At 40.7% G+C, this 64715-nt stretch overlaps 1 protein-coding gene across 1 annotated transcript; it reads right to left on the reverse strand.

The window, feature by feature from the left end:
• Positions 1 to 31718: 31718 nt before the first annotated feature.
• Positions 31719 to 55310, reverse strand: LOC129815031 (macrophage-stimulating protein receptor-like). The gene is made up of 20 exons (XM_055868310.1): positions 54054 to 55310; positions 45677 to 45853; positions 45410 to 45532; positions 45134 to 45304; positions 44652 to 44812; positions 43020 to 43155; positions 42652 to 42788; positions 41175 to 41354; positions 40938 to 41037; positions 40610 to 40828; positions 40308 to 40451; positions 39887 to 40040; positions 36339 to 36428; positions 35749 to 35964; positions 35464 to 35544; positions 35009 to 35190; positions 34757 to 34866; positions 34397 to 34562; positions 34080 to 34216; positions 31719 to 32115 (listed from the first exon to the last, which is right to left on the reverse strand). The coding sequence occupies exons 1-20, from the start codon at positions 55269 to 55271 to the stop codon at positions 31884 to 31886; spliced, it is 4134 nt and encodes a 1377-aa protein (XP_055724285.1). The 5' UTR covers positions 55272 to 55310; the 3' UTR covers positions 31719 to 31883.
• Positions 55311 to 64715: the final 9405 nt, after the last annotated feature.

Consider the following 64715-nt stretch of genomic DNA (forward strand, 5'->3'; position numbering starts at 1 on the left):
TTTTGCTTTATTGAGTAAGGCCGCTCCAAAATCCAGGTGTTTCAGCCTAGCTCAGTACTTTCTGTGGTGGTGGGGCAGCCAGCGGAAAATACTGAGTGTACGGGTAGGTAATGTTCTCTAGTTGCGCCGTGATTGGCTCACCCTAATAATTTGGTGCCTTTTCCCCTCATAACGTAGCCTACTGTTATGGTGGTGCACATGTAGCCTATAGCCTGCTATAGAGAAATGCCATCATCAAATATTATAAGAGCTTTCTTTGCCTGATTTATATGCCCCCTTTACATCTCAATTGTCAGTAGAAACCTCATTTGTTTAAACAAGTCAGCCATATCCGCTATGTTTTTTTAAAGGCAGTAAATGAGGCTGAATGAACTGTTTCGCTGCCAGACAAGGCTGATAGCCAGATGTAGCAGTGGTAAGGTGTTGGGACTCTGCTGTTAGGGCCTACATAAAGCTATCCCAACAGTTTATCACCGTTATAGTGCAATTCATTTATTGTTTAGTGTTGTGTTGTGGCTTTGCTGTCAATAAAATTATATAACGATGCTACAGTATACACAGGGGGTACCGGTACTGAATCAATGTTTGGGGGTACAGGTCAGTCAGGGTAGTCTATATATGTAGGTTGGTGTAAATTGACTATGCGTAGATAATAAACAGCGAGTAATAAACGTATCCTCTGCAGCAGAGGTAACTTTGAGTCTTCCTTTCCTGTGGCGGACCTCATGAGAGCCAGTTTCAACATAGCGCTTGATGGTTTTTGCGACTGCAATTGATCGAGTTCCATGGCACAGATTAATTTATTATGCTAAATCGATTTCCACGGGGGCACGTACATCGACTCTAGGGGGTTAATGCGTCTCCTCAGTGTCATTTTGTCTATTTTTTCATCCCTTGCTGCTGTTCGTATGGACCTCTTCCCTTCTGTTACTTCCTTGGCTGCTCTCTCAATGACCTCAAGAGAAGCTAGACCCCTGCTTGTTTTACGTTTGTACACACAGGGCATGATGATGTCCACTCTGTAACAATACAAATTCACTATCTTGAGTTCATATGCATGACACGTTGCAAAAATACTATGCATATTATGCATAAATCTGACAAAATGTAATCATGTGTATGGTGGCGATTGGCTCAACGTACCTCATCGCCATTGCCTCAACCTACTCCAAGGCAAAAAAATATACTATATTAGCCCACACAGCTACAAGGATGCACTTTCATGCTAGGTTTAGGATGTCATATTTTAGCTTATAGAGACCCTAATTTATGAACAAAACAATCTTAAAATGATCTACTTCGGTTTAGATACAAGCTTGCTAACCACTTTTTCCATGTGGTTTCTTCCTTCACAGTCTCCATGAAATGACCTCTTCCTAAATATTTGGTCACATGATTAAAATAATGGTATGGTTTCCTAGAAGCAAGGGATGGCCCAACTAACGTTTTGGCTCAACTTACCCCACTCTTCCCTACTGCTGGAGTGTGTGAAGTGTGAAGGAATGACTAAGAGCCATGTGTCACAGATCCAAGTAGGCAAGATGAGTTGCACAAGAAGAGACAGAGTACCTTGTGAGTGATGTCAGGCCCCAGATGCCTGAGGGACAGCCTGGGACCCACTGGTCTTTGTACAGAGACAAATCCTGGGATGGTCACTATAGCTCCATGTGCTCTGATATGATAGGCAAGTCTCACTGTCCAAAACAGCCTTCAACACAATAGTGGCCAACGCTTTCCATCTGTTCATCTTGGATGGTTTTCAAAAAATGTCACTGTTTTGATTGAATTTCTTTACATAACAATATTGTGGTAAAACTCTACTGTGTTTATCAATGTTATATCTGAAACCTATTTATTGGAATAAGGTGCATTGGTTTGGAAATATCTGACATGAGAAACTGGTAGAGAATTATACATGATGTATGATTTCCTTGCATTGTTCATAGTCTCTCTAGTCTATAAGTATAATAGGAAATGTGAAATATCCAATTATTCAAAATTTAAATAAAAAAATATCCAAACATCATTGTAATCTGATGCAAATATAACATTTAGCACCATTTTGATGTTGTATAACACAATTCCTTATAAGCTCCTTAACTCAAACATTTTCCTTCGCTAGTATCTTTTGTCACCCTTGAAATATATTGGCAGACACTTTATTTGCATTAATTAGTCAATTTGAGGAGAAAATAGTTCATTCTTTTCAGGTGAACATTATATTGTATGATGTTTATTCAGGTGGTATCATGGCAATGCTTTTTTTGGTCAATAATGGCTCTCAAAAGCTCACAGATACCATAGAGAAAATATGACCAAACAATCCTTTTTGAGAATTTTTTATCAATTCCATAACAGCTGCCTTCAGAAAGTCCTAATGACTGATTCTCATTATACAGTATGTTCCATCCCAAATATTGCTTGCACTTAACCAAACAGAGGAAAGGTATTATTTAAAATAAATTAGTAAACAGGCCATGGATTCTATGGGATTTAATGGGTCAGCATTATTAAGACAAAAACAAAACTGCAAGATGTTTAAAATGTCAGTTCAGAGTAGACTTTTACTTCCAGGACGCATACTGTACTCTAGCACTATCTAACTCATGCCAAAAGCACACATATTTGCAGTGAACCAATATCTGTCAAAAATGTGTATAAGTCCCAGATAATCGCTTCACTTTGCTAATACAAAATGACTCATCATTTCAAACCTTTAACGAGTGTGAGGACAAGCAGCAGAAATGCTCAACAACTATTGACACAACTCTACTTTACTCAGATCTGGGGCAGTGAAGGAAAAAAACATCTCTAATCCAGGAAAAGAAAAATAAGAGAAAATCTGGGATAGCAGTGAGTTGATGACGGCATGCCTGAGCTCCAATCGCTCTCTCCTTTTCCTGTGTGTGATTAACCTGTCTAGGAACGTGGTTCCGCTAGCGGAACCCCTCACCAACAGCCAATGAAATTGCAGGGCGCCAAATTTAATCAACAGAAATCTCATAATTCAAATTTCTCAAACATACAAGTATTAGACACCATTTTAAAGATAAAATTCTCGTTAATCCAACCACAGTGTCCGATTTCAAAAAGGCTTTTCGGCGAAAGCAGAACATATCATTATGTTAGGCCAGCAACTAGTCACAGAAAGCATACAGCGATTTTCCAACCAAAGAGAGGAGTCACAAAAAGCAGAAATAGAGATAAAATGAATCACTAACCTTTGATATTCTTCATCAGATGACACTCCCGGGACAATATGTTACGCAATACATGTATGTTTTGTTCGATCAAGTTCATATTTATATCCAAAAACGTCGGTTTACATTTGGCTTTGCCTCCAAAACATCCAGGGAATTTACACAGAGCCACATCAATTTACAGAAATACTCATAAACTTTGATAAAAGATACACGTATTATGCACAGAATTATAGATATACTTCTCCTTAATGCAACCGCTGTCAGATTTTTTTTTAAATGTAATAATCTGAGTATGGCGCTCAGAGACAAACACAACCCAAACAGATATCCGCCATGTTGGAGTCAACAGAAGTCAGAAATAGCATTATAAATATTGACTTACCTTTGAAGATCTTCATCAGAATGCACTCCCAGGAATCCCAGTTCCACAATAAATGTTTGATTTGTTCGATAAAGTTAATAATTTATGTCCAAATACCTCCTTTTTGTTAGCGCGTTTAGCCCAGTATTCCAAATTCATGATGCGCGATCACTAGGAGTAGTCAAAAAGTCAAAAAGTTCCGTTACAGTCCGTAGAAACATGTCAAACGAAGTATAGAATCAATCTTTAGGATGTTTTTAACATAAATCTTCAATAATGTTCCAACCGGAGAATTCCTTTGTCTTCAGAAATGCAATGGAACTCAAGCTAACTCTCACATGAACGCGCATGGTCAGCTCATGGCACTCTGGGAGAGACCTTACTCAATCCCCTCTCATTCGCCCCCACTTCACAGTAGAAGCATCAAACAAGGTTCTAAAGACTGTTGACATCTAGTGGAAGCCTTAGTAAGTGCAATATGACCCCATAGACTCTGTGTATTCGATAGGCCAAGAGTTGAAAAACTACAAACCACAGATTTCCCACTTCCTGGTTGGATTTTTCTCAGGTTTCCGCCTGCCATATGAGTTCTGTTATACTCAGACATCATTCAAACAGTTTTAGAAACTTCAGAGTGTTTTCTATCCAAATCTACTAATAATATGCATATTAGCAACTGGGAATGAGTAGCAGGCAGTTTACTCTGGGCACGCTTTTCATCCAAACGTGAAAATGCTGCCCGCTAGCCCAAACAGGTTTTAACAGGAGTCTGAGATGAGGTGAGAACATTTGGAGAGAGGTGTCACTGGGGCCAGAAAGAGGGTAGAGTAAGAGAGGCTCATTAGAACAACACTGTAGCAAGACACCACCCGATGGACAGAGTACCACTGGCATGATGTATCTATCTCCACCTCTCAGATGATACTGCCTGGTTTAAAATTGGCAGTCACATACTTCACCACACCATTGTGGTAATATGGTGTTGATTATAATTCACGAGGTGTTTTGACCCCCAAGTCAACCTATTACATGTCGTATAAATGAATTCTCAATCAAATAACAATTAAGTTGTGTCAAGGCAAGAGGGTAATGTCAGGTTACAATATGTGTGGCTTGTCTGGAAGGAACCCCATTATAATGTACAACTAACTGGAATGGCCAAACATGTCCTTATCATGTACTCTCTTGCTGTATTTAACAAGCTGTATCTGTCAGTGGAATGTGACATGTGTTCTCAGAACTGAGAGACAATATTTCAACAAATTATTATTCATTATAACATGATTGATCTTTTCTGAGGGGGTCGAAAATTTACTGTAACAAAAGGGCAAGCTCCTCAATGTGCATACCCTGAGTATACTACTGATGAAATCACTGTGATACAATGCCCTACTATCACCTCAACCCACTGTGCTGGCATTGCCATAATTACAAAAAATCTAATCAAATAACTGTAACCTTACAGTGAAATGCTTACTTACTGCACAAGCTCTTTCCCAATGATTCCGAGTTAAATAAGAAAATAAAAACACATGAGAAATAAACACACAAGAATGAATCTATATACAAGGAGTACCAATACTATATCAATGTGCAGGGTTGTGAGATAGTTGAGGTAGATATGTACATGTAGACAGGGGTAAAGTGACTAGGCATCAAGATAGATAATGATAACAGTAAAAAAAAGTTACAGCAGCATGTGTGTGTGGGGTGTCAGTATGTGTGTGTGTGTGTGTGAGAGAGAGAGAGAGTGTCAGTGTAAGTACGTGGATAAAGACCTGTGAGTGTGCATAAAGTCAGTGCAGATTGTCCAGGCAGCCATTGATTAGCTATTTAACAGTCTTATTGCTTGCAGACAGAAGCTGTCATAGAGCCTGTTGGTCCGAGACCTGATGCTCCGGTACCACTTGTTGTACGATAGCAGAAAGAACAGTCCATAGCTTGGGCAATTTTATGGGCCTTCCTCTGACACCACCTGGTATAAAGGTCCTGGATGGCAGGGAGCTCAGCCTCTGTAATGTACTGGACCATACACAGTACCCTCTGAAGTTGTCATGCTATATTTGGCTTCTCTTGTTGTTTCATTGACCACAGACAGCAATCAGAGAAAGGTCATACCATGTTTTTGGTTCGTGGGAAATTCTACTTGAGAACAAGAACATGGCTGTTATCAAGAGCTGTGTCTGATGTACTGTAGCGTACATATTGCAATGACCACCTTAGCTATTCCTATGTTATTGAATCATTGTGAATTTAGCTGGCAGGGGTGTGCTCTGCAGTCCTACCCCTGCTGTCATTTCAATGTTGTAATTAAGTATTATGTTAATTGCCATTGCTGGGGTTGTGGAGTTGCAGGTTTTCATTAACTACTGGGATAAGTACTTATTTCTTAAGGGGAGGAAGCCAAATCAAATCATTATTATGCGCTGAATACAACAGGTGTAGACCTTACAGTGAAACGCTTACTTACAAGCTCCTAACCAACAATGTAGTTTAAAAAATATGAATAAGAATAAGAAATAAAAGAAAGAGGTAATTAAAGAGGAACAGTAAAATAACAAAAGCAAGACTATATACAAGGGGTACCGGTGCACGGGCACCCGTTAGTCGAGGTAATTGAGGTAATATGTACATGTAGGTAGAGTTATTAAAGTTACTATGCATAGATACAGTTGAAGTCGCAAGTTTACATAGACCTTAGCCAAATACATTTAAACCCAGTTTTTCACAATTCCTGACGTTTAATCCTAGTAAAAATTCCCTGTCTTAGGTCAGGTAGGATACCCACTTTATTTTAAGAATGTGAAATGTCAGAATAATAGCAGAGAATTATTTATTTATTATTTTCTTTCTTTCATCACATTCCCAGTGGGTCAGAAGTTTACATAGACTCAATTAGTATTTGGTAGCATTGCCTTTAAATTGTTTAACTTGGGTCAAACGTTTCGGGTAGACTTCCACAAGCTTCCCACAATAGGTTGGGTGAATTCTGGCCCATTCCTCCTGACAATGCTGGTGTACCTGAGTCAGGTTTGTAGGCCTCCTTGCTCGCACATGCTTTTCAGTTCTGCCCACACATTTTCTATTTGATTGAGGTCAGGGCTTTGTGATGGCCACTCCAATACCTTGACTGTGTTGTCCTTAAGCCATTTTGCCACAACTTTGGAAGTATGCTTAGAATCATTGTCCATTTGGAAGACACATTTGTGACCAAGTTTTAACTTCCTGACTGATGTCTAAAGATGTTGCTTCAATATATCCACATAATTTTCCTCTCATGATGCCTTCTATTTTGTGTAGTGCACCACTCCCTCCTGCAGCAAAGCATCCCCACAACATGATGTTGCCACCCCCGTCCTTCACGGTTGGGATGGTGTTCTTCGGCTTGCTAGCCTCCCCCTTTTTCGTCCAAACATAACGATGGTCATTATGACCTTTGTCACCATGTGCAGTTGCAAACTGTAGTCTGGCTTTTTTATGGCGGTTTTGTAGCAGTGGCTTCTTCCTTGCTGAGCGGCCTTTCAGGTTATGTCGAGATAGGACTCATTTTACTGTGGATATAGATACTTTTGTACCTGTTTCCTCCAGCATCTTCAGGTCCTTTGCTGGTCCTTTGCTGTTCTTCTGGGATTGATTTGCACTTTTCACACCAAAGTCATACGCTGGCAAACATAATTGAGGAACAGCATTTTTTGTGACTATTTAAGATCCCTGGGTATAAGTCAGCTTAAGGATAAAACATTTGTTGAAGGCATATTTTGCCATTTATTTTTGTTTATGAAGTTGTTGATTTCTTAGATGCATATTTAAATGGTTGTGAAGATAATTTATTACAATAAAGGGTCATCCAAAGATTTGTATTCCCAGGTCAAATAGATTTACATAATATAATATGCAAATATACACACACGCAACTCTACTCAACTCTAACCCCAACACCAATCAAAACTTTAAAGCTATAACTGACACATCATCAAGATAACAACTGCAATTTAATAGGGAACACATCAAGAATTAAACTGGTTAACAATGCTGTACATATTTTGAAGTAAACACACATCATTTTAAGGACTTGTAATAATAAGGTGAAAGAAGAGGACTGTTTGAATGCCTTATGTAACGGTCACCTATATAGCTCTGACACTCCACAGATGTGTCAGGAGAGGTAGGCAGCCATTTCAACATAACAGAGGTAAGAGCTCTTATCCCTCTCTGCAAGCCCACACTTGGACAGGGGCTGAGGCACTTGGCAAGTAACGAGCAACAGCAAGACCAAATACCATAATTAAAAATGAATGTAATGGTTATAGTGTCCAGACATTTTTTTTGCGATTTGACTTGTTTTTGATAAACTTAACCCAGCGTTGATTTTCTCATCCTCGTTCTTCAGTATGGGGGCTATAAATATATATATATATATATAATGAAGTGCTTTTAGAAACGGGCATGCTTTCAGTATAGTCATGTAGGTCTTTAGATGTTGTACACATGAAATTGTGTCATTATTAACTTTTCCCACAATGTTGTATTACAATTTGTTTCCTATACAGAGCTGTGCTAGCCAGGGGTGTCTGTATAGTATATGGACACACCCGACCTGCAGCTGGTAGTGGGAAAGGCTTGAGTAACACAAAATTGAATATAATGTTGTGGATAAAGTTAGGAATGACAGAGTTTCATGTACAACCAGCGGCGACCCGTCATTCAGGGCAGGTGGGTCACAGCCTCGCCTGTTTTGAGCCCCACATTTTTAGCTAACCAGTGGCCACATACAAACATGAGCTGTGTTCGAATACTCATACTAACCGTACTATTTGTGCTGTGAATTGAGTATATAGTATGCTTATTAAATGTGGAAGACACATTTCAGTTGAAGGCATTCAGTTGTACAACTGACTAGGTATCCTCCTTGCCCTTTCCCTATTGGTCATAGTATGGATATAGTTAGTATACCAAAGGTTCCCGGATGTCGTACTAAATTCGCCAAAATATGAAGTATACACGCAGAAGACACTATTTCCATAAATTAGGGCCCATAATGCAATTCTTCAGGAAATGGGCGTGGCTTCACATCGTTTTCAGATTTGAAGAAAATGGCGGAAAATATGCAGCCGAAATACGAGAGCGGATACAAATTCATTGCTTTAACCAATGATGACAAATGTTAAGAAAATGTTGAGCAATGTAATAAATTACTTAAAATAAGTTACCTTACACGTTATGTTGGCTGACAATTTGTTAGCTACGCTGTCCTTACGAACCACATAGCATATCATTACAGCAGTACTGGTATGTTAGCTAGCTACCTAACGTTAGTTGGCTACTTATACATCAAACTTGCCAGTATATTAACTATTAGCAATCTAAATAACTCCCAATGTTTATTGACTTAATTATTCCCGTCATTCTTAGTTTAGCTAAATGGTATAGTCGTTGTAGAGCTCGACACCTGTTAAATATGGCCGTGTCAGTAAACGTCGGCAAAAAAGCATGATTCAATTGTTGCCAGCAGCACAGTTACAGTCACCAACGCTTTGGATAACATAAACTGCCTAACCAGCTCTGCTAGGATGAGTAAAATGGTCAGAGTGGTCTCATTTGTGTCTGGAAGTAGCTAGCAAGCTAGCCAACTTTAGCTTGGGTGCTTGACTGCCGTTGTAAGGTCAGAAAGATCAAATCAACCCTACTCCTCGGCCGAGTGTCCAGTGTGCACTCCGAGAGCGAAACGCTCTGAATTTACAAACGGACAATCTGACAACGCGCTGAATTTACGAGCACACTCTGGCACTCCAGATTGAATTTAAGAACACACCCGAAGTCGTAAAATGTCTAACTAGTCATTTATGCTAACTAGTTAGCAAGAGGTTGCATAGCAACAGCATCAACTTCTGGTAGACAGGCAAAGAGCTAGTACGCTTAACTGAAAGGATAGCGTTCATTTAGAGTATACTAAAATTAGCTAATAGTATGTATTATAAATTGGGTGGTTTGAGCCATGAATGCTGAATGGCTGACAGCCGTGGTATATCACGGGTATGACAAAACGTTTTAATTTTACTGCTGTAAATATATTGATAACCAGTTTATAATAGCAATAAAGCACCTCAGGAGTTTGTGATATATAGCCAATATACCAAGGGCTGTGTCCAGGCACTCCGAGTTAAGAAGAGAACAGCCCTTATTCCATATCACGAAGGCATTGTACGAGGACACATCAATGATGTTATGGAAGATGACCAGGGGCTAGCGGGCAGTCATCCTCCTGCAGCTGAAAGTTCCAATCACCTTTTCCAGGTTGTCCACGCCTCCTTTGTTGTGGTTGTAGTGGGTTCCTGTCCTCACGATCACTGATCTCAGCCATTTTGTGCAGTGTGCTCAGGAGGACCATTATTCTTGTTCCTCTTTGGGCGGTAAGAAACTAGAGCGGTGGTGGGGGTGAAGGCAAACTTTGATGAAGGCCGCTCTCCCCCTTGTTGTGAGGAATGCAGGGGGAAGCTCAGGCTTGTTCTTTCTAACTGTGCCAAAAATGGTGATCTTCCTCTTCAGGAGATGCTGGCTGAGTTCCATCAGTAGCACACATAATCTCAATTTCTCAGTGTGTGTGTGTTTGTGTGTGTGTGTTTTTGTGGTGTGTAAATTATTTAATATCTGCTGGGTCAAAAATGACCCTAAGACAATCTTTGTACCCTGGTGGTGTACAGCTTTCATTGAAATATGAACAAAGGCGATGTTTCACTTGTTCTAATGTTGGAGTCACTCTGGGAAAAGTCATCAAATTTCAAGTTGAAAAAATATAATTTAGGGGGTTTTCTCTGCAGTTAAACACAGTGGCGTGTCATTTTTGACCCTTAAGACAACACAAGTGTTAAGGGTCTCTTTTCCAAGCTTAAAATTATAAACATTCAACATTGGCCATGCTGTCAATCCAGCATGATTTCTGCCGCACTCAAAATAACTGTTAACTCGGAACTGGGAAATCTGGCATCAGTGAGTTCAAGACAACTGGGATCTTGGGAAAAAACTAGCTCCATCTGGGAAAATCCGTTTTGAACGGTCATCAAACTCAGAATTGTAAGTCGGGAACTCAGACCTCTTTCTAGAGCTACGACCTGAAGATCACTGACGTCATCAGGATTTGACCTTGTTTTTTCCCAGTTGTCTTGAAAGCACCATAAATCCAGAGAATTCCAGACTTTAATTACAAAGTTTGATGACAACATTTGCCCACAGAGGATCGCTTCCTGTTCAAATGAGCACAGCACAACAAGGTGGGTCCAAAAATGTCTTGTATGCTGCTGCATAAATGATGTAATATGCCAGGGAGAAATGTATACTGTAGCTAAGAAAGCAATACTAAGTGGATGTTGTGTAGTAAGCCGTTAGTAGCCCATGTGCTTCACACTAATATTTTGGTCTATTTTCACCTCTTAATTTCACCTACTGTTCTGACTTGGTGGTGCACATGTAGCCTATAACCTGTTTTAGAGAAATGTGATCATTGAATATTGTAAGAGCTTTCATTGTCTGCTTATATGTCACCTTTATTTATCCTACTGTTCTGACTTGGTGTACAGGGAGAACACTGTAAGAACGGCCCATGTTCTGAATTATGTCGTTGTACATTTCAAAAGTGCTGAACAAATAGTTATATTAACCACATCCGTCCTAGCTTGCTAATTAATGTCTGAATTGAAATTACGGATTGTCTCTTATAAGCTTCTCTTCCCCTTATGCCATAGTTTGTCTGAATTGTCAGTAGAAACCACATTGTTTTAAGCAAGTCAGCCATATCAGCAATGTTTATTTTTAACGCAAGACAGGGCTCTGCTGATAGCCAGGTGTAGCAGTGGTAAGGTGTTGGGACACTGCTGTTGGGACAGCTTTATGTAGGCCCTAACAGTTTGTGGGCACCGTTTGTCACCGTTATAGTGGAATTAATCTATTGTTTAGTGTTGTGTAGTGGTTTTGCTGGCATGCATCCCCAAAATGTTTTTGTTTGACCCACCAAAATGTACATGCTAAAATCGTCACTGTGTACAACATATAAAGACCTGCATCACTATACTGAGAGCGTGTCCATTTCTAAAATTATTATTATTCATTTTTCATACTGCAGAATGAGGATAAGACATTCAATCACTTGTTGGGATAAATTGCTCAAAAACATGTCAAATAGAAAACACTTCCGTAGCATGCCATTTACATCCAAAATACAGATTTGGTTGTAAAAAAGTATACTTTCCTTAAGAGACAGTCCAGTCCCCTGGGAACATCCACATGATTTATGTTTTTTTTTTCCATAATAAATGTCTCAGCTTGAAATTAAACTTCCAAAATCAATCCAGTCTATATATGGTTATAATGTATCTCCTGTATTTTATGGTGCAATGTACTCCAATTTTTTGTATTTTACTAGGGATCCCAATTAGCTAAGGCAGCAACTACTATTCCTGGGGTCCAAACACATTAAGGCACTTACATTACACATAAAACAAAATCTAAAACAGTACATCATATACAGTGGCTTGCGAAAGTATTCACCCACCTTGGCGTTTTTCCTATTTTGTTGCCTTACAACCTGGAATTAAAATGGATTTTTGGGGGATTTGTATTATTTGATTTACACAACATTCCTACCACTTTGAAAATGCAAAATATGTTTTATTGTAAAACAAACAAGAGATAAGACAAAAAAACTGAACTTGAGCATGCATAACTATTCACCCCCGCACCTTTTCAGACACCTTTTGCAGCTTTTACAGCTACATGTTTCTATAAACTTGGCACATCTAGCCACTGAGATTTTTGCCCATTCTTCAAGGCAAAACTGCTCCAGCTCCTTCAAGTTGGTTGGGTTCCGCGTGTGTACAGCAATCTTTAAGTCATACCACAGATTCTCAATTGGATTGAGGTCTGGGCTTTGACTAGGCCATTCCAAGACGTTGAAATGTTTCCCCTTAAACCACTCAAGTGTTGCTTCAGCAGCATGCTTAGGGTCATTATCCTGCTGGAAGGTGAACCTCCGTCCCAGTCTCAAATCTCTGGAAGACTGGAACAGGTTTCCCTCAAGAATTTCCCTCTATTTAGTGCCATCCATCATTCCTTCAATTCTGACCAGTTTTCCAGTCCCTGCTGATGAAAAACCTCTCCACAGCATGATGCTGCCACCAGCATGCATCACTGTAGGGATGGTGTTCTCAGGGTGATGAGAGGTGTTGGGTTTGCGCCAGACATAGCATTTTCCTTGATGGCCAAAAAGCTCAATTTTAGTCTCATCTGACCAGAGATGTTTGGGGAGTCTCCCACATGCCTTTTGGCGAACACCAAACATGTTCGCTTATTCTTTTCTGGCCACTCTTCTGTAAAGTACAGCTCTGTGGCGTATATGGCTTAAAGTGGTCGTATACTCCAATCTCCGCTGTGGAGCTTTGCAGCTCCTTCAGGGTTATCGTTGGTCTCTTTGTTGCCTCTCTGATTAACGCCCTCCTTGCCTGGTCCTTGAGTTTTGGTGGGCGGCCCTCTCTTGGCAGGTTTGTGGTGGTGCCATATTCTTTACATTTTTTATGGATTTAATGGTGCTCTCTGGGATGTTCAAACTTTCTGATATTTTTTTTAGAATCCAACCCTGATCTGACCTTCTCCACAACTTTGTTCCTGACCTGTTTGGAGAGCTCCTTGGTCTTCATAGTGCCGCTTAATTGGTGGTGCCCCTTGCTTAATGGTGTTGCAGACTCTGGGGCCTTTCAGAACAGGTGTATATATACTGAGATCATGTGACAGATCATGTGACACTTAGATTGCACACATGTGGATTTTGTTTAACTAATTATGTGACTTCTGTAGGTAATTGGTTGCACCAGATCTTATTTAGGTGCGTCATAGCAAAGGGTACATATGCACGCACCACGTTTCCGTTTAGAATTTTTTTTGATTTTTTTGAAACACGTTATTTTTTAAATTTCACTTCACCAATTTTGACTATTTTGTGTATGTCCATTACATTAAATCTAAATAAAAATCAATTTAAATTACAGGTTGTAATGCAACAAAGTAGGAAAAACGCTGAGGGATAATACGTTTGCAAGGCACTGTAACACGGTCACACCACCACATATCCAAAACACAAAATGTATGATACCACCACACAACAATATTACAATGTACGTGTGTGTAAAGTGCATGTGGTAGTAGTTTAAACAGACCTCGGTACATTCAGCTTGTCAACACTTCTTACAAAAACAAGTAGTGATGAAGTCAATCTCTTCTCCACTTTGAGCCATGAGAGATTGACATGCATCTCATTAATGTTAGCTCTCCATGTACTTTTAAGGACCAGCTGTTCTACCCTGTTCCGAGCCAATTGTAATTCTCCTAAATCACTCTATGAATTTGAAGGGAAAGTAACATTCTGGCCTCAGCTCGTCAAAGGGTGTACAGGAGAGAACATTTTTATTCAGCAGACTCTTTTGGTGTTTCTCTCTGCCTCTCACTCTCTCTTACTCTGAAATGCCGACACACAAGTTCTTTTGATTACAGAAAAACATCTGAAACCTTGAGCAGTGCTGACTGTCTGGCTTTACTTTTCCACAGATATTTCCACAGGCGCAGGCCTCTAAAGGATAAAAAACAAACCAGTGTCTCAAACAAATATACCCATACGCCTCCGAAACAATCAAGTCTTACTGGCTGAATACATTTGAATTCCATTCTTGCATTTTTGATGCATTCTGATTCACTGTAATAAGATGGAGGTTCATGCTAAGGCTGACTGTCTACATGCAATTTCTGTAACAAACCCTGACCTCCAGCACAGCAGATGAGTATCTGCTACTCAACATAATCCATTAGCAAATACTCTCGTTGGCACTGAGGTGATGTGAGGATAATGTGGATGTTGTTGCAAATTCTGTTCGCCTACTGAAACCATTTCCTGTGAGATGGGGAGTGGTTGACTTATCACAGGAGGACCATATCACATACAGTACCGTGATAAAGTCTAATTTTGCACAGGTATCTTCAAAAACTGGATTGTAATTATAGGGCTTGTTCAGTAGCTGGTTTCAGCTGCCATTGTATTAAACTCTTATCATACTGGACCCTTGTGTGCACAAGTTTGTATATAAGAGCTTAGAATCCCTATGTGTTAATTGTAGAACAAAATTATTGAAAGATAATCGGATGAGCACAGGGACAACATTTTTGCACATGTTAGCTACATGTCTTCTGGCTCAGTTCGTGTGAAGCACAGGCAGTCTCACGGTGCTATTGCGAGATAATTTACTCTGGGGTGATTCAGTCCTGTTGTTGTACAAACACCACCCTTTAGGTCACTGTGAAGCCAATGAGATGGTGAGTGACTAAGTGTTTGCCATTGTAAATTATTCTTCCAGTGCCCCAAACAGTTACATGCTGAGCTGCTCGCTTGGGGGTTATTGTACTTTAGCATGGACGGTAAGCAGTGTCAGTAATTGTTAATAAAACAGGCTTTTCATGACATAAAGAGCTGCACGGCCATATCATAAACAAGATACAGTGTACATTATAAAGAATGTATGGATTGGGACCAAGGGGCAGACTGAACCAGGTGGTCAGTTTGACCTGTCCTTGACTCCATTTGAGCACATGTATAGCAAGGTTATTATAGCAAACTTAAAGTGAAAATGAAAACTAATCATGATAAAAAATTGAAATAAACTGAAATAAAATAATTAACAAACCTGTTTGAAAAACTAAAACCGTACTGAAACTATTATCTTTGAAAACTATTATCTCCAAAACAAACTAAAATATAATGAAAACCATCATGAATTATGTTCAGTTTTAGTTTTGGGGGGGAAAAAGGTAATGGTGTGTAAGTATTTTTTTCTATTGGTGTTTTCAAGCTTTTGAATCAGGCGGTGCACATTTACATTTAAATGATCAAATAAATCTCCACTTGGCATGATGTTGCCACAAGCATCACCGCAGATACTGTGAGCATTTGAGTGGTAAGGCTAAAGCAACCGACTGTAGACAACAGTCGAGGAGTGAAGTGTATCAGCGAGGGAGGTGTATCAGCGACAGCCGAAAGTCTGTTTTCTAACAGCAAGGCTCAGATCAACATGGCAGTGTTGCCATTGTTTATAAACATATGTTTTACCCAGAGAAGAAGGAAGTAGGGTGCGGGTATGTGGCAGCAGGGGGTGCTGCCGCATAACCGCACCCCTACTTCCTCCGCACACTCACTAGACTATATACAGTATACACACCATATACACACTCACTCACACACACTAAATTGACACTCCCACACAAAATCCACACACATTAACATACACTACATATGCACACACACAGTGCCTCCAGAAAGTATTCACACCTCTCGACTTTTTCCACATTTTGTGGTTTTACAGCCTGAATTTAAAATGGATACAATTTAGATTTGTTTGTTACTGGCTGTCACGACTTCTGCCGAAGTCGGTCCCTCTCCTTGTTTGGGCGACGTTTGGCGGTCGACGTCACCGGCCTTCTAGCCATCGCCGATCCACTTTTAATTTTCCATTTGTTTTGTCTTTGTTTTACACACCTGGTTTCAATCCCCCAATTACTTGTTCATTATTTAACCCTCTGTTCCCCCATAGTTTTTGCGAGTGATCGTTTGTATGTATACGGTCTGTTATTGGGGGCTAGTTTATTGTGTGGTATATATTTGTATTCTTGAGTAAAGCACTTCATTACTCATATCTGCTGTCCTGCGCCTGAGTCGTCCACACCAGCTACACACAGGCCGATTACACTGGCCTACACACAATACCACATAATGTCAAAGTGGAATTATGTTTTTAGATTTTTTTTAAACAAATTAATTAAAACTGAAATGTCTTGAGTCAATAAGTAGTCAACCCATTTGTTATGGCAAGCCTAAATAAGTTCAGGAGAAAAAAAAGTTGCTTAACAAGTCACATAATAAGTTGCATGGACTCACTCTGTGTACAATAATAGTGGTAGCATGATTTTTGCATCCTGATTGCAACAAGGCACTAAAGTAATACTGCAAAAAGAATGTGGCAATGCAATTCACTTTATATCCTGAATACAAAGTGCTATGTAGGGCAAATCCAATACAACACGTTACTGAGTGACACTCTCCATATTTTCAAGCATAGTGGAGGCTGCATCAAATCAAATCAAATTTTATTTGTCACATACACATGGTTAGCAGATGTTAATGCGAGTGTAGCGAACTGCTTGTGCTTCTAGTTCTGACAATGCAGTAATAACCGAGTAATCTAACCTAACAATTCCACAACTACTACCTTATACACACAAGTGTAAAGGGATAAAGAATATGTACATAAAGATATATGAATGAGTGATGGTACAGAACGGCATAGGCAAGATGCAGTAGATGGTATAAAGTACAGTATATACATATGAGATGAGTAATGTAGGGTATATAAACATAAAGTGGCATAGTTTAAAGTGGCTAGTGATACATTTTTACTTTACATAATTTCCATCAATTCCCATTATTAAAGTGGCTGGAGTTGAGTCAGTATGTTGGCAGCGGCCACTAAATGTTAGTGGTGTTTAACAGTCTGATGGCCTTGAGATAGAAGCTGTTTTTCAGTCTCTCTGTCCCTGCTTTGATGCACCTGTACTGACCTGGCCTTCTGGGTGATAGCGGGGTGAACAGGCAGTGGCTCGGGTGGTTGTTGTCCTTGATGATCTTTATGGCCTTCCTGTGACATCGGGTGGTGTAGGTGTCCTGGAGGGCAGGTAGTTTGCCCCCGGTGATGCGTTGTGCAGACCTCACTACCCTCTGGAGAGCCTTACGGTTGTGGGCGGAGCAGTTGCCGTACCAGGCGGTGATACACCCCGACAGGATGCTCTCGATTGTGCATCTGTAGAAGTTTGTGAGTGTTTTTAGTGACAAGCCGAATTTCTTCAGCCTCCTGAGGTTGAAGAGGCGCTGCTGCGCCTTCTTCACAACGCTGTCTGTGTGGGTGGACCAATTCAGTTTGTCCGTGATGTGTACACCGAGGAACTTAACTTACTACCCTCTCCACTACTGTCCCGTTGATGTGGATAGGGGGGTGCTCCCTCTGCTGTTTCCTGAAGTCCACAATCATCTCCTTTGTTTTGTTGACGTTGAGTGTGAGGTTATTTTCCTGACACCACACTCCGAGGGCCCTCACCTCCTCCCTGTAGGCCGTCTCGTCGTTGTTGTTAATCAAGCCTGCCACTGTAGTGTCGTCCGCAAATGATGATTGAGTTGGAGGCGTGCATGGCCACGCGGTCTTGGGTGAACAGGGAGTACAGGAGAGGGCTCAGAACGCACCCTTGTGAGGCCCCAGTGTTGAGGATCAGCGGGGTGGAGATGTTGTTACCTACCCTCACCACCTGGGGGCGGCCCGTCAGGAAGTCCAGTACCCAGTTGCACAGGGCGGGGTCGAGACCCAGGGTCTCGAAGCTTGATGACGAATTTGGAGGGTACTATGGTGTTAAAGGCTGAGCTGTAGTCGATGAACAGCATTCTCACATAGGTATTCCTCTTGTCCAGATGGGTAGTGTGCAATGTGGTTGCGATTGCGTCGTCTGTGGACCGATTGGGTCGGTAAGCAAATTCGAGTGGGTCTAGGGTGTCAGGTAGGGTGGAGGTGATATGGTCCTTGACTCCTTGACTATAACTTCATCATGTTATGGGTATGCTTGTAGATTAAAAAACATGAGCTGGCGCACACCCAGAAAAATGTGCTTGTGTGGAGGCGCTGACTAACGGTGAATAAACTATAAACTATCAAAAATAAAGTCGCACACTCCATACCAGCAATTTAATGCGTATTTACCAACTTTTCAGCATCACTGTGCCTTCCTCAGGGTAATGTCATGAATACTTGAACCAGGTTATATAAACAAACAGTACAATTAGTGCAACCAATGACAATAGTGAGGGTGTGTCATAATGATTAAGTTAATAAAAATTAATTAGTGATTTTTATTTTATTTTAATTATGGCATATTAAATGTATTATGCTATTGTTATCATATAGAAACATAATTGAATATTGTACATCATATTAGCATCAACATACATTATTGTTTAATTCAATTTCACATAATTGTTTCGTATTTCATTTCATATTTGGTACATGTAATCTTTTGGTTCAACCTTAATATATAATGAGCATCATCAACAAGGGGAACATATTATATGTACGCTAATAAGCGTGCAAGAATATATCAATTTCTAAGACTTGTTCATAAAAGAAAGATTTGTTCATAAGAAGCTGAGATCAAAGTCAATATTTAGAACACTAGGGGTCAATGTTTTTAGATAGGATATCCAGTAAGCCTCCCTTTGTAGGCTTTTCCACATGAACAGGTGATGAGATAGATTACTCCTTTGGTCTTGCATGAGATGATACCCCTAACAGGGATTTTTCGACCTGTATGTGGGTGTCTGAAGAAAGACGTTTTTATAGTGCTATTGCACTGTCCGCATGAGCCACATTTGTAGTTCCCATTTGGGATAGGTGTCAAGAGTGTCTGAGTGGGCTCAGGGGGCAGGTCAGATCTCACCAAGCTATCTCCAATATTGCGACCATGCTTCTAGACTACCAGTGGGGGTTCCTTGAAGTGTGTGATTTTTATTTTACATTTTTTGACTGATTGCAGAATATGCCAGTACTTTATCAAGATTGCTTTCATTTTCTCCGAACCCTTGGTGTACTTAGTGCAAAAGACGGTTGCGTTGTTTTTCTTCTTTGGTTGAGTTCTTAGTAATTCCTCTCTTGGTTTTTGAGATATTTTCATCATTGCAGCATCAAGAGTTTTGTCCTTGTAGCCTCTCATTTTGAATGTATCTGTTTTTTTTTAGCATTGCTGTCAAAATCTGTCTGATGGCCACAGATTGGTTTAACCCTGCATAACTGGCTATATGGTAGACCATTCTTGAGGGGAAGGGGATTCATACTATCCGCACATAGCAAGGTATTGCGATCTGTGGGCTTTGTATATAAGACTGTGTGTAATGCATCATTCTCTTTAATAATCCATAAGTCCAGGTAGTTTTTTCCCTCATCAGTCTGCATGGTGAATTTGAGGTATTCAGAGCTCTCGTTTAGCAGAGTTTGGAATTCATTTAGTTCCTGCTGACTTCCTTCCCAGAGCACAAAGACATCATCTATGTATCTCTTCCATAGGAGTATTTTAGAAAGTATGGGGTGTGTCTTTGTTTTATGAAGGAGTGCTTCTTCAAATTGTCCCACATACTGGTTTGCATAGTTGGGGGGAAAAGGGGGAGCCCATGGCTACACCCCGAATCTGAAGGAAAAAGTCTGACTCAAAGACAAAGTAGTTATTGGATAATACCAGTTCAGTCATTTGTAAGATGCAATCATTGGATGGAGCTGAAGGAAGTGTTGCAGCGCCTGCAAGCCTCCAGTGTGTGGGATGTTAGTGTACAAGCTCTCCACATCAAAAGTGGCCAGCAGGGTATGCTTGTAATCATTAAGGATTGGAGAGATTTTTCACAATAAAAAATAAAAGGAATGGAGCTAAGTACAGGCAAAATCCTAGAGGAAAACCTGGTTGTCTGCTTTCCACCAGACACTGAGAAATAAATTCACCTTTCAGCAGGACAATAACCTAAAACACAAGCCCAAATCTACACTGGAGTTTCCTTCCAAGAGGACAGAGAATGTTCCTGAGTGGTCAAGTTAGTTTTGACTTAAATCTGCTTGGCAGTACCGGAGCGGTACCGGAGCACCAAGTCTTCTATATATCGACATAACCTGAAAGGCCCCAGCAAAGAAGCCACAGCTCCAAAACCGCCATAAAAAATCCAGACTACGGTTTGCAACTACACATGGGTACAAAGATTGTACTTTTTGGAGAAATGTCCTCTGGTCTGATGAAATAAAATTAGAACTGTTTGGCCATAATGACCATCGTTATGTTTGGAGGAAAAAGGGGGAGCCTTGCATGCCAAAGAACACCATTCCAACCATGAAGCACGGAGGTGGCATTATTATGTTGTGGTGGTGCTTTGCTGCAGGAGGGACTGGTGCACTAAACAAAATAGATGGTATGAGGAAGGAAAATTATGTGGATATATTGAAGCAACATCTCAAGACATCAGTCAGGAAGTGTAACGGCAGTCAGAGGAAGAAGGTGAGGACCCGAGGTGCAGCGTGATACGTGTTCATATTATTTATTTGAAACTGAACACTAAATACAAAATAACAAAAGGAATAACCGAAACAGTTCTGACAGGTGATACAAACACTAAACAGAAAATAACTACCCACAAACACAGGTGGGAACAGGCTACCTAAGTATGGTTCTCAATCAGAGACAACGATAGACAGCTGCCTCTGATTGGTAACCATACCAGGCCAAACACATAGAAATACAAAACATAGAACAACATAGAACACCAGACATAGAATGCCCACCCAAACTCACGCCCTGACCAACCAAAATAGAGACATACAAAGGATCTCTAAGGTCAGGGTGTGACAGGAAGTTAAAGATTGGTCACAAATGGGTCTTCCAAATGGACAATGACCCCAAGCACACTTCCAAAGTTGTGGCAAAATGGCTTAAGGACAACAAAGTCAAGGTATTGGAGTGCCCATCATAAAGCCCTGACCTCAATCAAATAGAAAATGTGTGGGCAGAACTGAAAAAGCTTGTGCGAGCAAGGATGCCTACAAACCTGACTCAGTTACTCCAGCTCTGTCAGGCGGAATGGGCCAAAATTCACCCAACTTATTGTGGGAAGCTTGTGGAAGGCTAACCAAAACGTTTGACCCAAGTTAAACAATTTAAAGGCAATGCTACCAAATACTAATTGAATTATGTAAACTTCTGACCCACTGGGAATGTGATGAAAGATCTAAAATATTAAATAAATCATTCTTTCTACTATTATTCTGACATTTCACATTCTTAAAATAAAGTGGTGATCCTAACTGACCTAAAACAGGGAATTTGTACTAGGATTAAATGTCAGGAATTGTGAAAAACTGAGTTTAAATGTACTTGGCTAAGGTGTATGTAAACCTCAGACTTCAACTGTATGTATGTATGTATGTATGTATGTATGTATGTATGTATGTATGTATGTATGTATGTATGTATGTATGTATGTATGTGTGTATGTATGTATGTGTGTGTGTGTGTGTGTGTGTGTATTATACATTTTGAATTCAGGCTGTAACACAACAAAAATGTGCAATAAGTCATGGGGTATGAATAATTTCTGAAGGCACTGTAACACACCACACATACCGACACAATGCAAACACACATTCATACACATTACACACACAATCACATGCAAACAGTTTTTACACTCATCATTTGCTACTGCTACTCTGTTCTTTATTTTACTCTTATCATTATCTATCCTGATGCTTAGTCACTTTATCCTGCTTTCATGTACTGTACATCTCTACCTCAAATACCTTGTACCTCTGCACATAGATCTGGTACTGGTACTCCCTGTATATAGCTCCCTTCTTGTGTATTTTCTTTTATTCCTCTAGTGTTACTATTTTAAACTCTGCATCATTGGGAAAGGCTCCTAAGCAAGCATTTCATGGTAAAGTCTACACCAGTTGTATTCACCACATGTGACAAATAAAATTTGGTTTGGGACCATGACGAGCGCAGACAGCAGTGGACACATAAATCAATTCAGAATACAAGTGTGCCTAATGAAATTGCCGAATGTCATTACACTTTCAGTGTTCTAAGATGAATGGCGGATGCACAGTGCACTGTTTTAGATGCTGGAATCAATATAAAGTGGATTGAACGTGCGCAGGTAGCCTACTTTTTGAAGTGATTTGTTTGACAATCAGATGAAAACATCATGCCTCGTTTTGTTCATGCCAAAAGTTAATCGATTTTTTTAGTTAAATGACGTCTTTACTATTATGCACAATGGAGGTCCCGCACCCCCTTTGAAAAATCCCTGTTCTAACCCCATATCACATACTCACAAACTGAAATCATAATATAATATTATGTGTACACATTGTACAATCAATTAGTAAGAGAACCTCATATCACATTTATTAGTATATATCAACTGTACACATCACAGCAAATTGGTTCCTGTTTCAGTCATGTCTTTGGTCACATTCACGTGAGTCAAACAAAAACACCCTAATGATCGGTTGACAATAGAGCCTCCCACAATGCAGGTGATGGCAGCAGGTTGAAGTTGAAGAAGAGCAACTGCAGAAACTTGCAGTCAAAACTTCATGAGCTTTGGTTGGATTTAAACCCTTCTCTTACAGTGAGTCAGACACAGCAGTGTTTTAAACACAACCCATGTTCTTTCTTAAACACTACTACTTGAGGTGAGAATGGGCCTGAATAACTATTCACACTCTTGTGGAGGATTTACTGCTGTCCAGGGATGAAGCTTGTTAAAGACTGATGTCAGCAAGAAATCATTAGCCCTGCTCTTCCATCTTCGATTGGGACATACCATGAAGTCCCAGGCCAAGTCCATTTGAGGGTTGGAAAGAGGAGGAAAATGCTCAACTATGACTAGTATTGTTGGAGGACAGATGGGTCAGAACCACTGAGAGACCTTCTGTTTAAAGAAAATATATGGTACTTCTTCGGAATGCATCAGATTAGTTGTATTACCATAAGCAATAATTTACTTGGGAGAGACGGTATTAATCATTGATTTGTCTGTGTCTGCTATTAGGATTCCAATTTCCCAATCTACTAACTGTAATGAGCAGGATTTCAAAGGTAATCAATTTGGAAAATGAAAACTACTTTCAAAAGCTGAGACAAAATATAATTTGGAACTTTGCAAACACTAAGCAAACAGTGTCTTTCCATTCACCAAAATCATATAGTTTATGTTTTTTTCACCTAGAATGCAACATTTCAAAGAAAATATGTATATTCCTAAAGCTCTAGGTGCCAAACACTATTCCTAACCGGATTCTTTACACTTTTAATTGTTTTTACATCTCTTCTCTCTCAATCCATGCAAAGTGTTTCCAAAGAAATTAACAATACGATTTATTGACCTCTTGCTGCAAATAATTCAGACATGTTGCTGTGAAATCAATAGCTTTTAACATCACCATATTTCAAACCCATCTTCCCGGACCCTGGACCAATATCGGCTTGTCAGAGTGAATCTCCTCTCTGCTGTCAACACGGTCTGGAGAGAAAAGGTTACATTTTTTTGCTCCCCTTTCAGAAAATGTGTAAATTATTCATGGCTTGTATTAAAGATGCAGACTGGATCTCTCTGGGGAGTAAAGTCTTCTTCCAGATGAAGAACTGACATAGTCCTAACAGTGTGCATTCTTCTCATCTGCTCTGTTGAGCTCAAGCCCCAATCAGCAGAGCTAGGCAGGCTCTGTCAGAGGCCTATACACTACTGGTGGACGGCTGGATCAACAGTCAGTCACTCACCATACCTCTTACATTATTGACTTCTATTCTGACACATTGCTTTGTGCCGCAAGAAACTAACCTTGATTTACCAGGAACTGGCCAAACGCATGGATAATGTGGAATTATTGTTACGAAATCAGCTAGCCAGCCTTCTGAAATGTCTACTCTCGCTGTGTCTAGGGTTCTAGGCATAACTAACTGAACCTGTCTGAATGTGTGCATTTAAAACGTTAAAGTAAGAGTCCGGGGACAGGGTGTTAGATGCATGTGTCTAGCCAACAGCTTACACACCAGGGTCCATGGACAGCTCTGTCCGGACTCCAACAGTTGGGAAACCCAAGCAGGTTATGTTCAGTTGGGTGACAATAAAACAATATTGGGCTCCCGAGTGGCGCTGCCATCTAAGGCACTGCATCTCAGTGCTAGAGGCGCCACTACAGACCCTGGTTCGATTCCAGGCTGTATCACAACCGGCCATGATTGGGAGTCCCATAGGGTGGCGCACAATTGCCCCAGGTTTGGCCGTGATTGTAAATACGATTTCGTTATTAACTGACTTGCCTAGTTAAATGAAGGTTCAAATTGGCCCAGTGTCGTCCGGGTTAGGGTTTGGCCGGGGTAGGCCGTCATTGTACATGAGAATTTGTTCTTAACTGACTTGCCTAGTTAAATGAAGGTTAAATAAAATAAACAAATAAACAAAAAGATGGCCTTCTGACACTGAAGATATAAACAAAGCCAAGTTCCAGAGACTCTTCAGCCTCACTGCTCTGCATTCACCTAACACTCCCCAATCACCCGCACGGTGCGTAATTATTCACTTATCACGGGTAGTTGCTGGCTGCTGACTCCTAGATGTGGATGTGGAAGGGTACCTTTTACCTGTGCACCTAAGCACTTACTTACCTAACTAACCTCCATTCCTGACAGTGTTTACACTAGCTTACGCTATAATCATACTTCCGTGCATGATACTATGTCTATAGCATTTGTTGAATCATTAAAGATATTGTACAACCTATATATGCCCACCCATCCTCCCTGACCAACCTCCCTCCTATCGTTTCTGTCTTAAGTAACCTACTTCTTTAACCCTTCTGTTGTGTTCGTTTCATGTTAATTCATTCTGTGTTCCCGGTCCAAAATGACTGCCCCATTATAGCTGATTATAAATCCATAATAATACATATATTATCATCTAATGTTGTGTTAGATATTTTTATCAACTTAAGTTCTTGTGAACATTACACGTTTTGAACTTCTATTTGCTATTTATGGCCTGTAGGCCTCATTGACCTGAGCTCATACAACTAATTTTTGAGTAAAAAAAGCGTAATGTATGAATTATTTTGACTATCCATCGATAAAAGACAGTACTGTGCAGCCGTCTTCATCTACCTGGCCAAGGCTTTCGACTCTGTCAATCAACGTATTCTTATCGGCAGACTCAATAGCCTTGATTTCTCAAATGACTGCCTCGCCTGGTTCACCAACTACTTCGCAGATAGAGATCAGTGTGTAAAATCGGAGGGCCTGTTGTCCAGACCTCTGGCAGTCTCTTTGGGGGTACGACAGGGTTCAATTCTCGGGCCGACTCTTTTCTCTGTATATATCAACGATGTCGCTCTTCCTGCGGGTGATTCCCTGATCCACCTCTACGCAGACAACACCATTCTGTATACATCTGGCCCTTCTTTGGACACTGTGTTAACTAACCTCCAAACAAGCTTCAATGCCATACATCGAATCCCTGAGCTGACAAGGTAAAAATCTGTTGTTCTGCCCCTGAACAAGGCGATTAACTCACTGTTCCTAGGCTGTCATTGTAAATAAGAATTTGTTCTTAACTGACTTATGATCAAGGATATGATCAAGAGCCTCACATACAGTATATCGTTTGGTCATTGTGCTGCCACAGAATGAATTGTGACCAAGTCCTCAAAAAAGATTTATACACAAGAGCTGTGAGAAAAGTTCTATATATCATTGAAAGAATGTTGCGATTGTTTGTAAGTATGCCAACAGGTGTGGTTCCTGTGGGGGAAAAAATCTTTTGGGGAAAGGTTCCTATGGGGGTTGCCATGGAATCCACGAAGGGGAGTTGTGTGTGTGTGCCTGTATGCGCTCAAACACACATGCATGTGGGGGTCTGGGAGAGGAAGTGTGTCCATCTGATGAATGGGCATGTGCCTGAACTCAATTGTATACACTAATTGTAGTCTCACCCATTATTTTCTAATGACTGGTAATTTTTGACCGGGAACACCACAGGTGTACAAAAGTTAAGAAAACACCCAAAATTTTATGAAAATCATAAATGTATTTTGTGTGTTCAGATGCCCTGTGTGGACAAAGTCATGGAACGATATAACAATCAGATTAAATGACCGACATTTTTCAGAGAAAACTTGTAAATCGGTCCAATTAGATTGGTACGCAGCAGGAGGGTTAATGTCACGCCCTGACCATAGAGAGCTTTTTATGTCTCTATTTTGGTTTGGTCAGGGTGTGATTTGGGTGGGCATTCTATGTTCCTTTTTCTATGATTTGTATTTCTTTGTGTTTGGTCGGGTGTGGTTCTCAATCCGAGGCAGCTGTCCATCATTGTCTCTGATTGAGAACCATACTTAGGTAGCCTTTTCCCCACCTGTATTTGTGGGTAGTTGTTCATGTATAGTTGCCTATGAGCACTACGTTGGCTTCACGTTTTCGTTTTGATGTTTATTGCTTTATCTTACAATAAAGAAGTATGCACGCTCAACACGCTGCACCTTGGTCTACTGTTTCCACCTTATACGATCGTGACAGTTAATCTGTTTAGTTTATTAGGATCTCAATTAGCTACTGCACATGCAGCAGCTACTGTCCCTTGGGTCCACATAAAATGTACAAATACATGACAAAGTACAGAACAGTTATAGGCAAGAACACCACAAGATATTACATTAAATTCAAAATAAACAATAGACAGTTATAGTGTAAAGACACCAAGAGACATCCAAAATACTTTTTACACACTATACATATTAATATTCTTACACAGTGCCTTCAAAGTATTCAGACTCCACTCCACTTTTTCACAATAAGCCATAAAGACAAAGCAATTTATTTTTAAATTGTTGCTAGTTTATTAAAAATAAAAAATAAAAATATCACATTTACAAAAGTATTCAGACCCTTTACTCAGTACTTTGTTGAAGCACCTTTGGCAGCGATTACAGCCTCGAGTCTCCTTGGGTATGGCGCTACAAGCTTGGCACACCTGTATTTGGGGAGTTTTTCCCATTCTTCTCTGCAGATCCTCTCAAGCTCTGTCAGGTTGGATGGGGAGCCTCTCTGCAAAGCTAGTTTTAGGTCTCTCCAGAGATGTTTGATCGGGTTCAAGTCCGGACTCTGGCTGGGCCACTCAAGGACATTGAGACTTGTCCCAAAGCCACTCCTGCGTTGTCTTGGCTGTGTGCTTAGGGTTGTTATCCTGTTGGAAGGTGAACCTTCGCCACAATCTGAGGACCTGAGTGCTCTGGGGGCAGGTTTTCATCAAGGATCTCTCTGCACTTTGCTCCGTTCAACTTTGTCTTGATCCTGACTAGTCTCCCAGTCTCTGCCGCTGTAAAACATCCCCACAGCATGATGCTGTCACCACCATGCTTCACCGTAGGGATGAAGCATTCTGACGCTTGGCATTCTGGCCAAAGAGTTCAATCTTGATTTCATCAGACCAGAGAATCTTGTTTCTAATGGTGTGAGAGTCCTTTAGGTGCCTTTAGGCAAACTCCAAGCGGGCTGCCATGTGCCTTTTACTGAGGAGTGGCTTCCGTCTGGCCACTCTACCATAAAGGCCTGATCAGTGGAGTGCTGCAAAGATGGTTGTCCTTCTGCAAGGTTCTCCAGTCTCCACAGAGGAACTCTAGAGGTCTGTCAGAGTGACCATCGGGTTCTTGGTCACCTCCCTGACTAAGGCCCTTCTGCACCAATTTCTCAATTTGGCCAGTTGGCCAGGTCTAGGAAGGTTCTTGGTGGATCCCAAACTTTTCCATTTAAGAATGATTGAGGCCACTGTGTACATGTGGATCTTCAATGCGACAGAAATGTTTTGGTACCCTTCCCCAGATCTGTGCCTCGATACTACAGACAATTCCTTCAACCTCCTGGCTTGTTTTTTTTTTACATACACTATCAACTGTTGGATGTTATATAGACAGGTGTGTGCCTTTCCAAATCATGTCCAATCAATTGAATTTACCACAGGTGGACTCCAATCAAGTTGTAGAAACATTGGATGATCAATGGAAACAGGATGCACCTGCGCCCAATTTCGAGTCTCGTAGCAAAGGGTCTGAATAGCTATGTAATTAAGGTATTTCTGGTTTTTATTTGTAATAATTTGCAAACATTTCCAAAAACCTGTTTTCACATTGTCCTTATGAGGTATTGTGTGTAGATTGCTGAGGAACAAAAACAATTTAATCAATTTTAGAATAAGGCTGTAACGTAACAAAATGTGGAACAAGTCAAGGGATCTGAATACTTTCCAAATGTACTGTAACTGTACAGTTAAATTAGGTATTTAGAAAGCGGAGAGGCGCTGTGACACAAGATGATTTTATCTGTTTTTAAAGCTAAACTTGCTTTTTCCTGAGTAACCTCTGGTGGCCGAGCATTCCACGATGGCATGGCTCTATAGATAACTGAGGGACGCATTAAATCTGTTTTTGGTTTGGGTACCATGAAGAAACCCATAGTGGCATGTCTGGTGGGGTATGTATGTCTGTTTGAAGTGTATGCAATAGGATTATACAAGTAGTTAGGCATTTTCAACACTCAAATGTTTCTTAACCTTTTACTGCAGTGGGATAAATCAGGGTCACACAGAGTGATTAAACAAATCTACTTTGAAACAAAAGTATGCACCTCACACAAATGGTTTTGGGCTTAACAAAAAGAAGACACCCGTACTACGACAGAGTTTGCATCCCAATATTACACTTTATATACATCACAGAAGAAGAGAAATATAACAAAACCATTTGACATCAACACCAGATTTTTGTTGGGGTAATCTGTATTAATTATGAAACTATGAACAACATTCCACCCATGAGGCCATTGCCTGCAGGAACAGGCTACAAAGACTATAAGAGAAGTACATTTCTCCTCAACCATGAAAGACTTTTATGCATGTTGTTGATGTTAGTTCTGTGTTTGCAGTTAATGGCAAGGCGTGCTGTTTTGCTTTGAGCCAGCTGCAACTTTTTTAGGTCTTTCTTTGCAGCACCTGACCATATTACTGGACAGTAATCAAGATGGGACAAGATCAAAGCCTGAATCAAAGTTGATCTTTGTGTCAAAAGCACAGAAGGTCGTTTTTATAACAGACATACCTCTCCCTATCTTCACTACAACTTTGTCAATATGACTTGACCATGATAACGGACCATCCAATGTTACTCCTAGGATCCGATGTTCAATGGTCACACCCTTTATGCACAACTCAAGTTGAGGTTTAAGTCTAAGAGAATGCTTTGAACCAAATACAATGCTTTTGTTTTAGATGTATTTAAGACCCATTTATTAATAATTACCGATTCTGACACTGACTGTAACTCTTTGCACGCACGCACGCACGCACGCACGCACGCAGGCAGGCAGTGCGATGAGAGAGAGAGCAGGCTCTTCATCCCCTCCTTCTGTAAAACCCAGGGTTCTGCCCTCCACAGTACCCAGACACATTTTCGACGATGTGCACTTCTCTCAGAACGAATCAAAGTCCCCGCCATCTGGGAATTCACTTTTTGTTCTTTGGTAGCTTGGAAATAAAGAAAACTTTATGATGTTTATTTCCCTCTGGTTTTATTTGTCTTTGATTATTTTTGTGTGCAAGAAGCGGGATTATTGTGACTTCTTTCTCAACTTTGCTGCTATTTTCCACAAAGTCAGCTCGTCTTAGGATGAGTGGTTTATGGTTATTCTTCCCATTTATTCATTACAAAAACAACTTATGAGCTACTGACCACTGTGATCAGTCTTAAAGATAGATAGATATGCAATTTGAGAGTAAAGAAAGGATGTTATGCATATGGAATGTACACCAATACATGTTTTTCAGTGAGATGTCTCTATTTTACTTTATGGTGTACAGAAAATGTGATTTACATATTAAAGTGCTGTGTTTTTGCCATAGTTCTCCGGTGTTCTACAAATCTAGTACAACACTAGCCTCTAGTGGAAGTCTTCCTCAATGACAGTCCTGATGGACAACTCATGAGGGTTTGCCAGTGATGGTTTACACAAGTCTCATTTGTCTCTGTTACTGTAAGTGTACAGAGACTGCCTGCCTGCCAATTCAATTGTTAAATTCCTGAATAAAATGTGTAGTGTGTTTACATTGTCTAATACACTCAACGATAAATTCATGGGATTCTGGTTAATCCACAGCAGATTTATGGAGAATTTCTGTGGGTGAGTTAAATTGAATGTTCCCGGGATATAAATGTATAAAGTTGACATTACATAAGAAATCCAGATTTTACATCGTACACAAGCAATTTATGTTATTAGTAACTACTGTTGTTGGCTTGGCATTAAATAAGCCACTCTATATTTGTTATTTGCGGAATCTCAGTTTTCCATGTGGGTTTTATGCTAGCTAAAGATCCCACTTTGACGTTGGTAGCTAACTCGAAAATGCATCTTCTTTAGGAGTGCTATTTATATCTCGTAGACTATTGACCATTCATCCATACTGTGTGTGTCCCATCATTGCAGGTCATTTATGACAAATGTATAAAGTATATGTTTATAAACTCATGAGCATCAGCCAGTTTAATAGCCTGGTTTTGTTAGTTTAGGAAAATATGTGGCACATTCTACGTATATTATATTCCTTCGCCACAAATGTGACAATTTTTCAGGTTAATTTTATATATTTTGGATACTAAAATGGATGATAGTTTATTCTGATGTAGTAATATGAGATTACACATGGAAACGATGTATTTATTTTATTATAGTAAATTAGGAATTATTAGAAATTGTTAAACCCACCATATGATCACAATGACTTTGATAGACATTTCATTTGTTTTTTTTTGTTAGTATATTATAAAGCAGATTTATGAAGAATTGCTGTGGGAGTGCTATTTATATTCCGTCGACTACTAACCATTCATCCATACTGTGTGTGTCCCATCATTGCAGCTTTGGAAATAAATGAACTATCCATCTATTTCTCCTTCCTGTGTTGACTCACTGACTTGAGGGACGGGACCAGGAAGGTCACGTTGGTGCCGTGACCCGGATCATCAATCAAGATTGGTGTTCCTCATCGAACTGGGAGCCGTCCTATCTTCTCAGAGTCTACAGGCAGCGAGAAGAAACGCAACAAGCTGTAACTTTGATGCACCACTGTCCACACGTTGATGCAACACTGACCATTCATCCATACTGTGTGTGTCCCATCATTGCAGCTTTGAAAATAAATGAACTATCCATCCATTGCTCCTTCCTGTGTTGACTCACTGACTTGAGGGACGGGACCAGGAAGGTCACACATGAAATAAAAGTAACAATGACAGGTCACTGTTAAAACATTAGGGTCCATTTTGTTTTGCAAAAGTATGATCCAAATGATACAGTATAATTACTTTATCTCAAAAACAATTAAGAGAAAACAAATGGACATTACATCCGCTCTTATAATACAAAGAACTTTGCCAGGTAGTATACTATAATGTGAGTTGGGGAGGAACTTTCAAGTCCCTTAGACTTTGTGCATTGCAGCTGCTTTCTATTGACACTAGGTAGTTAAAGATAATCAACAATCTATAGTTAGACTTTTTGAGGTCCTTGTGCTCATAGCACCAAACCATACTACATGTACCTGTCCTGATGTGACATCAGGAGGACACTGATCGTGTGTCTTCAGTGTCTGAGGAATCACACTCGTCTGCCGACTCGGTGAGGGCGGGATAGGGGCGCGGCTGGTCCAGGTTGACATAGGTGACCTTGAGGTTGATGTAGTGCTCCCCCTCCAGGCCAGACAGGATGGTCAGGACAGCAGACATCAGCGTGGCAAAGCTGGGCCTCACTTCTGGGTCTGGGTCCCAACACTGCAGCATGATGGCATACCTGGAGAGAGTTACATATAGCACTTACAGTTTTACTCAATCGCGTACAAGCATTTTTGGATCTGTGTTGAAACGTAACTATACAACTTACATTAAATTGCTTGTTACTGGGTAAGTACCTAGTAAATACGTGTATATCCATTGCAACAACATTGTAATTACAGAGTTGGTTGTTAAAGATTGTTATATTGTAAGTACAATGTAACTAAAAGGGTTTTAAATAATGTTCTCCTGTCCCTTAATTTCTCCTAGTTATCTTATTGTCGGTAAAGGTTGTTTCATTCTAACTACATAGTAATTATAAAGGTTATACCCTACTGGGTTTCACTTTACATTGTAAGTTGTTAGCTCCTGTGTTGGTACATGAAAATTACAAGTATATCTTATGTAACTACATTGTTCTTACATTTCACTTTATTCAGTATACCCGTTGAGCTGGGTATGTATTGTAAGTAAATACATGTATTATTAAGTAAATACATTTATATTTAAATATGTACATGTTCTGATCTACTGGAATTTTAAAAAGAGAGACTAACTTTCTGTTTTGTCTGCTTGGACTCAAGAGATAAATATGGTTGTGTTAATCTTTTTGCATGCAGTTTCTTTTGATTAATGTATTTGCAATTTTGACAGTATAATATATTTTTGATGAATGTATTTCTGTTTTGAGAAGGCAACTACATTTTGAAAACGCATTTACTGTTTTGCAAAAGGCCACAGAATTCTGTGTTTTGAAAATCGACAACATTGTTCCAAACAATTTTTTTTTTGGAACAACTGTAATGTGCTCTCTTCTAGCAATAGGAGTACAAGTCCTACAAAATGCTTAACTGAAATAAAATAGTATTGCGCAGGCTCAGTAAATAACATCTGTAATTACACATGTGGAATAACCTTTCAGCAAGTGGACGTGTAATTACACATGTGGAATAACCTTTCAGCAAGTGGACGTGTAATTACACATGTGGAATAACCTTTCAGCAAGTGGACGTGTAATTACACGTTCCTTGTTCCAATTGTGTAATACTGCTACAATTACATAGTAATACCTATGTAACTACTATGTGGCCTTACAGGGGCAACTTAATGTAAAAAGTTACCCAATGTGCTTATTTTTTTTATTTTTTTTTACCAGGAATAATGTTACATTTGATATGTTCGAAATTGTTAAGTGAAATATGCTAAAAAGGAAAGTAATTGCCCATAATTCTGCACCTTTGGATAGTTGTAGTTTCAATTTTGATAATTTTTTATTTTATTTTAATTTTAACCTTTATTTAACTAGGCAAGTCAGTTAATAACAAAATCTTATTTACAATCACGGCCAAACCTGGGGCAATTGTGCGCCACCCTATGGGACTCCCAATCACGGCCGGTTGTGATACAGCCAGGAATCGAACCAGGGTCTGTAGTAATGCCTCTAGCATTGAGATGTAGTGCCTTAGACCGCTGCGACACTCGGGAGATCATCATGATTTAGTGACTGCAAAGAAAATGTATTGATCTACTGGGATTTTAAAAGTGAGACTAACTTTCTGTTTTGTCTGCTTGGACTCAAGAGATAAGTACGGTTGCGTTAATCTTTTTGCATACAGTTTCTTTTGATTAAATGAAAATCAACAACATTGTTCCAAAACATTGTCTTGAGAGAAACTGTAATGTGGTGCTTTCTTATAGCAATAGGAGTATAATTCCTACAAAATGCTTAACTGAAATAAAATAGTATTGTACAGGCTATGTACTCATTTCAACTTATAGACCGAAATGATTAAGCAAAAGCGATATGGAGGTGATTTATGGCTTTTACATATTTGAGATATTCAGACCCATGTTTGTTTCCACAATATTTACTATAGACATATTTATTTACTTTGAACAGGGCTTTTCTTCTTCTTTTGAGTTCTAATATGAGTAATTTTCAACTAAATGAAACGTCACTAGACTATCATTACCGCTACTCACAAAGGGTCAGGACAGAACTGTGGTTGGGGGAGTCGCCTGCCCTTCAGTAGGTAATGTGTGATGTCATAGGGGTCCACCTCTGGGTAGGGGCTTGCTCCTCTCGTTAACATCTCCCACATCAACACACCAAAGGACCACTGCAGGGGGGGCATGATGGGAAACTTAGCTTGTTGAGAAAGGATTTGGGGGTAATATAAAGTTGCTCTTATTACTGTGTATAAACACTATAATTATTCAAGTAACAACATTGTCAGTCCTAATTCCACAAATGCTGCCTAATAATTATTGTGTTATCAGAAAGTAATTCCTTCACTTACTACGTCTGACTTGGCAGTGAATTTCTGTGTCTGGAGGCTCTCGATGGCCATCCACTTGACTGGTAACTTAGCCTTCCTGTGGTCCTGAATGCTGTAGTACTCCTTATCAAACACATCCCTGGCCATGCCGAAGTCTGCCACCTTCACTGTGTACGACTCATCCAGCCTGCACAGACAATAACAAGGGCAAACAAAAGGGCCCCAGATTGGTGATCTGTGAAAGCAAGCCTGCAACTATAGTACAGTAGCATTACTAACTAAAATATAATCAGTTTGCTTATGTCAGGTCTAATGTATAGTTTAAATTGGCAACTAGCCCCAGTTACAGAGAACTGAACTGATTGCTCAACCCTGACTTACATGCAGTTGCGTGCTGCAAGGTCTCTGTGCACAAACTTCATATGTGCTAAGTACTCCATCCCCTTGGCAACCTGAAGCCCAAAGCCAATCAGGTCCTTCACTGTGGGGTTCTACAGGAAGAATCAATACCAAACAAGAATAATGTCTGTCACATAAGCCTTGAGACACACTGTATCATTGAGGTGTTAAGGGAATCCCTTGTATGCTGATCAAAGTGAACAGGTGGTAGTTATTGTTTTGTCGCTTCCTTACCCTTTTCTCACAGCGTATGAAGTGGCGGAGGTCCCCGTGTTTCATATAAGGTAGCACCACCAGGGGTAGCCCCTCCTGAGGCAACAGGATGCCCAGCAGAGAGAGAACGTTGGTGTGATGGAACCCCTTCATCAGGATGCCCTCCTTCAGAAACTGCTCTACCTCCTCTACATCTGTTATCCCTGATATGACACACACACACACACACACACACACGCATGTACGTACGCAGGGCATACACACACATATTAACGTAAAAACGTCTTATGAACAGTCAACATTTACAGATAAAGCTTAAAAACCTTAAACAAACCACATTTAACCGGGTTTGCATGTTCAATTCTCCCCACACACGAGCAGGGTTGTTTCATGTTTACCCAGCTGGTCACATGTACAGGTGACTAATGCTCAGTCCACCTGGTTCAGCTCTAGAACATTGTGAAGGAGATGCTCACTGTTCAATGACTTGACAGCACAATGGATTTCTCTGTTGTTGTGGTCTGTGAAGTAGCCATGGTAAACTGTGCCAAAATGACCTGAGGGAGATAAGACAACTTTATAATTGGAATGAGATGGGTTTAAGTCCCTATTATTTAAAATGGCCAATTTGATTTATATGGTATAATAACAGAGACTAAAAGGTATGGGAGTAGTAGCCTATGTGCATTTGATTGTTGTCTAAAAAACGCAATTAAAAAGCACTCTATGTATAGTGCTGTACACACTATAATGAGACTGACCCTTGCCAATGATCTGGCAATGCTGGACAATGAGCATGTCTGCTGGGATCAGTACATCCTTCACCTCGTCCAGGAGCTCTGGTCTGAAGCTGGAGATGGAGATCTTCTCAGGGGGCAGGAGGGGGGTGAGTGTGGGGTCCATTCTGCCTGCAGGGTAGGCCAGACTGGGGAACACCACTGGGCTTCCCAGAGCCGAACTTGGCCTCTGAGGCAGGACTACTAGAGTGGAAAGGGCAAGGTCAGTAGAGTTCCTTCAGTATGTGTAGATAAAGTACATACATTAGTATGTGTAGATAAAGTACATACATTAGTATGTGTAGATAAAGTACATACATTAGTATGTGTAGATAATGTACATACATTAGTATGTGTAGATAATGCACATACATCAGTATGTGTAGATAATGTACATACATCAGTATGTGTAGATAATGCACATACATTAGTATGTGTAGATAATGTACATACATTAGTATGTGTAGATAATGCACATGCATCAGTATTTGTAGACTTCAACCACTGTTGTTGAAACCAAAGAATAGAAACTGATCTAGACACAATATACGTATATTAGCCAATTAGAGTCTCACCTCTTCTGTAGTCAGCTACAGATGACAGTTCCACACTACTGCTGTTGGAGCGATTGTGGTTTTGGGCCAAACGGGTCTCCACCTGAGAGTCTGGAAATGTCACAAGAGTTTTCAGTCGTCAGCTGCAGAAAAGAGAACGGACAGAAAACCGAATACCTCCAGACACCGCTCTAATCAAGTGATAGAAAGTGATCGCGCAGACGCAGAGCAAGCATTCTCAATGTACAGTGTACAGGGGGCGAATATGAAGAACGTGAAGCCTTTCATTGTGGAATTGGGAATAAATGGATTTAAGGTACCGTTTGAACTAGACACAGGATGTAGTGTCACTCTGATGAACAGGTCCCAATTCTATAGGAAGTGGAAAACCGTTGAAGTGCCTAAACTGAGAGACACCCCCATTAAACTCAAAACGTACACAGGGGAGAAGATCACTGTGATTGGAGTTGCTGATGTTCAAGTGGAATATCAAGTACAGAAGAAAAATCTGCCTCTCTTAGTGGTGGAAGGTACTGGCCCCAGCTTACTAGGGAGAGGGTGGTTGGAGGAAATAAAATTGAACTGGGATGAAATCAAACATGTCACCACAGAGACATTGACACTACAGCAGGTGCTTTCAAAGCATGAGTGTGTTTTCAAAGAAGAGCTAGGGACATTAAAAGGGGTCCAAGCTACCATTCATGTTGCTGCTGATGCTACTCCCAGATTCTATAGGCCAAGATCAGTTCCATATGCCATGAAGCCTAAAGTGGATGTGGAAATTGACAGACTCTTAGCAGAGGATATAATTGTACCTGTCAAGTTTTCTGAGTGGGCAGCACCAGTTGTTCCCATACTAAAACCAGATGGTTCAATCAGATTATGCGGTGACTATAAGCTGACTGTAAATAGAGTCTCCTCTCTATGGAGCAGTACCCCATACCCAAAGTGGAGGATTTGCTTTCAACGTTAACTGGAGGGCAGTTTACAAAACTGGACATGAGTCACGCATATCAGCAAGTGCTAATGGATAAAGCTTCACAGAAGCACCTGACCATAAACACCCACAGAGGGATGTTTACCTATAAACGCTTACCTTTCGGGGTGTCTTCTGCACCAGCTATCTTCTAAAGAACTATGGAGGGAATTCTGCAGGGGATACCCGAGGTAGCGGTTTACCTCGACGACATTCTTGTCACGGGAGTCACGAAGGAGGAACATCTCAGAAACTTAGGTGAAGTTTTGAGGAGGATGGAGGACGCCGGTCTCCGGCTGAAGAGTAGCAAGTGTACACTGTTAGCTGATGAAGTGCAGTACCTGGGTCACAAGGTGGATGCCAAGGGGTTACACACTGTCAAAGCTAAAGTGGGGGCTGTTGTGGAAGCTCCATCTCCGACAAACGTTACAGAGCTGAAAGCCTATCTAGGCTCACTGAATTATTATAATCGCTTCCTCCCGAACCTCTCTACCCTCTTAGCTCCTCTACATCAACTGCTAAGAAAGGATGTGGCCTGGAAATGGTCAAAAAGACAGGAAGAAGCTTTTGCAAAGTCAAAGGTGTTACTGCAATCAGCTGAAGTGCTAGTGCACTACTCAGCAGACAGAGATCTCATCTTATCGTGTGATGCCTCATCGTATGGTGTGGGGGCAGTGCTATCCCACCGGATGGAGAATGGTGCAGAGAAACCTATCGGGTTCATGTCAAGAATGTTGTCGCCAGCGGAGAAAAAGTACTCTCAGCTGGACAAGGAAGGACTGGCTGTCATATTCGGAATACAGAGATTCCACAAGTACTTGTACGGGAGAACATTCACTATTGTGACGGATCATAAGCCTCTGATTTCTCTGTTCCATGAACAAAATCCAGTACCACAAATGGTCTCTTCAAGAGTACAGAATAATTTACAAACCAGGTAGAATGCTGATGCTCTGAGTAGGCTGCCCGTTCCAGAAATCATCATTCAGAAAGAAGAAAATGACCAGGTTTTGATGATCAATGTGTTGGATGATGCACCGGTGAACACAGCATAAATCAGGCAATGGACTTGACGCTATCACCCCCCCACCGTGCCATTACATCCATGGGAAGGGCCAGAAAAACCATGGAAACGATTACATGTGGACTACGCTGGACCTTTCCTAGGAAAAATGTTCCTTGTGCTGATTGATTCTCATTCAAAGTGGATGGATGTTTACCCCATGAACACGTCAACATCGTACGCTACGATTGAGAAGTTGAGACAAAGCTTCAGTGTTATGGGATTGCCTCAAATGTTGGTTAGTGACAATGCTACTTGTTTTACAAGCACTGAATTCACAAGTTTCATGAAACAAAATGGAATTCAGCATGTAACGTCAGCCCCTTTTCACCCATCTTCAAACGGATTAGCAGAACGTGCAGTTCAGACCTTGAAGGAGGGGATGAGGAAGATGCAAGGGCCCAGCATTGAAACAAAGGTGTCAAGATTCTTGTTTAGCTACAGGATTACTACTCAAGCTACGACTGGGTTGTCACCTGCAGATATGTTGATGTCAATGAGGTTAAGGTCAACCTTGGATCTCATCAGACCAGACCTGAAAATGAAAATACAGCAAAAGCAATGGAATCAAAAATGTTATCATGACACCCGAGCCAAACTCAGAAGTTTCTCACCTGGAGATGATGTCTATACAAGAAACTATGGGTTTGGTCCTAAATGGATTCCAGCTACCATTGAGGATTGCTCAGGACCAGTATCTTATACTGTGATCATCGGAAGTGGACAAAGACTAAGGAGACACGTGGATCAGATCCGAGCTCAAATTCCAGTTCCATCCGGAGATCTGGATCAATTCTTAAACGAGCAGGACAGGACATTGGAACGTTCCCCAGAGTTGCAGTTGGACAAACCACCTGAGACCAACAATGCTCAACTTCCTGAGAGCACCAGTCCGGGACGACCTCCTCCTGTGAAGTCTCCACAAAAGGACTTTGTTTCACCATCAAGGGGTGAAGATCTGGTGGCACCAGCTACACCACCTCTGAGATGCTCTATTAGAGAGAGACATCCGCCAGACTTTTTCAGATCCTAAAGGAGATCATTTTTGAAAAAATGTAAATAAGAAAATAGCATAGCTCAGAAAGGAATGAAATTGGGTTATTAGCTTTAAAAGGGGGGGTGTAGTAACCTGGTATATTTATGTTTACCAATAATTGGCAGTATTGACTCAAGACGGGGGTTTGCTTCCCGCTATCCGTAGCTATTTCCTATGTCTGCCTATATAACTATGATTAAGAAAGCTTCAGGTAGCTTAAGCCAGGTGCATTGGAGAATGTAATTCTAAGTTACAATTAAATACTAAACCGTACTTAAGTCTCATGAGTCGTAACTCTAAGAAGCCTTTAAGGATACTACACCACGGGAGTAGGAAAATGCATCAAAAGTCAGCAAGACAATGTTAGCTACCACTGTCACTGTGCAAGGCTGTAGATGTCCTACGTTAAACCAGTTGCATAAGACATCCTCATTACCAGTCATGGGGTTTTGTAAGATGACCTGATCAAAGTCCAGACAGACAGGGAACCCCACCTTTCTTCTGCTTCCTCAGGTGCTTCATGACTACGAAGGCCACCACGGCCCCCGCCACCAGGGCCCCCAGTATCCCCAGTACGATGCCCACCATGTAGTGATTACTGACCAGGACCACAGCCCCAACGTTGTGAACCTGCCCATTGATGGAGATCTGGGGAAGGAGAGACAGTGGGTGGGTCTTGATTGATTGATTTTATTTCCTAGTTAAAAAAACACATTCACACATAGATAGACATCTTTTTTTAAACTCAGTTAAGGTCGGCATGGTCAGATACTACTGCCAGAGACCGCTGTCTTGTTTTCCTGTAATTTCACCACACATGTATGGAAAACAACCAAGTACAGCCCAATTGTAGGATGTTTATTGTTAACATACTCTATGTTGAATGCACAACATAGTGTCCAGTAACCAACAAACCTTCACAGGCAGTCCTTCACTGATGGTTACGTTTCTGGGGATCCTGCAGGTGATTTCATTGTCCAGGACTTTCGCGTCACAATCCACTCCTCCTACTGTCATAGTGATTGTCATGCAGGAACTCACAAGGTTCAGTTTCTGGTGCTGTGATGAGGAAGAAAATGAGACTTCTGAGTTTTCCTTCTTGAAAATGTTTAAACAATATGTAAGCAATATAAAACTATATTCCTACTCCTTCTGACAGTAAGTAGCAGTCAAATAGACATTAATAAGGTGTGTTGTTATGGCACTGTTGCACTTACATGCAGTGACACTTCATCTTGTCCATGGTACAGCCTAAGTACATGGCCATCAGTTTCAAAGGGTATGGGCTCGCCATAGGGGTGGTAGGAGAACTCTCCATTCCACAGTCCAACAGCTCCATCCATATCAAAGGAGAGCTCCCCTTCCTCTGTTTCTTCCCGGGGGAGAGCAGGAGTTATGCACTCCATCCGTGTAGGCAAAGACTTGCCTTTGCACACCTGGAGGGAATTATAAAAGAGTTGTATGCATCTGATTACATGAAAAAAAAATGTTTTATCTCTATCATGTATACAGTATGTGGTTGTATAATATTTTATTGGCCCGTACTCTGATGACAGGCTTCAGGTGGCCCTCATTGGGCTTAAAGCGGATGATGGTCCTGTAAACAGAGTCCAAGTTCTTCCCTTCAATGATTATCTTTGACCCCCTGGAGTCGACAGAGAAAAACAATGGAGAGTGGAGCGAGTGACAATAACAGATTCTACAGAAACCCACCAGCAGGGCTTAGATCTATCCACCTTTTATTTTGGTTGAGATGGTGACAGATTGTAAAGGCTGGCCTACCTGTCGAAACTGCAGTCTGGGAGGACGGCTGTGACCTCTGGGTTCTCTTTGTAGTAGAAAACTTTGGTGGTGAGGATAGGGGACTTGTCTATGAACACACTGAGAGGGACGTCCCTCACCTCCGCGATGGGCTGAGACAGACAGATGATGGAGGACATGTTCCCTCTGGGTGCTGTGACACTGGAGGCAGGTGAAGTAGGGAGGAAGTCCAGGGTTAGTATACTCCTACAGGTCATACTGTAGGACTTATGGTCACCTCACTCCACATGTGGCTTTATGTGTTTATCACCCCACATTATCACCCCACAACATGAAAAAGACTACTTAGAAGATATGTATATTTTGAAAATAAAAAAAAGGATACACCACATTGAGTTAGTCATCACAACCACTAGTTTTTCATTCACTCCCTGTAATTGAACGGTTTAAAATATATATGTATATATATAATAATAAAGTTGTCCGGGCACAGTCAGATTGCGATCAGTTTGCGATTCCTGTACACACACATGCTGGGACAAGCATGGGGCTCACACATGTAAATAGTCGACAGTAAATGATGTCATACAGGCAGGTATTTTAGAAGTACAGGTTAGAGGAAACAGGCTTTGGGAGGAGAGCCATAATGACATAACCAATAACTGGATCCTTCCACGAAATGAGTGCCTTTGCATCCTTTGATATTTTAATTAGACATTTTGCACCAAAATTGAAATTGAAATTAAAAGCCTGTTATATTCAACTAAGTGCCCTTTAACATTGACCACATGGAAAATGTAATTTAATTTGAATAAAGACTTGCTAACGGGCCAAAATCATAATTGTAAAGCTTTAGTTATTTTGTTTCTTTGACAAAGTAATTTCTGAAGATTATTATTTCTTTCATGTGATTAATGATTCATTTGATTAGTGATTCGTCCCATTTTTTAAGGTCAACCATGTTACGTGAATTGAACTCTCGTTTTAATATGGTTAAACGATTCCATTTTAAATATTATTTTCAAAAGAAACATTGAACATCTAATAGTCAAATCATAGTGTAAAAGCAGGTGAACTAATTTGTCAATTTTCTGGTGTTTTGTGGTGGAAAACATTGTGGGCCAAGCATAACAAGTCAAGCCTGTTACCCATAGACAGACAGGCTAGAAATATTTTAACAATTACATTTTTGGGGTGAAGCTTGCATTCAATTTCCCTCCCTGTTGCACATAACAAGCTTCCATTTCCCACAAGGGGCTGATTTAAGATGAAATTGTCAACCCTGTTACAGTCAACCCTGTTACTTTATTTGGCATTTAATATGCCCTTCTTATAGTAATTTTGTTATTTAACCTCTTGAGATCGAAGAACTTGTTTTTCATTCAGTTGAACATGCGCTTTATGACAATGTAAAACATTTGTGAAATCAACAGTTTTTTTCACCAAGTTACACATCTCAAAATGCACCGAATTGGTGGAACGACACAACTACATCCACCTGGTGATTGGGCAGGGATCTCCATTCAGAGTGACCCTCCTGTTCTTCCCAGCGTCCAGGTGAGGCCCAGTCACAGTAATCAGAGTTCCCCCAACACGAGGCCCGTAGTTGGGCTGGATTTCTGTGATGTTGGGAATCTGCCAGAGGGAACAAATGTCACCAATTTAATCCTAAACCCATTCATAAATTGCCCCTGAAAGAGTGATGGTGACTTTGTATGTACAACAGAGGATACTTCCAAACTCACTTGATATTTACAGTATGTCTCTGTTACATGCAATAATACATCTTATTATTAAACAGAGACATAATCAAATGAGTCACCCAACTGAAACTAGGTAGTGCAATCAATTGTAGATTCAAATTACCACAAAGGTAAATCCTGGCATTTCTGATTTCCCGTCGATGGAGTAGCGGCCCTCCACCTTCTCCTCATGCACCTCCACAGTGATGTTAACTGATATGGACAGCTCAATGGGGCCAGAGTGGATCTTACACACCAGGCTAAGGAGCGACACAACAACAGTGTCAAACTAACATCAAATAAAAAAGATGAAGCATAAATCACCATGAGACGTCAACCCGTTTCAGTTGAGTTAACATCTACAGTATGTTTCCTTAATGGCCGATTCTAGTTGAGTAAAACCTACCTCCTGTACATATAATAAACCTATATGTCAATATGACTAATATGATCCACTGTGTATCTCATAACAAATAACAACTTTCACATGAGCCGAATACAACAGGTGTAGACTTAACCCTGAAATGCTTACTCGCAATCCCTTTCCCAACAATGCAGAGTTAAAAAGTTAAAAAAATGTGCACAAAATCAAAAGGAAATAGTAATACAATAAAATAACAATAGCAAGACTATATACAAAGTGCACCGGTACTGAGTCAATGTGCAGGGGTACGAGGTAGTCGAGGTAATTTAGGTAATATGTACATGTAGGTAGGGGTAAAAGTCCCTAGGCAATCTGGATAGATAATAAACAGAGTAGCAGCAGCGTATGTGAAGAGTGTGAAAGCGTGTCTATGTGTGAGTGTGTGTGTGGTGTCCATATGCATGTGTTTTGTGTGTGTGTATGTGTGTGTGTGTGTGTGCGTACGTGCGTGCGTGTGTGTTGGCATCTCAGTGTTGTATGTGTGAGTGTGTGGTTAGAGTCCGGGGAGGTAGTCAATGCAAATAGTCAATGCAAATAGTCCGGGTAGCCATTTGATTAACCATTCAGCAGTCTTGGCACTCTGGTACCACTTGCCATGCAGTAGCAGAGAGAACAGTCTATGACTTGGGTTGCTGGAGTCTTTGACAATTTTTAGGGCATTCCTCTGACACCGCCTGGTATAGAGGTTGTGGATGGCAGGGAGCTTGGCCCCAGTGATGTACTGGGCCTTAAAAACTGCCTTCTGTAGTGCCTTACGGTCGGATGCCAAGCAGTTGCAATACCAAGCGGTGATGCAGCCAGTCAAGATGCGCTCAATGGTGCAGCTGTAGAAGTTTTTGAAAATCTGAGGGCCCATGCCAAATCTTTTCAGCCTCCTTAGGGGGGGGGGGGAGCGTTGTCATACCCTCTTCACGACTGTGTTGGTGTGTTTGGACCATGAGCGATCCTTAGTGATGTGGACACCGAGGAACTTGAAGCTCTCGACCCGCTCCACTACAGCCCCATCGATGTGAATGGGGGCGTGCTCTGCCCTCCATTTCCTGTAGTCTGCAATCAGCTCCTTTGTCTTGCTGACGTTAAGGGTGAGGTTGTAGTCCTGGCACCACACTGCCAGGTTTCTGACCTCCTCCCTATAGGCTGTCTTATCATCGTCTGTGATCAAGTCGTCGGCAAACTTAATGATGGTGTTGGAGACGTGCGCGGCCACGCAGTCGTGGGTGAACAGGGAGTATAGGAGGGGACTAAGCATGCACCCCTGAGGGGCCCCCGTGTTGACAGTCAGCGTGGTGGATGTGATGTTGCCGACCCTCTGTCATTGTGAGTGGTACTCACTGTGTGTTGTTGCTCTTCAGTGGCAGAACGGCGCAGGCTGTCTGTCCCAGTCTCACCAGGTGGGTTCTGGAGCTGATGGCAGGACTCAGGGGAGACTGAAACTCCCAGCCACACAGAGTCAGCTCTGATTGACCATCAGGGGGAGCTGTCTTAGGGAAGAACTAGGCCAAACAGGAACAAACAGATTCAGCATATGAACTTTCAATCACAACCTATCATCATCACAACATACAAATACTATACAAAGTTATGGTCACGTTATGGTTATGCCCAGGTAATCTGTGACTATGGACAATCTCAAACATATCTTTATGATAACCATACATGCATATGACTAATGGCATTTATTTTAATTCATCAACACATTATTCCACATAGAACCTAGCCAGCAGTAAGATCCATTGTATGGTAGGGTAGCTAATTGCTCCAATCCAAACCTCCCTGCACAAAACAAACACATCCCTCTCCCCAGTTCTTCTCACCCCGGTAATAACAGGGGGGCAAGACTCATTCCTCCAGCGGCCACTGCACTCTTCCTCCCAGGAACACTCTCCAGAGCACCAGCCACAGACCATAAACTCAGGGGCTATCAGGCACATGGCACAGGTCATGAAGTGCTGGCAGCCTGGCCCCCTCTGAGGCACCTGGATCAACTGCCAGCCAAAGAGAGCGATTTGATTAACTTTGATTCAATCAAAGAGTCACTTTGATTGCTGTGTTTGCTAACTGTAACTGATTTTGAACTGGCTTTTCCTAACCTTGTCTCCAACCACAAACAGTAGAGATTCTGACGAGTACACAGCAGCAATGGAGGAGACCCTCTGGTTCTCTACCAAGGTGTAATTGGCAAAGATAATAGGGCTTGATCTTCTCAAAACAAGCTGCCAAAAAGACAGAGCAGATCGTTAATAATCTATCGAAGAAGAGCAGAACTATAGTATGTTCACATTTTTCATTTAACTCCATCTTGGATTAGATCATATGGATCCGGATCACACTCTATTGTGAGCTGTCCCCCTCCATACCTGGAGGAGCCGTCCAGTGGAGGTGCCAATGTGTGCCACTGTCTTGTTCTCTATGGTGGTGACAAGCAGGGAGGTGAGCAGGATGTCATTCATCTGCCTGTTGAAGAGGTCCACTCTGTAATAGGGCTTAGACACCATGGTAGGGTGGTCCCTGCAGGTGGCGTTGTTCTCCATGCTCTGGTCACAGGGAGATAGGGCATAGTAAATAGGGAGATAGGGCATAGTAAATAGTACGTTCTGAGTAGGGCCAGGAGTTTTTTCTGATCACGAGCCTAGAGCAGGAAAATAATTGGGCCCTAGCTCCCAGAGTTTTTTCTGGTCAAGATTAATCAGAATAATTCTGGGCTGCAAACCAAGGACTCATAGGGGCATGTGTAAATAAATCTACTTGTGCTATTAAAATAACATATTCAAAACTACTTACACAATACTTAGATAATACTTTTTCTGCTTTTGGTAATTTAGTGTTATCTTGATCCATGTACAATGTGTTCATATTTTTTTTTTTTTTTAAAGCTCTCTAGCTACAACCTGTTAAAGTGCAATAGTAAATGTAGGGTATCATATCTGGTACTTGACATCAGGCCTTGAGGCACTATAGCCTACTGCTGTTGTTTCGTAAACAGATGTTCTAGGAACAAGGAAGTGGGTGAGCAGCTTACCTGATGCCAAGTGAAAAAGGAAGAAAAGGTTTTAAAGCAAGTGCACCCTAGCTTGTGTAATGCTTTATAAGGAAACACTTTGAGAACACACTGACCAATGAGTTCCTCCACAGCTCTGATAGTATTATATCAGCTATAGACTGTACAACTATATTGACTGATTTTGCCCACCTTCCTCATGGGACCAGGAAACCTTTGTTCTGCTTCAGCTTCCTGAATGAACCACAATGGCGTCCGACCTCAGATGCCAAAGACCCATGGTGAGTCATAGCTCTCGCTACTTAGTTCAGGTTCAACAGAACTGTTAGTGCTATTTGGGAATCAGAATCTGTACTACTGATAATGATGCCAAAATGGAATATGCCTTATCAGTATATTTTTCTGACTGTCTATATGTATATGTTTTCTCCCACAATACTGTACTAGAAAAAGGTTGGCGAAGGAGGATTTGTTTCCATGGTTTAATAACATCTGTGCATGCTGGAGGTAGACAGTGTAGCAAAGACCAGACAACAATAAGCACTCAATGCCAGGAGCCAGTGAAGGTACACATAAATAGGCATCAAATTATACAATAATTACATAGACAATGACACTAATGGGAGGTGTAGTTGTTCTTGTGAGAAGCAGGGTTATTGGTAGCAGCTGTGAGCTAATGTTGGAGAGGGAGGGAGATGCTGGTAAATTCCAGCTGGCAGGCCACTCCTGTCCTGAATTGTGAAAACACAAAGAAACAGCCAAGTACTGTGAAACAATAATCCCTCTCGGAGTCACGTTCACTGCGGTTACGTTGGTCGACTGGGGTACAGGTGAAAAAATCCCTCAAAATCTGCTGTTGATGCCAATTCAAATTAGCCCCCGTAAAGAATCTCAGAACCAGAGATCTGTAGAGGTCAGGGAATATTTGGGGAGTCAAATGTGATCTCATAGTAGTAACACTCACTGGCACGTTTTCAGCTATTTGCTGAGTAAATAAAAAATGTAAAAAGAACAGTCAAAAATGTAAATGGTCGTTATGGCAGACACGCAGTTCAATTTCACAGTATTAAAACATGTTCATTCCCAGATAAATGATGCATACAATTCATTTGACTGACAATAAAACATTGCCAAAGGCACCTTTCCATGAGAGGTTTATTCAAAGACGCATATCCAGAAACGAGTTTAAAAGCTAACCAAATACGCTGGCCTCTGTCCAAAATCATGTTCTTTTTCAGCTGTTTTCTTGTGTTGGCTGAATTCTTTTGTTGGCACAATGTTGTGTGCTTTTTCCATAAAGCAGTTTTCCATCCCACAAAAAAAGCTTCCAAACACATGGATTGCTCTCTAGAGGAGTCAAGAGCCAGTGAATGCTATTGGTTGCTACAGGAATCATGTTACAACTGTGTCATGGCCTTGTCTATCCTGAACCTGATAAAAAGGATAACAGCCTAATTAGATTTCAAAGACACTGTTTGGCTTACTGCTAAATATACATGTAATCTGACAACTAAAGAATTTTGATTAAGCCTAAATCACAGTTTCCTATTTATGGATATGTCATCTGGATCATGTGAGATATAGAGGATGTGTGCATAGTGGATCGACTACCCAAGGCAGAGAAGAAAAATAACTTGAACACACTATAAAGTCTCTGCTTTGGACTGGGCAATACAGAAACATTTTGTGGAGCAATTGAATTATGACGTCAATGGATTTCTCTGTGCGTAAATAGCTGTTTGCACATGAAAATACAGATAAAGGATTTTTTGTTGTTGTGATTAGTGATTTCTGTCGGAATGAAAATAACTCCTTCCTTTCAACCCTCCTCTGCTCCTGTGTAAACCAAATTTGAGCAGATTGAGACAACCTATTGCGTGATTAAATACAGACCATTAAACTCTGAAGTGCTTGCTTTTGTTTAACATCCTTGTCATGTCCATGCACTTACTGTAAGAGAAAACATCATCCTTTACTTACCACCCACAAGAAATTCCATTGGCTCTTACTATACCTAGCCTACAGTGGCGGTCGGTGTCATATAAGATGAGGGAGGACAATTATTTTTTGGGAGCATGGCCTTCTTTCTATTACAGCATACTGGATGACTGTCATTCATACTCCATTCACCCAGTTCAATGTAACATCGATAGGTTTAGGCTACTACATGCTATTCAAATTTTGTCTATACCCATCATGAGTTTGTGACAAACGAGCCTATGAATTAAAGTTTTCAGTGTAGGTGCACAGGTTGAGAGAAATTTGAGTAATCGAGGTGACAGACATTGACACATTCAATACTGCCTTGCACAATCTTGCCTGCATCTAGCTGATCTAGAATGTAATCATTAGTCCAACAGTTGCAAACTAGAGTTTATATTGGACAAATTCACGTATGTTTATCCCCGTTTCATTCCGTTTGGACAAATTCACATATGTTTATCCCCGTTTCGTTCCGTTTGCTTCCGTTTAAGAAACTTTTTTTCCAACAGAGTTGGCAGAATGAATGCACCCCTGATCACACGCAAACACAGTTCACTTTCATAGCAGCCACATACAAATAGCATGATTCCTTTTATCATTGGGATAATTCCTTCTCACATCTACGCGCTCTCCTCCTCTCACCTATTCCCATCGCTTGTGGACTTCAGTGCACAACACATCAGCTGTCTGTGACATGGCAAAAAAAAACTTTCCAAGCCAAACCTTCATATAATAACCTCTAACCGCTACACACAGCCTACATCGTGGTCACCATATTAGCTAACATAGCTACTAGAACTAATGCGTTAGTAAAGCCGCTACAATCATACAGTACAGTGTACAGTTTGCAAGCAGTTTAGCAGTTACAATACATCGGCGGGCCCCAGTGACAATGCTTTAAAGTTAAGCTTAACTTGACTTGGAAGAATTCCAGTGTTGGATAGCCATAGCCAGCTAGGTAGCATAGCATCCCTCTCTGTTTGAGCCAGGTGTTTGAGTAGGCTAAACAAGCTAGCTGCATTTGTTAGCTAAGAAAGTGAAAGTGAATATACGAAATACAGCTAGCTCTCTCTCTCTCTCTTGCTTCTCCTTCATTTTTGAAGAAATGAATTTGTTCAAAACTGTTCAACTATTATCTTTCTCTCTCTTTGAGTCAACTATTCACCACATGTTATGCACTGCAGTGCTAGCTGGCTGTAGCTTATGCTTTCTGTACTATATTAATTATCTGATCCTTTCATTGGGTGGGCAAGAGCTCTGATAGGTTGGATGACGTCCTCCGGAAGTTGTTATCACTACTGTGTAAGTTTATGGAAGGGGGAGAGAACCACGAGCCTCCTAGGTTTTGTATTGAAGTCAGTGTACACAGAGGACGTAAACTAGCTGTCCTCTGGCTACACCATGGTGCTCCCCTACAGAGTGCTATTGAGGCTACTGTATACCATCATTGCAAAACAGTGTGTTTTAATCAATTATTTGGTGACGTGAGTATATTTAGGATATCTAAAAAGGACATATTTTTTATGTTTCACTATTTTCATTTTTATGAAATTCACTGAGGAGCCTGGTCCTCCCATTCCTCCTCTGAGCAGCCTCCACTGATACACAGGAATGAGAGTCATTGCAATAATCTGGTTTCCTGCCGAAAGAGTAGTACAGAATGTTCCATTGCTCCTCTGGAGAGTCCACTTCTTCCTGGTTGGAAAATAGCTCACACCTGTCTCCTGGTGCACTCATTATCCTTCACACTGTTTCATACTTTTGTACAGTTGTTTTATTTTATTTTATCACTGGATCACAAACAGACATCCAAGTCTCCATTTAACCAGTCCAGCCAGACATGTACGTAACGCATCTAGGCTCAGGGCCGGTCCGTCCTAGTCAAGACAAATATATTGCCGCTCCTACTAGTAAGCAAAATGACGTTGAAAAGATATCTAAAATACGTATTTTTACAGATATTAAAGTTGGGTTCACTTTAGGTTCTGAATGAATGTGAAAATATTTTTCCAGACGTTGAAATCAGGTTCATTTTCAGTTCTCAATAAAAGCTGAAAAGACGCCATTTATAGACATCTATGTTTGGGCCAAATCAAGGTTGGTCCAGACGGACAAAATCTGAACGAAACGTGGAAATCAAGGCCTGTCCGGACTGCACCAAAAAAAGACGTTCAAAAGTATTTTAGGAATGCCGATCTATGTGGTAAGCCTACCATTTGTGACCGACCGTCTCGATTCAGTCTTATGTAGTAAAATTTTAAAAGGTGTTGACTGATTAAATATAAGCAGGGCATCCTACCGGAGAATTTTAGAACTTGGACACTGTCTCATTGACCTAACGTTATCCTAATTGACCTAAAACGTTATCCTAATTTGACTTTGGTGCAGGTCATGTTGTTCTTCACTTTACCATCTCTGGTAAACACACACTATATCAAATACAATCTAAGTTTATTTGTCATATGCACAGGATACAGAAGGTGTAAACGGTACAGTGAAATGGTTACTTGCATAGTGGATAGAGTCTTTTGTTTATACATGTAACGTAAACTCGTACATCAACTTGGTCCGTACAATTGCCCTTATTTTAGCGCCCCAAAAACGTAATACTTCCAGATCAACTGTAATGTCAATACCATTGTAAAGCACAATTTCTCCCCTTTCCAACAAAATCAATTACATGACCTAAACACTGCCCGTTTCTGCATAATTCAAGCAGGCAATGAGCGGTCTTTTTAAAAATGGCGGGTGGGGAAGCGAAACTAATGCGTTATAGTGAGAAGGACAGATGTCGTGTGGGAAAATTGCTTTTTTCACTCGATCTGTCCAACTTATCACCTTATCGCCTCTAAAATGTAAATAAAACACTATAAAGAGTTTATATAATGTGTCATTACATACAGTGGGGCAAAAAAGTATTTAGTCAGCCACCAATTGTGTCCAAGTTCTTTATGCGTGCTGTACGTTACGACATGACACATCAAGATGTGACGGAGGGTCAGTTTTTTTCAACTTTTCTCCAATAATTTAGAGCCATTACCATGTCAATCAACGCTTGAATAGAAACGTAGTTCACACCCCAGATTTTGAAGTCAACACAGTCACTACAGTCCCATTAGTTTTCTTTGTAGCCTCATTTGAATGTCGCGGTTACGCACATTTGTACGGAATGGGGTGAGTTTACACTAGAAATGCAAATGGCTCTCAGATACGAATAATATTACTACACAGATCATACACGTAACGTTAGCTAGCGAGCCAGCAAGCTAACGTTAGCTAGCTAGCTAACAGTACGCTTTAACTTGCCATGAAAACGACTTTCTGACCAAATTAGAAACATAATATCTGATAATGTAGCTAGCTAGACTATTTTACCCGTATACATGGATGAACGCTTCTCCCTCTCTGTCACTGATGCCATGGTTGTCCTTAGTTTGAAGATGTATCCGGAGACAGGTGTTTTATACAACAGCCTTCTGTGTGTTCTCTTTTCAACTCCCTTCGCAAATTCATAGCGGCAGATATGAGACCCTTCTCTGTGGTAGAGAATGCGGGGTTCAGAAACATGTTTAAAGTGGCCGAGCCGCACTTCACTATTCCTTCCCGTACACATTTTGCCCAGACATTAATACCTGCCTTACACACACACAAAAAAAAAAAAAAAAACTTGAGAGCGAGTTGTCAGAAACGTGGTCTGTAGCTCTTACCACAGACAGTTGGACATCTAGAGCTACTTTACTGTAATGGCTCATTTAATTACGGCAGAGTGGGAGATAAAAAGCCATGTCCTTCAAACACGTCCCCTTGAGAGTAGTCACACCAGTGTAAACTTGGGGGAAGAGCTGAGGGAAGTAGTTGCAGTGTGGAAATTGGAGAGGGATAATGTAACGATTCCTGTGACCACTGACAACTCTAGAAATATTGTAAATGCAGTTGCACTAGCTGGACTGGGGCCACAGATGGGATGCTTTGCTCACGTTATTAATCTGCATCTCAAAAAGCAACGTCAGTGAATCCAGTCTCTCGCCTCCTAGCAAAGATCAGGAAGGTGGTATCCTTCTTTTATAAAAGCACAACTGCTGCACATGTTTTCAAGACAAAACAGAAGATGCTGGAGCTGCCAAACCACAAACTAATACAAGATGTCCCTACTAGACGGAATTCAAGCCATGACATGTTTGAGAGATACCTTGAGCAGAAAGTTGCGGTGTATTCTACACTGACTGATCAAGCTGTGAGGAAGAATGTCAAAGATACTGTGACTTTGTCTGAAAATGACATAAGACTAGCAGAGGAAGTTATCAAAGTGTGCAAGCCTCTCAAAACAGTCACAACACTGATATGCACTGAGAGCATTCCATCAGTTTCGATGGTCCTGCCTATGAACACAATGATCCTGAAATCAATGGTGGCATCTGAGGAAGATGAACCCGCAGTAAGGGATGTCAAGACTGCTATCAGAGTTAACCTGGAGCCTAGTATGCTGACCCTGGTGTTCAAGACTTCTTACACAAGAGCACCGCTTTGGATCCCGGTTCAAGTCTCTGCTGCACCTGGAGGCTGCTGCTCGTCTGAGAGTCTACAATGAACTCACAGCAGAGATTGTGACCAATATACAACAGGTATTGTATTTATTTTGTTAATGTGACATTTATTTTATTAATTAGTGATTTAACAATTCATTATAAAGTAATAATCGTAATTGTCATAATAGTGTCTGTAATATATTTCTAACAACAAATCATATTTTTAAAGCCACTTCAGAGATTTTCATCTAATTTAATTCTGCAGGGTCAAGCCACAGATACCACAGGAGCCAACCCCTCTCCAGAGATGACAGACAACAGGGGTTCTCCTCCAGAAAAGAAGTCTGCCATGGCTGAGCTTTTTGTTCACGACCCAGGAGCAGGGAAACAAGTCAAAGGTCAAGGTCATAGAGGAGGAGGTGACCTCATACAGTGAAGTGGACCTTATTCCTCTGGATGCTGATCCCCTTACATGGTGGAAGACCAAAGAGTTAACATACCCTCATGTTGCCATTTTAGCAAGGCGCTACCTGGCTGTGCCTGGGACCTCTGTCCCTAGCGAGAGGGTATTCTCCACAGCGGCTGACATTGTCACAGTAAGCCGATCTGTGCACACTACAGATAATGTGGATAGATTAATCTTCTTAAATAAAAACTAGAAAATCTGATATATTTTTTTCCCCCAAGTAACCAGTCTCAAGTGGTCCTATTTTGTTTAAAGCACTGCTATGTGACTTAATGTTGATATATGCTGCTGGCCTATGCGCTCTTGTTGAAGTTCTATTTTAAATGACTATATTATTTCATATTATAAGGCAGGCACTGCTGTTTTTTGTTGTCTCTTTGTTTCCATATCCTCCTGGGAATTCAAGCTACCCATGTTTACTATTATAATAAATGAAAAATCTAAATACAAATGGCATATTTCTCAGGCATTTATTTTGTCGATGTATCGAAACCGTACCGAACCGTGACACCACAGTACAGTATCGTACCGAACCGTGAATTTCGTGAACCGTTTCACCCCTATTAAGTAGCCTAACTAACGTTTACCCAGTCTGTCACAAATATTAAAGTGAAGTAAGGGAATAACTCTCATGCTATCTATGCATTGTGAAGACAACCTGAACAGACTGTGTACGCATAATGTATATAACACAATTTACCAACACCTCTCTGGATCAACCTGTGTGAGTGAGTGTTGAGTTGGTGGGCTGGTGAACTCACCTCATGAGGACAGCTCTCGCAGGCCTGGAAGTGGCAAAGTCCCCGGGACAGCTGCTCTGGGCCGGACTTACAGCAGTCATCCACCCCGTCATCGATGGCTTTGTTCACGTTGTCCATTGGAAAGGCACAGAGGGCTGAATCGTGCTCTGTGACCCCATTGTCATCTGTGACAGCGAACACTCCATACAGGATGTCATCCTCTTCCTCTGCTCCAAGTTCATCCGCCAGCTCACTGCCTGCCTTCCCAAAGTGGGCTGCCTGCACCACGTTGTACACCACATCCTTAAAGGCCTCACTCCCGCTTACCGTGTTCCTTCTCCTCCGTTTGGGTTCAAACCGGCACTCCAGAACCACCTCCCGGTACCTCCTCATCTCCCACTCATTCCTCGGCAGGCGGCCCAGCCGCGTCTGAAACGGGGAGAACTCTTGGTCAGGGCTCTCTCTCTGGACGGACAGGAAGTAGACAAACTCCTGGGTGAAGAAGCTGTAGACATACTCAATGTTGTAGGTCCTGCGCAGGCTAGGCAGAACGGTCAGTCCCCGCACGTCATTGTAAAAACCGTCTTCTGACGCCAATGGTCGGCGCACTGATATGGACTTCCTGTCATATCTCTGTGTCACGCTGTCATTTACAGTGGAAGCCACAAAAAAGTATACAGTCTGTCCCTCCTCCACCATGGTGACTTTGGTGCCCAGCGGGCTGGCAAGGCAGTCAGGACAATAGGCAGCAGAGTTAGATTCTTTTCTGAATAAACATTTTGATGAATTCTTATTGGGTGGTTGTCCATCTGTCTTAAGTTGGTGGAAATGGCATACACCATATTGAGAACTCCCACAAGAGTATAAATACATAAAGAATGTATCCAACAACAACACCTCATTGTCAGTGTTCTCTAGGAAGTTGGGATCCTTGTCAACGTCACACAAATCACAAATCTTACACTCAGAGCTGCCCACTGGGCCTGTAGGAAGCTCCCACACCTTCTCCAAACTCATGTTCACAGCCTCGATCACATTCTGAGATGCCACATACACTTCCTGGTACATTGAGTTGGTCACTATGTTTTGGATGGGGCTCTTTGTTTGGAAGAAGGGCATGGTGTAGACCACAGAGAAGTTGACAGGGCTAGGGGCTGTGGAGGGACAGGTGTCCAATGTGGAGGTCAAGACAGTCTGGAGCCAGACACATGTCAACCACTGTGTGGCCCAGTGGACCATCTCCACTCTCAGATGCAGAGAAAAGGGGAGACTGACGTCCTTGCGTTACCTCCAGGTCTGATTGTTGGACAATGTCATCCTTATTGAGACCAGCTGCAGATCTCTGAGGAAAATAAAAAATTCTAAATGATTAAAGTGGTCCTGACTGTTCACAAGATTGAAATCAATATGATTCCTAAGCTATAAACATAATGGGATTCTATCTAAAAGAACGTAGAGTATAGTACTTTCTGGTCGAGACAAGAATGAGAGAGACAGTGATGAAGAGATGTGGTCATAAGAAAGCAATGCTAAAAGCTTCCGCTGTCTCATAGTAAACAACAGCCTAATAGGAAATGTTTAGATACCGGTAGCCAAAGAGAGCTGTGTTGGTATTACACAGTATGTGTCTGTGAAACCTCTTCCATCATGACATACAAAAGCCTTTTTTTAATTAACAATCTGAAGTATTTCAAAGTGCCTGAAAATGTCATGCTCTGTCCTTTGAACTTGAAAATGCATTGCTAAAGCACAACCTAATAATGTAAAAGCCCTAGTAGTGTCGAAGCATCTACCCCAAATTGTGACATGTTCTCATACAAAGCAGGTAAAAGTAATTCAAACCCTCTGTCTTTCCAGTGAAATACAGATCAATAATCCAAACATCTTCTAATGCAAGAGAATAGCAATTTCCCTAGAAGCTTTAATTTCCCTAGAGGTCTTTACGTTCGAATGATGAATGGGTTAAACACATTCTAATTGCCAATCAATACTGAGCCATGACATGACATACATGTAGCTACTGCTGAGGTTGACCAGAGCACTCCATGTCCCGGGAAGTTGACCAGAGCACTCCATGTCCCTGACATTGTGCATTTGCATTGAGCCACATCCCCTGGGTTGATGATTAACCGGACATATTACAGCCAGGTTACAGGTAGCACTCAGGGACCTGGGCCTCTCTACTTTGCATTCCTGTCACAACCACTACATGCCTTTCTGGGAAAAAGATGCACACGGACTGATGGTCATACAATACGGGCCTCTTAAGTCAGACATGAAAAGCGGGACTTCTCTAAAAACGAGTTGTAGAATTTCAACAACAGAAACATTATAATGTGGTTATATAACAGTCTTCAAAATACAGTAAAAAAATACCTTTAATAAAGTTATTAGCCTTTAGACTTGATGAAAAGTTGGAAATCTTAATTTATATATATATACATATACAGTATACACAACATCAATAATTCATAGAATAGCATTGGCATACATGTTACATTTTAACACCTGCAACTTCATGTCAAACAAACAGAGGTTTAGTGTTTAAAAGCAGCAGGGACATGGGTGTTAGGACTGAGTGACTTTCTTCATGCTCATGGTTAATAAACCAAAGGTTTGAAATGTAGTTTCCATTCATTGCCATTTACAGGTAGGCATGCAACGCATTGCAATCTGGTCTTGGTCATTGAAAAGTCACAAATAGCATTATCTTCATTCAGGTGCTTTCCACAAAGGTCATTTGAAGAGTAGAGCATTTCAATATGTATCAATGAATAGAGTGGAGTTCAGTAGTTCTGAGAAACCCATGATTTGTCTCTGCAGCTTGGTCCACTGTCTGAGCCTGTGAACATGTCCAATAGCGCTAATGCATGTTTTAGCTATCCAAAACTACAGAGACGTGATTAATAGGTTTATAATTCCACACAGACACCCTGTTAAACATGGAACAACGCAATATGAGCTTATCTGGCTTGCAGGAAATGCCATGTGTATATCATATTGAAACAGTTATGATAAGGTACACAATTCCTCATAAATCCAGGTCGACACATACGGTCGTAATCAATACACTGATAATATATCATTTTGGGATTTCAGGCTATCAACCCAAATTCAAACACTGACAAAAACAACAAACTGAATAAATGTTCTGTCATTCAAGTGGAGTAGATATAAACAGAATATAGAATACCATATAAACAGAAATAATGGAGTAGACACGTTTGAAGCACCCCATGTAGGAAATGTTTCAGATTATTAAATCAATCAGTGTTCACAATATACATTTTAATCCACTATAAAGTTGAATATATTCGATGATGTCTAAAAATCACAATATAGTATTTGGGTGAGAACCACAAAGAACGAGGAAACTCAGAACTCTCTGCAAAATTATGTAATGCATGTTACTAAACCATAACTTTTCGCTACTTACCTGTTTGAGGTAATGCCCAACCGTCACGAATCTCAGATTTGTCCTCTTGACAGCATAATTGACAATTCCTTGACCACGCGCGGACTTCGAAAAGTTTTCCCTTCACCAATATTTATTTTCATGGAGAATTAGCTGTATGCGTAGCCTACGCTATTTTTCAAACAATGAAAACAGTTTTTATTTCCAGGCGAAAGGTGAATCATAGACTGCGGTGCACCAGATGGTCTGCTGTACTCCTCAACTGAGCGCACGCATTCACCTCCTCTTCGCATAATTTTTTCATTGCTAAATCTCTTTTTTGTTGAATATTAAAACATACAATCTACTTGCAGTGAAGTCACTCAACATTTACATTACATTCAGTCATCTAACAGACTCCCATCCAGAGCGACCCACAGAAGCATCCAGGGTCAACGCCCTGCTCAAGGGCACGTCGACAGATCTCCCACGTCGACAGATCTCCCACAAGATCAAAAACCTATCGGCCACAGGCCAAAGCTCCAAACCACCAGCCCCCCCACCACATTTTCCGAGAGCTGCCCCTTTTTTGTCACACCTGCTGGTTGGAAGTTGAAGATGGCTGTGTCTGAGATGTTAGAGAGGCAGAGGGACTGTTCCTGACCCCCGCTGATGTGTGGTTGAATTTCTGGTTCTTTACTGCAGCCGATAAATCACCCAGTTGGGTGCTACTGTTGGCAATGAAGGATCAGCTACCTAGGGAGGAGCGGTACTGAAGGAACTGGGAATGTTGGGCAAAGCCATGGGCCCTGATGAAGAGCTCCTGGCTTGTCTGACAGACTGACTTGCTCCATGGCTCTAATGTAGGTTTACCATCGATGCACCCTCTGCTCAAGCCATACTGACTTTTCCAAGCTGCCTCAACTCCATTCGTTTTCTATATTTAATTTGTTGTTCATTGATGGATGATGTAGTTTGTTAACAAGAGGACCACAATGTAAATACGTTTCAATACTTTTTTGTGTTAAATTCAATGGTTTTTACATACATTGTATCCACATGTGTGGTTGAAATGTGTTTTTATTTATTTTTCTAATAAATAATATATATACACATAAATATATCCTAAACACCCCTATCACTAGTGCCTGCATTATTGTTTGCCACTTGGCCTTAAATTGTACCAATTACTTTTCCTTGGCCACTCATGCTATTTCAATATTTCAATAATAAATCATTAGATTTTCCATTGTGTCAATGATGGCAGATTGATTGACTTACAAGTTTTTTGTAAAAGTTTTTTCAAGATGTGTGATGAGAAGAAAATCATCCAGCCCATTGGGTATCTCACTACACCCCCATATGCCATGTCTTGAAATATGCATTGTAATACCACAGACAGAAGGGGTAACCCAGACAGGTCACATGGCTATAAAGCTGAAGCATCCGTTTAGAACGTTTTCTCGTTATCCTGTGAGAGCTTTTGTTCCGAAAATACTACAGTGTTTTAGGTGCCATGCTTATGTTCATGTTGCAGCAGTGTGCAGGTGGTAGATTACTAGATGTGAGAAGTGTGCGGAAGGGCATGAGATTAAGGAATGTGTAGTATCGGTGGAGAAAGTTGTGTGTTTGTAAGCTGTGGGGGTACCCATGAGGCTGGAGATCAGAGGTGTCCGGTGAGGTAAAGGCAGGTTGAGGTTACCAGGGTCAGAGTAGTACAGAAAGTGTCATATGCTGAAACAGTGAAGAGAGTGGTAGAGGAAGATGGGTACAGGGTAAGGGATCCTGAAAGGATTCCTGTGAATAGTCAGAGACCAATAGAGAGGGATGGGAATAATATGTGCTTCGGTTAGGTGGATTTCTTAGCATTCATAGCGATGATTGTCAACAGTACTGCAGAAATGGAACTATAGAGGTTGAGGTTGTGGTGGCAGCTATAGACAATTACTTGGGATTGCACAGTTTTACTGCAGAAGATTTGTTGGGGGTGTTAAGTGGTAGTGTTCTGTCCTTGCAGAACATTGGCCTGGAATAGGATTAGATAGGGCTAAATAGTGGAATGGGGTCCAGTCCCAAAGCAGAAGAAAGTTTTTTCTCACCATCAAATATGGTAGTGAGAGGAAGTCCAGTCCCAGGTAATGGGAGAGGATGGATTTTGTTGAAACTGGGCCAACATTCTGCAAATCTCCTCATCAATGAAACATCTGATCTCAATAAATGTTTCTGTTTCCAAAACTAGAAACTGTTACAAACACAGTGCATTACGTTTTATAGACTTGACGCTTTGCCAAAGTAAAAAGAAAAAAAAATGTTGTTTAGAAGGAGTGCAAGTTTGAATTAAGTTTTTGCACATGCACACTTCACTGAGGAGGCGTTCCCTAATGGAAATATGCAATTCATGCTACAACACGCCAATTGGATCTCAGAAGCTCGTGATTGGCTTTGCCCACCTCCTTGTTGTTCTGCTCACTATGCTTCTCCCACAGTAAATGACACAGGTGAACTGTCTTAGGTTAGCGATAAATATCTTTGGTAATACTTCTGACAGCCAACGTTCTAGCTCCACCCACAACTTCCAGACTTTATAGCATTCCCAGAAAGCATGGATTATTGAGTCATTATTGGTTTTACACTTAAGACATTACTACTAGTGTGCTGTAGAATTTGTGAATTTTGTCTCTTGTATAATACATTCTATACATTAGTTTATACTGGATAAAATGTTCCAACTTTCCCTCCATCTTGTGCCAACATCAGTTATTTTTAAGTCTTGGTTCCAATAGTTTATATATTTGTTCTAAGATATTGTTAGTTGGATATGCTCTCTGCAAGATTTTATATATCTTCCCTATCATATGAACATCCTTTTCTGACTCAAATAAGATTTCAAAGACACTTTTGGCTTTCTGCTAAATATAAGGTGACAACTAAAGAATTTTGATGAAGCCTAAATCACCCTTTTATGGATATGTAATCTGGATCATGTGAGATATAAAGAAAGTGTGCAAATGATATCAACTACTGCCACGGCCGTCGAAAGAAGTGGACCAAAGTGCAGCATGGTGAGCATACATTTTCTTTTCGCCAACAAAACAAGAAACAACCGTGAAGCTTACAGGGCTATAGTGCCACTAACAAAGATAACTACCCACAATCACAGGTGGGGAAAAGGTCTGCCTAAGTATGATTCCCAATCAGAGACAACGATAGACAGCTGTCCCTGATTGAGAACCATACCCGGCCAAAACATAGAAACACAAATCATAGAAATAAAGGACATAGAATGCCCACCCAAATCACACTCTGACCAAACCAAAAAGAGACATAAAACAGGTTCTCTAAGGTCAGGGCGTGACAACTACCCCCAAGCAGATAAGAAAAATAACTTGAACACACAATAATGTCTCTGCTTTGGACTGGGCAATACATGTATCTCCAGGCCAGAAAAATGTTGTGGAGCTTGCATTATGTGGTCAATGGATTATCTGTGTCTAGATACCTGTTTGCACATGAAAACACAGTTAAAGGATATATTTTGTGATAAGTGATTATTGTATGTTGGAATCAAAATAAACCCTCCTCTGCTCCTGTGTAAACCAAATTGAGCAGGTTGAGACAAACCATTGCTTGATTAAATACAGACCCTTAAACTCTGACACCCTGGTTTTGTATGACATCCTTGTCATGTCCATGCACTTACAGTAAGAGAAAACATAATCCTAGACTTACCACCACCAAGGAATTCAATTGACTCTTACTATACCTAGCCTACTCCCTGAGTCAGCAAGAGAATGGATGACACCTAAAAACTGTTCAATTGAATGCCTTTCATGCACTTGAGGAGTATGATGCCAATCTTGACCCATTTAATAGGTCACACTGTACATCATGAAAAATACCATCTAAAAATTGCATCACATATAGAATATACATTAACTTATACTGTATCTTCATATACACAGGAATGAGAATCATTAAAATAATCTGGATTCCTGCCAATAGTAGTACAGGAAGTTCCATTGCTCCTCTGGAGAGTCCATCAAGGTTGCTCTGTTGTCCAAAAGATTTCAAATCAAAATATTGTGATATGTCACTTTTAAAAAATTACTTTTTAATTCTGTCATGGAAATACATGTATTTCCTGTTACCAAGTCATTTACGGATTCTATGCCTTTCGTCTTCAATGTGGACCAATGTATTGGGGAATTCTGAATTGCTCCATAAGGTTTTGTTTTTAGGGTGTTATATTGGTTTTTGAGAATACGTTTCATTTTCTTCCATGTTGTTATAGTGTTCTTAACTATGAAGTTGTTAATGTGCTTAGCTTTATCGTTTATCCACATAAAAAGATCCTGGGGATGAGCATGCGCATCTTCAATATGTACCCATTATTCCTCTTTATTGCATTTAACTATATGTCGCAAGTAAAAGCCTTGGGTGACATGTTGATACCATTCCAAGTCTGGAAGGTTACAACCACCCTCAGACGTAAGAAGATGTAAAACTTTCCTTTTTATTAATTGAATTTTATTTGCCCATATAAAGTCTACACTGTCTCTTGTAAGTAGCCTATGTGGTTAAAGCGGCAACAGCAGATGAAATAATAAGTGTCCCCTGCCACTGCTTCGCTAAAAAGCTGAGGAGAGAAATGTAACCACTATCACATTTATAGACAGAGCTATGGATGCAAGGAGTGAACATCCATGATATCAAAATTATAGTTTTAACCATGTTTTGAAGCTATATTGTGTTTGTTTACATTTACTTTGTTTAGAAACATTGGAGTAAAACAAGCATATAGTTTGTGTTCAGATTGAATACGACAGTTGAACTAAGCTCATGGGGCATTTATAAGTTAAATTCTTTAAGAATCAATGGGTACATATCATTCATATTACAATCCAAAAATGGATGTAGCTACTGCAGATTGCTAGCCTGACAACTCACACTAAAATCTTCCGCTGCTCTGTCGTTCACTACATACATGAGTCTGAGACTGCCATCATTGAAGTTGTTTGTGGTGATGAAGGGCAAGAAGGGTGTTGTACAAAACAAATTAACCAGCGATTGGATCATCTCTAACCAATCAGAGTATCAAAGCCAATGAAACATTTTCAAACCACCACTTTTCCCACGTGTGTTCTGGCTATGGCCCAACCCATCGGTTTCTGGACCAATCAGATGGCCAAGAACGTGTTTGCATTCGGTGATGGGTCGGAGAGGTACTCAGATCAAGGCTCATTGCGTAGAAGAAACTAACATCTCTGGGCGTAGCCTAGAGTTTGGCCGGAGCAAGGAGTCTGGTAGCCAGGCAAGCAGATTGCCGCTTAAATAGTTACTAAATCAAACCAAAGGTCATATCTGATGACAGTTGTCTTATGATAGCCTACAGACAAAATCCTCACACTGTGTTGTATTCAGAGATGAACACGTACACATGAAATGTCATAATTTATTTGATTATTTATCATAATATTAGACAATTAATCTCTAGACAAATGGGTAAAATGTTAGATCTAGGAGCTAGACTTGAAGCAGCTACAATACCATAAAACTCTAACAAGCTCCAGCCATCACACACCATTAGCACAACTATAAAGGCAATTTGGCATGAAAGGTAAGGGAAAGCTTTTGAATCACCTTGACTGTGAATGTCAAAATTTATCAACCCGATGTATTGAATTTATTTTGGGCAACAGACATATACAACAAAATGTACAATGTGGACCCAGAGGATATCACTTGAAAGTGTTAATTAAAACGCTTGTTCTAAAGTGGTCCTCAATGGTAAAAACAATAACACATATAATGATTAAAAGAAAAGACAAATTACAAACAACCATAAATACATTCATTTATATTGACATCCTGAAATGTGGCACTATTCACTGCACTTCTCCCTAACCTTACAAATCGACCATATTAATTTCACATTAAAACAATCTATTAATTTACCATCATACCGATCCTTCAAATAAATACACCTGACCAGCAGTAGGGGGCACAAGGGGCAGTGGAGTGGTTTCCCTTACTTAGACAGCCTTGTCCAAATGAAAAACGATGCCTGCTTTTTAAAGCTACTTTTACTTTTTATGTGCTTGATCTCCAAGGGAAGGCTATTCCATAGACAAATGCCTGTATGGAAAAACGTGCTCCTCGCAGTACTGTTTCCTCTTGGGATTTTACAAGACATAACACCAGCTCTGGTATTGTGACTGTGTTGGTTATAGACCATATCAATGTGGTTTTTCATGTAACCTGGGGCACGATCATTTAAGATGTCAAACATATGATTAAGTTTAACTTGGTTCACTCTGGACTCCAAAGGCAACATGCCCACCTCCCGGAACTCCTGCACCCCTATGTGGGTCCTAGCGGGGACATTCAGCATAAACCTGATAACATTATTTTGCATGACCTGCATTCTCTCTTTCAGCTTTTTTGATAGCCGACTATACCAAGCAGAGCAGGCATGTAAACTAAAAAATCCTACTATTACAGACAACTCAGAGATTCCCATCTTAAAATAAAGATACTTTCCCAAGCACATCACCTTTGACAGTGAAATCCTTGATCCAAAACCCAAGCAACAAATAAAGACACAAATAATAATTAAAATAACTCTTCTGAGCAACACAAGTGGTAGACTTTTCCCCTTGGAGTATGCAGATAAACAAAAGAGTGGAATTAATAGAAGTACGTGTTTAAAGTAGGTGCATATACTGTAAGTAGAGTGCATGGGGCTAACTGCATTACAGTCAGAAAGTGAGATTAATCTTTCTTGGTTTCATCAATTAATGGGCTAACCATTAGGGACTCTTTTGACAATATAAGGCAGGTTTCCATTGACCCACGTTTATTTGACAAAAGCAAGTCGCAAAAAAAAACAAAACATTAGGACGTGTAATAGAAACGGCAACTATAAGAGAACTGTTCTAAACATAGACATTTGTATCTGCTCAACGGGTGGATTCTTATTTTGTCCGGCTTTCTTAATTGCAACAAATGATGATGGAAACTGTTTTTCGAATAAATTATGATTGCTGAATAATTTTGAAGGTACCCGGCCACGTTGTAGTCACGTACCTATAGCTAAAGCTCCACTCCACATTTAATTATAAATCCCTACTGCTTGCTTAATCTATTTTCTCAACTATACACATTATGTTTCTTCTTGGACAGGGATTGTCCTGACTTTCAATGCCTGAATTGCTTCACCTTGTTTTTCTGGTTGTGTGGCTCACCTAGATAAAACGTTCACTATGCAATTATTTTAGATCTACAGGAGT

The sequence above is a fragment of the Salvelinus fontinalis genome, chromosome 18, assembly GCF_029448725.1.
Source record: "Salvelinus fontinalis isolate EN_2023a chromosome 18, ASM2944872v1, whole genome shotgun sequence".
Classification (NCBI taxonomy): Eukaryota; Metazoa; Chordata; class Actinopteri; order Salmoniformes; family Salmonidae; genus Salvelinus; species Salvelinus fontinalis.

Bases quoted from the DNA above. Each gene is read 5' to 3' on its own strand.
- LOC129815031 (XM_055868310.1), bottom strand. From the start codon at position 55,271: ATGGTCCACTGGGCCACACAGTGGTTGACATGTGTCTGGCTCCAGACT. The intron at 45,533-45,676 runs GTATGGAGGGGG...TCTTTTTGGCAG, and splicing joins CCACTGGACGGCTCCTCCAG to CTTGTTTTGAGAAGATCAAG. The intron at 40,829-40,937 runs GTACGGGCCAAT...AATTCCCTCCAG, and splicing joins ACCTGAAGCCTGTCATCAGA to GTGTGCAAAGGCAAGTCTTT.